Source organism: Euprymna scolopes, chromosome 29 (genome assembly GCF_053919585.1).
Source record: "Euprymna scolopes isolate OS-2025 chromosome 29, ASM5391958v1, whole genome shotgun sequence".
NCBI lineage: Eukaryota > Metazoa > Mollusca > Cephalopoda > Sepiida > Sepiolidae > Euprymna > Euprymna scolopes.
The window spans coordinates 43,992,266-44,064,354 of record NC_136510.1 but is presented as its reverse complement, the minus strand read 5'-3'; the positions used below and the strand labels follow the sequence as shown (position 1 = coordinate 44,064,354).

At 34.1% G+C, this 72,089-nt stretch overlaps 1 protein-coding gene and 1 pseudogene across 3 annotated transcripts; both read right to left on the bottom strand.

The window, feature by feature from the left end:
• Positions 1 to 25,130: 25,130 nt before the first annotated feature.
• LOC145252624 (uncharacterized) lies at positions 25,131 to 69,006 on the bottom strand. 3 transcript variants are annotated; one of them, XM_080112349.1, is made up of 9 exons: positions 68,880 to 69,006; positions 49,684 to 50,239; positions 43,128 to 43,199; positions 42,311 to 42,451; positions 37,753 to 38,184; positions 34,008 to 34,109; positions 31,334 to 31,463; positions 27,330 to 27,441; positions 25,131 to 25,423 (listed from the first exon to the last, which is right to left on the bottom strand). In XM_080112349.1, exons 1-9 carry the CDS (start codon positions 68,933 to 68,935, stop codon positions 25,201 to 25,203), a joined length of 1,824 nt encoding a protein of 607 aa, XP_079968475.1. In that variant the 5' UTR covers positions 68,936 to 69,006; the 3' UTR covers positions 25,131 to 25,200. The 3 variants fall into 3 exon arrangements, with proteins under 3 accessions (XP_079968475.1, XP_079968477.1, XP_079968476.1); XM_080112351.1 differs by lacking the exon at positions 42,311 to 42,451; XM_080112350.1 differs by lacking the exon at positions 43,128 to 43,199.
• On the bottom strand, positions 49,163 to 49,296 carry LOC145253050 (U2 spliceosomal RNA; annotated as a pseudogene).
• Positions 69,007 to 72,089: the final 3,083 nt, after the last annotated feature.

The window sequence follows — 72,089 nt, the reverse complement described above, 5'->3', positions numbered from 1 at the left end:
GACTGGATTTTTTACAGGCCAATTTTTTATAGGTCTTTAGCTGGTTAAAATAGTTTTTAAGAGGTCAAAAAATGGGGCAAAATTGAAAAAAAATCGTTATAAATTTTGTACATTCATCGTAGTTGATTTAAAATTCTTAATTAGCTCATATGCCTGTCACATTGGTACAGTGGTAACGTCAACAGCTTTGAATGCTACAGTTTTGTTTTCGGTTTCAATGCTAGCTGAAATACTGTTTTTTTTTTTTTTTTTTTTTTTACTTTTGAAATCACGACGCTATAATAATATATACAAAATCTGGACAAATTAAAATATCATACTTAAGCGTATTTTACGACCGGGCAAAGCCCCCCCCCTCCGCTCCCACACACCGCTAGTAATAATCTGTTTGTCTATTTCTATATGTTCAAACTCTATCTCTCCCAAAACTAAAAGTCGCAGAGCGGCGCTAGGGGCCTCAAATGATTGGATTTTTTTACGGGTCTTTCTTTTATGGGTTGTTAGCCGGTTAAAATAGCTTTAAAGGGGTCAAAATGGGTCAAAATTGAAAAAAATCGTTATACATTTTATACACTCATCTTAGTTTATTTTTTTAATTTTTAATCAGTTCATATGCGTGTCACGTTGGTACAGTGGTAACATCAGCAGCTTTGAATGCTACAGTTTTGTTTTCGGTTTCGATTCTAGCTGACGGCACTCAAATACTTTTTTTTATACTTTTGAAATCACGACTCTATAATAATATATACGAAGTCTGGACAAATTAAAATAATCATATTTAAGCGTATTTTATGACCGGGCAAAGCCGGGCGTCCTCCCTCACTAGTATTAAGTAATACATTTATTTTAAAGGATTGGTGTTCGTGTGTGAGCATCAGTTATATCTAGGCAACATTGTAACGTTGGTACATTATTCTATTATTTTATTCATTTATTTATTTTATTTTTGTCTTTTTTAATTTTTTTTTTTTTTTTTTTTTGTAACCATCATTTAGAGGGTGCCATTTCCATTTCCATTAGGCTTGGATAAACCTGCTTGTTGTTAAGGGAGATCACCACGTTCTCACTCACTAATGATTTTTCCTCATATTGTTTTTTGTACATATTTCTCCCCCCCCCCCCAAAAAAAAAAAATCGCTATAGCAGCTTTTTGTTAAATATCTCCACCGGCGAAAGATTGGTCTAGTTCAACCCTTATTACTATGCTTAAAAAATAATCTTGTTGAATTCAAGCCGTTGCTTTGATGAGCTCCTATGACTGACTTTCACTCCATACCTGAAGTCGAAGACTTACACCAAATTTATTGCTAAGATTGCTGGAAACATGATCAGATTTTTCTACCACCTCAAAAAGTAACTCTCTCTTGAAACTATCTTTCAACTGTATCAGAGACAGATATGTCCTAAGATGGAGTATGACTGACATCCGGGAAGGTGTCACTCAGAGCACTCATTCTTGCTTTGATAGACTACAAAATCGGCTTTGCAATCCAGTGGCGGATTATCTCTTCTCATCCCTACGGCTTGAGTCTCATAAGATAAACATTTCAAGTCTTTCTCTATTGTTATTTCAATACTTCTGCATTTACCGAGCAGTGGTTTCCATGAAGTTTCTCAGGTATGTTTAGCCACTTACGGGAATAACTGGAAGCAGCAGATCGCGAAACATTAAATCGCTACGAGAAAATTATAATGATAAATAGGACAAATATGGAAATACAATAAATAAAATTACAAACATATATCTAACCCAGCCCTAATCCTAAACCCTAATTTTAACCTGTGCGATTGAACTTAATTTTTTATTTCTTCCATTTTATAAAAGAGTAGCCTTCATAAATTTGTATTAGCTGAAAACAGACGGAGCGTTTGTTAAAAATTAAGGAATGCTCGGCCGCACTTTTTCAGTTATTTCTGTCAGCTGCAGAGCAAACCCAGCTCAACTTTGTGGAAATTGCAGATTGGTAAATGCAGAAGCACCGTTATTTTCTTGGACTGAGCTCCACTCTCAAGTTCCACTCCGTAAAATACTCACATCAAAACTCGTCTAGCTACAACCACTGCAAAATTTGTCCTTTCTTCTTCTATGTACCTCAAACCAAATGGAACTTCCATGAACAGAATTTTTTGCCAAGTACTTCCGGTCTGTAGAACACAATACTGCGAGACTGCTTCCCAGCTGACTACAATATAGTCATTTTCAAGTGTAAAGTTAATAAATAGTTGTCAAACCATCTTTTTAAGTAATCAAATTCTGACCATCCCACCCATTATTTCTAATCCTCTCATAATATTGTTCATTAAACTGATAATCTCATTGAGCCTTATCCTCGAATGGTCTTTAGCCTTGGTAACTCATTTGTATAAAAATTAAAAAAAATGAGACTCACCTTTGAATTATTTGAAGGCTTCATGGGATCTTTTACGTTTGCTCAAATGTCGACCTCCTCACTATTTTTAATTTACGTCCCATTCAGTTTTTGATACGTGCTCTTTTAATGAAATTTTTTACAAGAGCAAGAATTCTATTTGTAAACAAATGGGACAGCTTTGCAAAGAAACGAAAACAACAAAAATCAACAGCTTGTTTAAATATATCGCATTGGAATGCTTTTGAAAAAAAATGTTGTTTCCAGGCTAAAATATTTCAGACATTTTATTGGAAAACATGTCCCTGAAAAAGTCAATAAGTTCACTAGCCAAACACATTCATATTTACGGTTTTTAACAAGAAAAATAAAATTCTGTCGCTCTGCGTTGTGCAGTCACTCACTCACTCACGCACACACACACACACACGCGCGCACATACAAACACGCACGCTCGCACCCAAATAAACGAACGTTTATTCATTTCAATTTTCCCGCGCATTTTGCACAAAAATAAGTTCTTCCAGCAACGGCATAATTTCAAATGCACCCACACACTTTTTCTCACAACAACAAAAGTAAAATGAACATATTTCTGGCAGACGTAGTTGATGACAGTATCACGTGACACAAGCGACCAATGAGAAAATTTAGAAGATTGTCTTTTTAACGCTTTTCCAAAAACCAAAATATCAGCAGTAGCAATCTTGCTTTGGAGCCGCTCCAAAATGTATAAAAACGCATCAAATATTCTTTCTTCCCTTCTTTTTCCCTCCTTCTCACTTTGACGTCACATGAGAACATGCCTCTTCGTTTTCATAACATCGTCGCTGTCAAAGCCATCAAAACCATAATTACACACACCACGCCGGCACTCAAAAATCACACTTATGCACACACGCACCCATTTCGCACATTTTCTGATTAATAACAACAAATTAATTTCGTCACGAATTACTTTCCTCGTCGGACCTTTAAATAAGGCGAACTTTGCCAGTTAAAACACCAACCTTAAAATAAGGACATTATTTTCACACAAGACTTTTACTTTCTAATCTTATTAATTCCACAAAGGACTTTTATCTAACATTCTAATCATAATGAATTCGCAAGAACTTTCACCAATTGGGCCTTTGCTTATTCATCTTGATTATTCACCTTATTGTTTTTGTTAAAAAATAAATGGGGTGCATTTTAAACCAGAAGGAAGTGTAATTTTGTTTTATTCCTTTTTATTATTATTATTTTGTTTGGGGCAAAGAGAATTAATTTCGCTTAAACTTCTTTTCCCCTACAAATTGGTGACACCTGATCACGAGATAAAAACATGCACATCTTTCTGTACCCTACAAAGTGGTGACACCCGACTGTGAAATGAAACACGCACTTCCTTCTACAATCCTACAGTTCCACATCATGCTATTTCCCATTTAAACCGTGACTGCAGACGTCCGTCTACATCGACTCCTTGCCTATGCAAAGAACAGAGACCGGCAATTCAAAGGCTTCCAAATCATTTTCCGAATTAAATCAAGCAAAATAAGAGCATGGATTCATTACATTCAGAAATATCTCCAGCCACCCTATCGTTAAGCATCTTGGTATTTAACCCAGCCAACATCAAATCCTGGTTCATCCAAATCCAAGCTTTATTCAATGCAAAGTGGATAACGTCGCAAAGGACGATGCACTTACCTACCAACATCATGGAGGAGGTAATAGATTTACTCGAAATTTACCAGAAGAAAACCCTTACGACCGGCTGAAGGAAGCAATTCTAAAACGAACTGGTTTATTGAACGAGTCGATGTCTAAGGTCTCTCCGGGTCATGTAGATGGAATTATGTACTGGAAATTGATAGCCAGATGTCAACCTGCTCTGGAACTGGTAGTTGGACACCTGTGTGGGCACTGGAACAGGTAGCTGGACGTCGATGGGTGCTGGAACTGGTGGCTAAATGTCAGTGGGCACTGAAACGTGTAGCTGGTCATTGACAGGCACTGGAGCTGGAGGCCATATATCAAGGGCCACTGGAGCTGGTGGCTGGAAGCACTGAAGGCTGCATGAGTCCCTGGAAACTGCAAGAGTGAACTGGGGGCTGCTAGAATTGCTGAAAGTTGCAGAAATGAGATAGAGTCGCTGGAGTTGCAGAAGCTGCAGGAGTGAGCTGGAGTCACTGGAGTGAGCTAGAAACTGCTGGAGTCGAAGCAGGTGCAGAAACTGAAGTAGCAGGCTATAAGGGGGGGGGGCAGGTGGCAGGCAGCAGTAAAGAGTGAAGTGTGTATCGCATTCAGGTAGTTTGTGAAGTTGTCTTCAAAAGGATATTATTCGTTTGGTAGATAACCCTGAAAAAGGCTGTTGGGTACTGCTGCTGCTGCTGGTTCCCAAGGCTACTGAACTCGCTGACTTGGCAAGTGCATCAAGTTGGGATGGGAGTCTCCTAGCTCCTGGCCAAGCTCGAGATTTGCTATGAAGTCGCTGACTTCATGGGAAGACTATAGCAGCTAACACTCGCTACATCACAGGCAGGAACTAATTCTCACGATTCGAGATTTGAAATCCATTTCCTCCTGGCTTGTCCAATCACAAGCCAGCTCTCTATCACGTGACCGAGTATATAAAAGGCGAAATCTGAAACTCTCTTCCTCTCTTTCTTGCTGCTCTGCCAAGCAGCACAAATACCGTCGGGCTTCGGCCCCGGCCGAACGTGAGTACTACAAGCTAACAATGGCTCTCTTCTGACTACCATTTATCCTGTTAAAGAACATACACCGGCACACACCCATGCCAACACATTAATACACTGAAGACTTTACCTTTTCTTTCTCCTTTAACCAGCTTCCTTCGTACCGACGGCTACTAGCTATAAATTTGTGTAAACAGAACTGAACTATTCTCTCCTTCAACCAGCCAGCATGATATTAAATCTATCTTTACACAAGAACACTTCAACCTACTAACCCGTGTCTCTCTTGTACACTCTACTAACGAAGATAACAAATAAAGTTGTTTATTAATATAGAATGAAACTCCATTGCATTGTCCCTTATTCTATAAGACGTTCATGTTACAGCAATTGTGTTGCTAAACAAACGAATGACCATAATTAATTTCAGGCCCAGCTTTTCACGGGCAAAAATGTCTAAGGTATTTATTGGCTATATAATAATCTCGGTTCAAAATTTAAGCCTGTTGTTTTTCGTTTAGTTGCAAAAATTTGTGTGTTTTCTTTGTTTTAGAAAAAAGTCATTGCTATTTTTAGCATGCGTAGTCATGACGTATTTCAAGGAGTGTTGGTTCCTACCGCTGGTGTATTTGAGTTTGTTTACATAGCACCATGACAAGAGGAAGCAAACTCGTGTGTTAAACAAAATATAAAGGTATGATTTATTTCAAAGAAACAAATACATGCATGTTATGCTATTCAGTGAATCATTACCAAAGAATGATGATGATGATGATGATGATGATGATGATGATGATCTTGGCCGAAATGTCATCTGCTGATTCACTAAGAGCTGTTGTTTTTTTTTAAATTGCTGCTGTTGTGTTATATAGTTGTGAAATTATCTGCTATTTATTTGCCTGTCAATCTATCAATACATCTATATGTATCTATCTCGATCTAGCTATCTATCTAACTGGTGAGGGTAAACAACAGATGAGCTGTGAAGCTATGTTTTGATAAAAGTTGCCAAAACATATTGAGGTGTAAAATGGACAAGTTCCACTGGAAGCTCTAAAAAATAGCTGACTGGAAGGACGTGTTTGTTGTCACATGTTCTGGTTGGCTGGACATAGAGTGAGGTTGGAATTTAGACGTTGAGAAAAACGGATGGGTTAACAGTTGTCTCCCCGCCCCTTTGGAAGGGAGCTGATGTGTCTGAAAATTGAAGACTAGAATTAACCACCCAAGCAAAGATATTTACTTCCCATTCTTCAGCAATCGACACCTGGAAAGTAATAAAAAACTATATAAAACCAACCATCGTCTTGGAATTGAAATACATTCGTCCACAGGTTCCAGCTTCCATCCAAGAACAGATGAATTTCTGGGTGGACCAAAAGATCAACGACGCAGTTGAAAAGTTGATAAGGTATGTTGAAATACATGTATGTGTTTATATTATGTCTGACACACATGCACGCAACACATTTAGACGATCACAGTATATAAATAGACTGCAACACGATAACTTAGGGTTCAAATAGTGAAGAAGCCCACAATAAACATTTAGTAACATGACACACAATAACACAACATACATATGAACCCCTCCGTCACATAGCGTATATATGAACACTACCCCACAACGTAACAGTTGTTGTTGTTGTTGTTGTTGTTGTTAAGCATCATTCGTTCATTTATTTTGGATCAATCAGATGGTTATTGGCATTCGTTTCCCTGATATCTTTCTAGTTAGAATTCTTTCTAGAAAGACATCAGGTACTTATGGGAGACATCATGCGAGTGTCCTAAATTAAAATGCTTCTGTAAAACGAACTGGACCGAAATTTGGCACACTGAAATTGTCAGTCTGTGTTACCGTTATCTTCCCTGCTGTTGTTGCTGCTTCTACTACTATTATTGTTGTTGTTGTTAATTGAATCTTTTACATAGCGCTTATGAAAATCATGCCTCAGGACTGCATGAAATTCTCTTTATTAGTTGCAGCTATTCTTTAACCTCAATAGTTTAAACCTCAATAGTTTAAACCTCAATATCAAGAACAGCAAGGCTCAGCAGTTGAATGCAAAGTTGAGGAAGTTTGGCCGAGAACATACAAAATAAATATATTTGTTTTCCCTTTTATATATTGTAACACGTAAAAAAACTATAAGAAACTAAGGCAAATTGAGAAATGTATAGGTGGACATATAAATAGAGATTAAAATCTGAAAGGTGTAGTTTAGGAGTTGGGGAGAAAATCAATCGATAAATAAATAAATCAAAGAGAAAAAAATAATTATTAAAAAGAAATTAAAAGATTAAATGAATATAAAAATTGAAAATTGTAGAAATATCATCTAAAAATAAGAAATACGAAAATGGGATACTTACTCAATTCGAAAAAATAAAGAAATAAATAAATAAAATAAAATGAGGATGAACAAAGTGAATCCAAACTGCTTGTTACCTTAAAATAGGGATTATGAATATATTCATATATATATATATATATATATATATATATATATATATATATATATATATATATATATGACAAATCTATTTTAGTGTCTGAAGAGTAGTTATTTTTTAAAAATATTTTTAAATAATATGTTTAAATTTGCCCAAACGATTACGAAACAATTGTAACACATAAGGAAATACATCATATGATGTTCTTATTTTATATTTTGTTGGCTTGTTTTTTGCAAAAAAAAAAAAATTATATATGTAAGTTTCAGAATGTGAGAGAATATATAATTATTTTCACAGCCACACACTGTCGCAGCCTTGTGAGCTGAGACATTGTCTGGCTGTGGAAATAATTATATATATATATATTTATATAATATAATAAATTCCACAGCCAAACAACGTCGCAGCTCACAAGAGCCATGACGGTCAACAAACCGGAAGTCCAAGATTCGAGTTTTGCCCTCATTTGGGCTCATCAGTTAGACACATCCGAACTCAGGATTCGAAACCCGAGCCTCTTGCATGTGAGGCAAGCACTCTACCAACTGAGCAAACGCCCCACACACGAGAATTTCTATCAACCAACTCAGATCAAGCAAACCGTGCCGAAATCCGATTGTGAAATGAACCTACTTCATCTTGACAAGAGATGCGACCATCCAACCAGTCAATAACCCAAGCCGATGTCTCACAAGTAGGAGTTTTGAGCTTGAAAGGACGACGCTATCCAGCAATGCTAACCAAACGAGCAACTTATAATAGGAATTTCAGAATGTGAGAGATTGTATATAATAAATTCCAAAGCCTATTATAAGTTGCTCGTTTGGTTAGCATTGCTGGATGGTGTCGTCCTTTCAAATTAAAAACTCCTACTTGTGAGACATCGGCTTGGGTTATTGACTGGTTGGATGGTCGCGTCTCTTGTCAAGATGAAGTAGGTTCATTTCACAGTCGGATTTCGGCACGGTTTGCTTGATCTGAGTTGGTTGATAGAAATTCTTGTGTGCAGGGCGTTTGCTCAGTTGGTAGAGTGCTTGCCTCGCATGCAAGAGGCTTGGGTTTCGAATCCTGAGTTCAGATGTGTCTAACTGATGAGCCCAAATGAGGGCGAAACTCGAATCTTGGACTTCCAGTTTGTTGACTGTCATGGCTCTTGTGAGCTGCGACATTGTTTGGCTGTGGAATTTATTATATACAATCTCTCACATCCTGAAAATCATATATATATATATATATATATATATATATATGAGGGTTGTTTTAAAAATAAAGTCTCCTATATTTTTAACTAAAAAAGTTGAAGAGCTAAGTTATTGGAAACAACAAAACAAATTATTTTACATATTTGTATTCGTTATATGTCATATAAGAACAAAAATAAAAACGATATGTGGTTTATTTCCTTGTGTTCCATGCTCATATTTCTATTTTTTATTCTGTTGCAGCAGACTGGTGATGAGCAAAGGACTACTTTTGTATTGACTTAACTGGGATTAACTAAATTACAAACAAGGTGCAAAAAAAAGTTCACTAAATTAAAAAAATTAAAAAAAAAAAAAAAAGGAAGAATTATGGAGCACCCTATGAATTTCTTTCTAGAATTTTTAGAATTGTTGGTATGGTGAGATGCTTGTTGGAGATGGTAAGTAGCTATTTTGGGAAACAGTCAGCAAGAAAAGGATTCCACAAGCCTGCAATTCTTGGAAAGAGGCTATTGGAATAGAAAGTTGTATTATGATAAAGTATTAAAACAGTGATGAAGACCACTGGACCAACAAGTCAAACGAGCTGGAACGCCGGAAGCAGGATCAGAACATATTGTCATAATATTTATAAAAAAGGCTGAGACTAGCAACATCATATGTTGTTTAATTATGTATGATATGAGAGCAAAAATAAAAAGATATAGTTTATTTCCTAACTTTGTGTCCGAGTATATTTATTTTTTATTCATTTTTGGTGTATGCTCTGGCAGATTGGTGATGAGTGAGGGATTTTATATTGACTTATGTGGTATTAACTAAATTATGAACAAGGCATAAAGAAAATCCCCAATTTCCAAGAATCATGGAGCCCTTTACAAGTTCATATTGATGGTTCTTGGTGCATGGCTGGAGCAGTAACTGTTTTGGTTTCAATTATAGCTGATGGAACTCGAGTCATTTCTTTTTTTTTAAACTTTTGAAATCAGTAGTATAAAATTAATATACAAAAGTATAGATTTATGCGTAAACTTTAAATATTTACTTCAAAAGTGCTCAATACGTAGGTAGAGCTAGTTAGTAAGTTATAAAATATATATGGCGATTAAGCTACACTGAATATTCCGTGTTTCCTCCACTCTAGGACTCTTCAGGCTTATGCACGAATTTTGTGGTTGTTTGTCGTTTTTATATATAAAAACGACAAATAACCACAAAATTCCTGAAATAAGTCCTAGAGTGGATGAAACACGGAATATTCAGTGTAGCTTAATCGCCATATATATTTTATAACTTACTAACTAGCTCTACCTACGTATTGAGCACTTTTGAAGTAAATACTTAAAGTTTACGCATAAATCTATACTTTCGTATATTAATTTTATGTGAGCAAATTAAGTATATACACACACACAGTACACACATTCAATAGAAAATTGGTTCTGTAATAATAAATATAAAATCTGCATAAATTAAAATATATTAAACGTATTTTACGACCAGCAATGTCGCCCTCCCCACTAGTAAATGAATAAATAAATCGTATTCAGTTGGTGCAGTATGTTCAGATCTATCTCCTTTGAATCATATTCACGTTATCTCCTATGAATTAAACTGGCAAACAAGAGAATAAACTCTACAATTTTGAAGTACAAAATTCACTAGTGTGAGATCTGAAATCTTTCTGACGTATGCTTTGAGCTAGATGGCGATGTTCCATTTAGCTTTGCATTTTGATATAGTTTCACGGCTAATGCATTTATGGTCAGATGTCCAATTTACAAATGGCAATTATCGTTCACAGATAAATATTTTTTAAATATTTTTTGTTTATATTAAGCTCCTCAAGATCAGATGGGGTTTCAAAACACCAGTGCACTAGGTTAAGTGCCTTTTGACCTACAAAAAATGTCTGAACAGTCCCATCTGCATTCCTCCGTAGGGGCATTTCAGGCGATTACCAATAAACTACCCCTCACTTCTTAGAGAAAAATTAAAGTCTGGGAGGGAACTGAACAAAACTATATATCAACCCTATAGCAACCAAGCCAGCTACAAGACAAAAAAAAAAATGCTTGAGCAGCTCTGACAGCATGCTCTGGTAAAAGTGCTTTTAGTGGTAAGCAATAAAGTAACCCCTTCTCAACAGGAAACTAAAGCCTGGGAAGGCGGACCTCCTGAAACTGAACAGGATCGCACTTCAGCCAGACAGCAACAAAATCATTGGTGGACTGATTATCGAAGACGTATCCTCGAATGATATGAAGTGAAATAGGTTGATGCAATTTCTGACTTAAAAATCTGATGAAATAAAATGATGTTTGTTTACTATATGGTACGACAATTTTATTTGGGAATTAAATAATTTGTTGATATATTTACTTTTTGCTGTCATTTCGTTTGTACTTTGTTTTTTGTTTTTTTATTTCTGTTTGTATCTTGACAAAAGTACATGGTAGGCATTTACTATTTAAAAAATTAAAATCTGTACACTCCAAAAAGTAAACAAACATTTTTTTCATTTCTTTTGACTTACAGTGATATTTTCCTTTTTAAGTTTGAATTTTATTTATTTTTTTATATTCGGATTAAAAACTGAAAAAAACAACTCCCCCCTACCCCTAAAAAAAATGTTAACTTTTTACAAAACTTTTTTAGAACAAAAGCAAAATCGGTTTGGACCAATTTTATTTTAGATATTTATTTAATTGTGAAAGTCTGAAGAAGAAAAGTTGGTGCTCCCACAGAATAGTGAAATTTGAAACAAATGCCTTTAAGGTAAAAATGACGTGCTTACATGTCCTGTTATGTATGACATAATCACGTTAGCAAACCGAATTTAAGCAACATAGAGCTTGGCCAGTACCAGATGGGTAACCACTTTTGCAATATCAGGCACTGCATGTTAGAGGACGTTAACACCTCTCTGCAAAAGTTGCAAAAACCTAACGTCTTCATCTCTCCTAACGGGGATATACATGTGGCTGAGGACCGCTTGTGAATTTTATACTTCTATGAAACTTTCTTCTTTGGAGGAAGCTGATTAAACCCACCTAGAGTTGATGTTGCAATTTTATTTTATTTCATGTCAAAATTAGCATAAATTCCAAAATTTAGAGAAAAAAACGACCCAGAAGAAAATGTACTATATCTAGTTTTTACAAAAAAAATCATGCATACTACTGGTACAACATATTTGTCCGTTTTTAATTGAAAGTAAGGAAAACAAGGGAGATAAGTCAGTTTGTTATACAGAATTGGTCACAAAGAACTGCTCCACATCAAAACGTACAATAAAAGTCTTAATTCAATAAATTTTATTATTACTTGTAATCATAAAGTTGTCTCTGAGATGAGTATATTTGCTGATGACACCACGCCCTATAACAGCCACGAGGGAAAAACAAATGAACATGTATCTAAGAAAATGGCAGAAACACTAGATGAGGACCTCCAATCTGTAGTGGAATGGGGACAAAAATGGATGGTCACATTCAATGCTGCCAAGACTAAGCTTGTTTTCTTTAATAATTACAAGAAACCTTCTCAACCACTAATAGCTATGATTAAAGATACATTACCTGAAAGTACTTTTTTCAAACTCCTCAGCCTAACGTTCACAGGGAACATGAGTTGGAACAGATATATTGAGAGCATTGCCAGAGTTGCTGCAAGGAAGGTGGGCTCTCTTTATTGTACTAAAAAGTTACTTACACCTCTACAAGGCCACCATTCGCCCATGTATGGAGTATTGTTGTCACATTTGGGCTGGTGCATTTGCAACTAGTCTCTCGCTTGTGGACAGGATTCACCAACCTGATAAGTCCTGAACTGTCATCTTAGCTTAGGCCTCTGTCCCATCAACGAAATGTTGCATCCCTCTGTCTGTTCTACAACAAACTACAAGCACTTGTACCCCCTCGACATAAATACCCCCGACAAACCCGACAAGCAGCAAAATCCCACCCCTACACAGTAGAGATCGCTAGATGTAAGAAAGCCTTCTACTCTAATAGTTTATTCCCCAGAACTGCTAAACTTTGGAACTCCCTTCTGAGTTCCTGTTTCCCCAATTCTACTGACATGCAGAAGTTCAAGTATAATGTAGACGGACATCTTGCTGCTCAACTCCCTACATAATATTCCTGCAACTTATGTCCTCGATAGTAGCTCCCTATATCTTCTGTGCTTTATTTGGGGTGAAAATGGAATTAAAAAAAAAATTTTTTGATTAGATTATTTTTTGAATTTATACTAATTCTGGCATGATACATAGACATGTGATAGTGCTTTTACCTTAAATGCATTTGTTTCAAATTCCAGGACAGAAACACCAGAATAATTATTGATGATCTAGTAGAAAAATAATTACAAATAAAAATAAAATTTACCAAATTATAGAGCTTTATCCTGTGTGTTAATGTGGGAAAGTTCTTTGCAAATAATTGTCTGACAAACTGACTTATCTCCCCTGCTTTTCTTGCTTTCAATTAAAATCTGTCATTTCAAAATACAAAATATCATATCAGAAACATGTTTTGTAAAAACTAAATCCAGCACATCTTCTATTGGATCATTTTTCATAATTTTTAGATTTTATACTAATTTCAACATGACACATAAGTTATGTAAAAGTGTTTTTACTTGAAATGCATTTGTTTCAAATCCCACTATTCTGCAAAAGCACCAGAAAGTCAATAGAACTGGAAACTATTTAATTAGTGTTGAAATACAGTAGAGATACTAGGAAAATATACAATGTTGTAATCGCAGCTGATTTACTGGTTGGCATTGAAGAATCATCATCAGCTACAGCAGCAGAAGCAGTGCCCCCTCTCCCTGCTAAAGTCCAACCCTTCCTCAACATGGTAGAGACTGTATTTTAGAAATGCAAGATACACTTCTATACAGTAATAGTAAACGAAAATGTAACACCAAAATAAAAATAAAATCTCTTTTAAAATATCATCGAAAGGATTTATTTCAGTGTTGGAAAGTCAGACAGTGTCCAAGTGAGGAATAGAAAAAGTTGAAAAATCTTTGGGCTGTCGAAGGTCGGCCAGCAGTTATCTTCAGGTGAAGATTATCAGTGCTGGAACGTCCAGTGGACAGGGACAGGAGAGAGAGAAATGGAGAGAGAATGACATTTTTTTTATGCTTCCTGGGTTCTCTCTGCTGACCGACTGTGATTCCTAAAGGGGTTGTAGAAGTGTAGCAACCTCCCCCCCTAATGAACTATACTCTCTGGCAGATCAATGCTTCCCTGTAAGTTCTTCGGCCATAGACTGGCCAATCGACAGGCAGGGTGCATTGATCCTACTGTCCCCAAAAAGAGTGCAGGGGACATCCAACAGTCAGCACAGAGCCGCGAGCGAAGACACACCTTCCTCTCCTCCTCACCCAGCACCGACAGTCTGACGTGGACCTGACTCAATAACTTCGAGCTCTACCACTATTATCCCGTTGAATAAATACTTGCAAATGTTTAATGTTAAAAGGAGTTTGTCATTTTTATCGAGGGTTCTAAAAGATAAATAATTAGCTAGGGTACAACTACCCCACTAAAGAAGTTTGTCAGGGGACAGATGGAATCAATGTACCATGCATGCTGACTGGTCAGTGTGTGGCCAAATCGTTTAGCTTGATTCGTGAGAGAAAAGTCTTTATTTTATTTATGACTGCTTCATCAAGCACTGGTTAGCACTAAAATGGGTGAACATTTTGGGAATTCCAGGTACTGTATGTGCTCTCCGTTTCTTGTCTCAGCATTGTTTCCTGTCAGTCTTATGCCTTTCCTTGCCACTGAACTCAAGCAGTGCCAATTAAGTAGAAGTGTGGTTGGAGATTGCACAACCCTTACCTCACAATTACACATGCTACTCTTACCAAAGTGTCCATTGTCTCTTGAGACTGAATGGAGCCATTGATACACCAACAAGGTGATAGTGTCAGATCTACGTGGCTAACCGAGATCTGGCGAACATCCAGGAGTCAGCATCATGATCCGTCATCCTCATTGTCGCCTCTACCTCTCCATGGCAAGCAAAAACGTGTCAGAATCACAAATCAATAGTGTGAAAGTGGCAACATTGTTTCTGTGCTATTCCTTTATGTGTCCCAGACTCTCTAAATGCAACTGTTGAGCTTTGCTGCTCTCAGAGTCGGGGAAGGTGGAGGGGGGGTGTAAAACTTGCAATCCCGCAAGTAAACAAATAGCAGTGATCAAAGAGGGGGAGGGCTTTGTGTAAATCTGATAATCTTGTTTTACAAGTATTTTAATGGCGGATGCTCCGACGAACTACATCCCTTCGACGTAAATACCTCTGACAAACCTGCCAAGCAGCTAAATCTCACCCCTACACAGCAGAGATCCCTAGTTGTAAGAAAGTAATAGTTTCTTCCCTAGAACTGCTACACTTTGAAATTCCCTTCCAGGTTCCTGTTTCCCCAATTAACAAGTGTAATGTGAACAGACGTCTTGCTGCTCAACTCCCTACATAGTATCCCTGCAACTTATGTGTCTGATAGTAGCCCCCTACATCAAAGTGACACTGTGCCTTGTTTGGGATGAAAATGTAATAATAAAAAAAATTAAAAACTTTAAAAAAAAAATAATCCAGAGGCACGATCTTTGTGAACTTAATGCAAAAGTCCAACGCACTTATCAAGAGTAAAAACAGTCATCAGCAGCTGTCAGACCAACAGGCATCTATCTATATAATAAAGTAAAATTGATTCCCTACATCTGCATTCAAACATTAATAAGACTATTTGCAAAAATAAAGTATCGAAAACCTATTTTTATAAGAAATGATAATTTGTAGAAATGCATTTTTCAATGATAAAACTAAAAGAAACATTGATTCTTACGAATGAATGCTTCACATTCATCTTCCTGAGAAAAAAAAACAAAACAAATATCCACAATAACTTTATACGTCTGCATTGGTAAGCTCATTCTATTAAGAAAGCATGTCTAAATAACACATTTCAGTATTTAAATCAGTATCTTATATTTTTTCAATGTAATGGCAGAACACAAGTCTATGTTAAATCCTATTTTAATAACCTAAACTGCTTATAATATAATGGATTCTTTTACGATTTTTCTTTTTTCTGGATTGATATTCTATTTTTTTAATAATATCAGTATTTTACATTTTCACCAGGCAATGCCAGGACACAAGTCCTGCTAGTAAATAGTAAAACTGAATTCTGATATTGTATCAATCCTAATTTCTATTGTATAGAATTCACCAGTTTCAACATATTTGGTTACTTACTCAAATTTTACATTGACTTTGACATACGTTGCACTGGGACATAAGGAGCTACTGTGAATTAGGGACATATTTATAAAGGCATCCTAAGAGAGGAGTTGTGTAGCAAGATGTTTGTTCAACTTACATTTAAATTTCTTAATATTGGTACAGTCAGGAAATAAATAAGGAGAGAATCCCCAAAGCAAGCAGTTCAATAACACAAAAAAAACAAAAAAAAACTGTCAGGGTAGAAAGCTTTCCAGCATCTGTAGATCTCTATAGTAAAGGGGTAGGATTTTGCTGATTGGCAGGTTATTTACATTGTGGGAACATAAGTGAAGCAAGTTCGTTAAAGCACAGTCCATTGAAGTACTTGTTTTACAAGTACATGGATGCAGTATTTTAGTGATGGGACGGGGACGGAGGCTGGTGCTTGATAGACAGTGTGAGACAAAATAAAGCCTCTTTTTTGGACCCTGTTTAAGAAAGAGAGACTAGTTGACGATACACCAGCCTTGATGTGACAACAATACTCCATGCATGGTAGCATTGTAGAAATAGACAATACGGGCAAGTACGAGAAGTTTTAAAAGATTCAAGGACAAAAAAAAAAAAAAAAAATGCTATCATTCCTAAATCTTTAGTTTCTCAACATTTTACGGCTGACCGCTTCTTTGACATCTTACATCTAAAAAGCAGTTGAGATTAACGGTATTTGTGAGGTCAATTGAGATTGTTTATTCTCTAAAACGTTTACATAATTTGTCAAATGTATGATATTACTCTCATGTTCAAATTACATTTTGTAATGCGCAAATCCAATCCCCCTGGAGTAAAATGACAAAGAATCGTCCGTGTCCTACATAAAAAAAGCTTCAAACGGTCAGAGATATAATGTGTTTGATTTTTAAACATTAGAAAGTGAGATGCAGTGAAGCTGATTTGAACTGCTGACCTGCAGATTAAAATGAGTTGTTATTTTGGGCTCAATATAAGGTAGATACGGCATAATCATGTTGACACCCCGGTTTTCACTAGATCACCAAAGTTAAGCGCCATTGAGCTTGGTTAGTATCAGATGGGTGACTAATTTGAGAATACCAGGCACTGCCACCATATAATGCTATTGTTTGACGATAGTTAATAAATTAGTAATAAGAATAACAAGTTAGGATACGATGTGAACACAGCCATGTTGACTATATCTTTATTATTATTATTTCCGGAAGTTGAGGGGACAGAAGTACCTATATTTATCTTTATTTAGTAATTGTGCACCTAGGGGGAATAACTCATACTATGACAAGAGTTGCAAAAACCTAACGCCATTGTTTCCTCTAATAGGGATATACATAAGACTGAAGACCGCTTGTGAATTTCATATTCCCATGAGACTTCCTCTTTTGAAGGAAGCCGGTTAAACCTGCATTAGGGTTAGTGCTGCAGTTTCCTTTCATTTCATTTTCATTATGAGGTGGGTGATCTATTTTTTTCTGCCAGCTAACTTGAAAAGTCTTTAGAGCTCATGTCATTTGTTCCAAACAGAGTCACTTGCTATAAGAAGCATTTATTTGAGGTAGTATTGGTTGGAGATATACGGTTCTTGATTCATTCAGCTATTATATTTCAGAACCTTTGGATCATCACAGAAATCAGAACATAAGAAACACTGTTCAAACTTTATACCACGCATTTAAATTCTTGTGAGCACAACTCGTCTAGCTATGACAACTGTCAAAAATTTCCCTTTCTCCCTCTGCATACTTAAAACTAAAGAGCTTCCATGAGCAAAGTTTATTTCCAAGTACTACCCATCTTTAAAACAATACTGCAGCCCTGCTTTCCAGCTGATTACAACATGGTCATATCCAAGTCCAATATAAACAAATTCTTGTTGAATTGTCTTCCTAAATAAAATTGTCCAGTTTTAGCCCTTGTAATCAATCACCATGATGTTTCATTGTCCACCTGACAAACACATGAACCGTTATCCTTGAGTGGCCTTTGAACCTTGACAAACAGTTACCACTTAAAAATAAAAACGCCACCAGTGTTTGAAATTGAAAAGTAAAATTTTGAATATTGGCACCTAACAATGAAACATCTAAAATATAAACCTCACCTGTCTATTTAAATGTATGTATGTTTGCATGTCTGCCTAAAACTTTCGACAGAGGTGACGGATTTTAACGAGATCAGTATCGTTTTGAAGCTCGACCCTTCGAACGACAAATATCAAAAAATTAGCTAAAAACATTAATTTCTTCACTCTCAACTGGGCACTTTTGTACAGGGAGGGGTCGCTTTTTTCGCTGATATTTTCGAAAGTCATCCCCTGTTTTCAATTGACCTTAATTTAAACCTTTATCACTTCCGGTTTGGCGATGGATGCAACAGCAAAGACGTCACCTTTTTTTTTTTCATTTCTTTTCCTCTTTCGCGGTACGGGTTTGAGCCTGCCTGCCTAATACTACCACAGTTTTTTATTTTTTTGCTCAACACACACCTCCAAACACCAGGGAAACTAGGCTAGTTTAAATATAGACAACAATGAGAATTGCTTTATAGAGTAATGCATTTTTAAATGTCATTCACCCGTTGAATTGTTAAGATTCATCATCATTTCTGTAATTCAACCATATTTGGTACAAATAAACTTCAATCTATGTCTGACTTGTCCACCAAGATTTAGTCATGTATAACCAAATTTTTGCTTCATTGCCATTCAATAACATGCCCCAAATATGCACCTCTGCATTGCAAGAAAACCTGGATATGACTGATTTTAGCTGTGATAGCCAGCTTCAGTTCAGAAATAGACTGAGAATTATTTTGATAGACATCTTTCAGATAACCCACAGATAAAACCATTCAGGGTCATACCTCTTACTGATAAGACGATCACCTAAGTGCCCTTCTCCATATGATTGAACAACAATTGGTCACAAATACAGTGAGGAAAATTAAATTAATTGAGAAAAAAAAAATATTAAAAGATTATAATGGAAAGTATTCTACCTGGGTCTAACAATAATAAATAATAACAAAATACAGATTTAAAACCATCAAATGTCCACTAAAAATTGAAACGTCTAGCAGGATTCCAAAATGAACTAATGAATATAATAAACATTTTAAAATTTAGAAAATTAAATAACCCTTTCAAAACAAATTAAAAATAAATTTAAAACATCGAATAATATTTATGCAGTTCCACATAAAGAATTTTATGATCATTTTGTTAGATGGAAGCAGATTTACACCTACGTAACAAGGATTAAACAGTTTGTATTTGAAAACAAAGTAACTCTTTGCCCTTTGTGATCTTGAACACGAAATTGCTTTAGCATATTATATAAACTAGACTTTTTAGCCGGTTTAAAACAAGTAAAAGCAATAGATATTGACTTCAAATGCTAAATTGATGGTTGAAATTGCATTCATTTTTTTTTGCATTAAATGTTAATCCCTTTTAATCTCTAACTATGCAACGAAAGGATCCCATAATACTTAGTTTGCTGTACCCTATCATTACAAAGGTCCATACAAAATTTCAACCAGTAGTTTCTGAGAAAAAGTGGAATGGACAAAGAGAAATATTATATACATACTCTGTGACATGCGTTTACTATTGTGACAATTTCTTATTCGAAATCTTGAGTTTTCTAACCTGAATTAAAATTTAACAGGCAAAGCCAAGTATTATGGTTCACTTGTGCTTCTAAACTTAAAAAATGCAACAATTTTCTCTCATTCTACAAAAATCCTTTGCAGACGATTTTACTATTAACTTGCTCTTTTATTATTAAGCAAACCGGACTTCTGCGAAAATCGAGTCTTAGAATTGTCTGATCTGCATTATGTTTTCTTTATTGGCTGTAATTATTTGTTATAATCGCAATATTGTAGGTTTTAACCATGACGCTCAGAGCAGCAATGCTCAGCAGCTGCATATGAAGTTGGGACCTTGAATATACAAAGCACCATCCTCACTCCATAGATTTTCAGTTCCATGCTTGTCACGTTGTTTCCTGAGAGAAAAAACTAGAGAATGATAAATCCTGATGTTGATTACTTCGCAAGTTTCACCAGAGCCTCGTAAACTAGGTAAATCTGCCTCTATCATGTTGCCACTAGCCTTACTACGGCAAGAAAAGGTTGGATTTCGGGAGAGGACTATGAACCTTTATTAATTCTTTTACAAAATTCTTTTTAACCGTTCTTCATTCAAATTAAAGCAACTAAGTTTCAGGCTAAAAAGAATGAATTTTAAGTTAAAGCAACTGAACTCTGATCTTTTTCTTTTTTTTATTGTATTGCATTTTAAACTGTTTTTGTTTTTGTCTTTAAACTAAATGATTTGATAAATAAAAATTATAGACAAAGTTATAACCTTTGAAATAAACTAGAAAAAAATTTGAATGTATTTTTTTTTTCAAGTCATAAACTTTGACTTATGCAATGGAAAGAAAGTAGTAAAATAATTTTTTCATGCGATTGCATCATCAATGTGCAATGCCCCCCCCCCCCCCATTGTTTTGCTATAGTCTCATCTTGTAATATATGGTTAATGGTTGATTTAAGAGCAAATCAAAGGAATATTCAGAATATGCAGTTTCCTGCATGCATTTTAGCCTTATCTTAAATGATTAAAATTTTTTTCTATTATAATTTTAAGCAAAATGTTTTTAAGTTTGAATGCAACAGAGAGTCTTAACCTAAGAAGAAGAAGAAAAAAAAAAAGCTTTGGCATGCATATAATAGCTTCCACAAATTCTTTAAAACAATGGGACTCATAATTCAATGAATAAAAATGCCATGATTTAGCAGCGAAGCCAACAAACCGAAAAAAAAAAAAAACATTTTAATTTAAAAAAATAAATCAAATAAACAATGAACAAATGTTACAATAAATAAAATTAACTTTTATACCTACCTGGCTCATTTTTGGGGTGCTTTAACGTAATTTTAAATACTCTTTCTTTCATCTCAAATATTTATTTTTCACAAAATCTAAGCCAACAAAAGATGGTTGCTATATTCTTTATGTATTGGTGGCCATCTTTGTTGGCTTAGTCCTCGTAAAAAGTAAATATTTCAGATGAAATAAAGAGTGTATAAAAATACTAAAAACACTAAAAATTAGCCAAGTAGATATAAAAGTCACTCTTATTGGCTATGGTAACATTTATTTATTATATACTAGCTGTACCCTGCCACGCATTGCTGTGGCTCAATTTGGCGCAATCAAAAACAATTCCAAAATGAGAAATTGCATGTTTCTTATATGCTTAATTTCCTAGTACGTGTGATACACAATTTGTTGTTGTTCCATTTTCTAAGCCGATATAAAGATTTCTGGTTTGCTAACTCTTGAACAAGCAACATAAATTGCCCATGTTAGAAACAGTCAATGTGTAGCTGTAAGCCACACAATTGTAAATATTGTCCCTGAGCTTTACTGATTGCAAACGATGATCGAATTGAAAAGTGCAATTTCTTAAAGTGAAATGGCGTATCCGGTGGAATCATAGGAATGTGTGGAATGAGAACATTTTTATCTGATTGTTGCTTCTATGATGTTTTCGTTTTTTTTTTAAGAACACAATACAAGGGAGACAACTCCAAGGGACGAAGGTTTTTTTTGTGTGAAGTTACCTCCCTTGGGCTGGGCATATGTTTTGTTATTTCTTCTTTTTCTCCTGTGCATTTGTAATTAGGGGATCCTAAAAATATCCTAGTGACCCCTGAAGATTGAACTTTCTTTATGATCTACGGACCCACCCTCAAACTCACAGTTCGAATTCTTGCACTGCAGAGCTGACCCCTCTTTTCCTTAGTAAAGAAAAAGAAATGTATTCAACACCCGAAGGTCGCAGGACGCAGTGACTGAAACAGGCCAATGGCACTCACGATGAAAATAATTGTCTAATTAATCAAAATAATACAAACATTCACATCTCATCTCAAAAATTCAGAATTGCATTAAATTACAGAAATTAAGAGCTAACGAAATTCGCCCTTAACTCTGATCAGCTGGCACTTTTTCATACCTGATTTCCTACAAATGATGTGAAAATTTCTCTGCGGATTAAGCATTCTGCAACTGGACACATATGTTTAGTTAAGTTTAATGTCCTCACACGGTACCAAAAAGTAGAGTATTTGAGCCAAGCATTTATTTCATATGCTCGTGTTGATTGAGGAATTACAGGTAACGTTTGTCTGAAGTTTTCTGCAAGCAATATTAATGCATTCCCACGACATTGCCACGCAAATCTTGCAAGGATCGATCAAGAGCCTCAAGTGATTTTTTATGTACCATTGGGAATTCATCCCAAACAATAAGTTTGCATTTCTGCAATATTTTTCTCATACTGGATATTTTGGAAATATTGAACATGAGTTTTGAAAAATTGAATAGTAATTTCAAAGCAATAGTTTAATAGTAATTTCAAAGCAGAATGAGCAGTTCTACCTGGTAGTAAGGTTGCAGCTATTTTGTGTCCAGCAAGAGCTAAGACTATGTAATTTTGTCATCGAATTGCTGCCAAAATCAATTTAATTAGAAAGGTTTTACCAGTTCCTCCTGGCGCTGTTCAAAGTAACAGTAATTTGAAAATAATAACAAGTAAATTAGGTGACTAAAACAGGATTTATCCATATTTTGACAATGCCTTATTCACTGTAATTAATTTAGGTGACTAAAATAGGATGAGAGATTAAAAATGGAGAGAGAGAGAAAGAGAGACAGAGAGAGAGAGAGAGATAGAGGGATTGAGAAATAGACAGAGAGAGGGGGGAGGCAGAGGAAGAAAGAGATAGAGGGAGAGAGAAAGCGGCTCAAAGAGAGATGGAGAGAGAGATATATATAGAGAGGAAGAGAACAGAGAGTGAACTACACTTCGTTTTTTCCTCAATCAGTGGAGGATAAATCCTTCTAGACTGAGGCAATTTTAATTTTTGTTATTATCCAGAGTACCCCTTTTTTCAGGAGCTAGATTTTCCACACATTAAAAACCGACTGGTACTTATGTAGAATTTGAACCAGATGTAACTCACTGGCCACTTAGCTTTGCTCGAAACATGATAGACATCAACCACCATCTCGCTGAGCATTGCTGATTATGAAAGCATAACAACGCTACTCAAGGAAAATACTGAAGAAAATATGTAAATATAATAAAATCACCAGAAAAAAAAAAAAATAAAAATATAAAATTAAAAAGAAATAATTTACCATTGGAAAAAATTTTTTTTTTTACGTACATATAAAGTCACAATCGTTATTTTTCGGCATTTCAAAATGGTCGACTCTTGCCGAAAAGAAACAATGTTGAAAAAATTTTTTTAATATTCTAATATTTTTTTAATTTTAAATATATAAAAACACACTTGGATTAGATAAAAATATAATTGCAAAATGTTGAAGCAATCGATTCAGTGTTTTTTTAGATTATCGATTACAAACTACTTTTTACATTTTTATTTATATAGATTTAAATTTTTTTACCCTTTTTTTTTGTTTGTTGGATTCTCTGCTAAACCCTCAAAAGTGCTACGTATTAATCGATTCTATGTGACCGTCTTCTGGAGGTTAAAGATTCAATTCTCAGTACAGGCGAGACTAAGAATACAATTATGAATTGCTAAAAATGGTTTGGTTTGTTTTACAGCATATCAACCATCTATGGATCATTAAATGCCAAATAAAGTTGTCAAATGGAGTCATGTAGGTATGATGATTTATAGTCAAAAAACATTGCTTCTAGAAATCTAGCACTAAAGTCATTTTGATGAGAAAAAATTCTTCTCATACCAAACTAAGAAATGAAAATAATTAGAAAAAATTTCATTATCAGACCAAATCAATAATTGAAAATAATTGGAAGAACATATCGCTGTCTTCAGAAGGGAATATCTCTCTCCAAGGAGTTACAGTTCACAAATTTGTGGTCCTGCTAATAGAATGGAAATTTCTTAAGAGTTGTATCAAGTCAAGGTGGACAATATAAGAGCAAGGTACTCCTGTGAATTAAATGAAGAATTCTATTCAATATTTCTATATAGAAATGTGAGTTTGACAAGATGCGCCTGAAGAAGGTCGGAAGTTACATCGACCGAAATGTTGTTAGAGTAACATTCAAGGAGAACAGTAATTTAAATAATCAAAATAATATAAATCTGGAGCTTCCAAAATACAGTGTACCAACTTTGATTGAAAGTTCCTAACATTTGAAAATTTTAATTTATAAAAAAGTAAAACGAAGAAAAAAAAAAAAAAATAAGCAAACTAAAAAAACTTAAAAAATTTTTTTTTAAAAATACTTTAATTTCAATAAAACTTTAAAATTTAGTTCTAAATAATAATTTAGAAGTGTACTGACGGTAGATACCGAGGATTACGTCAAAATGCAAAAGATTTTTTTTCAAAACAGTATTAGAAATAATAATGAAGATAGATTTGAAAAAGAAAAAAAGATAAATAAAGACCTAGTTTAGAAGTCAATTTCTAAAAAGTCATCCAAAATATACCAGCATGTAAGCCTTGCATTAAATCAAATATATATTAATGAATAAAAGTGTTGCTTGCAATCAGAAGTGTTAATAGGAATGTCAGGGGTAGACAACTCAGGAAAAAATACGACTTCATGATTAAAAATAATCAGTATAATATTCTGATACATCTATTTTGTCCTCGTTCAGTGATAGAATAATTCTTTGACATTGAGGTAATTATTTTTATCCTAATCTAGAAAGCTACTTTTTGAAAAGCTGAATCTTCCCTAGATAGAAGACTTATTTTATGTTTAATTTTTGTACTCGAGGGGAGGCAAGTAACATAAAATGATCACTTGTACAAAATTCAAAAAAGTTCTTGTAGTGATCATGGCTGGCCTTGATCTTGCATCTCCTGCTCTTATGAAGAAGTTGGTAAATAAGAGAAATCAAGCAAGATGGGATACAATAGAAATGAAACATGGCTATTTTTGACAGGATTTAAAATCATTTTACCAATTCCATAGTTTGGAAAATCATTATGTATCACACGGATGATCAAAGAATAGAAAGCTTTTGATAAAAATAAAAAAAACTCTTCAGAAGAAAAAAAAAAGAAAGTATAAAAATATACAAAAAAAAAAAAAAATGTTTTGAACAAGAATTGAAAAGGATTTATTTGAAGAAAGAACAGGATGTTTAGGGATGGGTTGTTTTAATGTCATATTTTCACAGTGAACGTAACTGGCCGACTGCCAGTTCCCGAAGAGGCAGACGTGCTCCCCGATGATGTTTTATGGCTAAATAATGCTTTATGAATCAGATTCACATCCACAACAGACGAAGAAGAGGCGGAACCTGGAGCTTGCGAAACAGACCCTCCTCGAGATGAAGAACCGTCAGCTTTCGAACCAGTCAAACTGTTTGATACATCTTTTCTGAACCTAAAAAAATAAGAAAGTTTTAATTTGGTAAATATTCTTGTTTTAATTTAAAGTTCAAATCAATATATTAAGCTGAAACTGGATGAATTTAGTAGACATTTTTGAGAACTTTCAGATAAAATATTTATTAATCTATATATTAATATCTATTACTAATGGAGATTTGCTATCTGTTTGTCAATCTGAAACTCATTCAGTCTCAAAAGACAAAGGATACCCTCTGTAGTGGCAGCTGCGCATGTAATTATGAGGCAAAGGTTACGCAATACTCAACCACGCCTCTCCTGAATCAGCACCAATAGAGTCTAGTGGCAAGGAAAAGTCTAGGATGACTGGAAACAATGCAGAGATAAGCGGAGAGCACATACAGCAACTGGAAGTCTTAAATGGTCACCCATTTAGTACTGACCAGGTTCAAGGTTGCTTAACTTCGGTGATCCAGTGGGAACCGGTGTGTCAACGTGATTATGCCATACAATCTGAAACTATACTATTCTTTAAATATTGTACTATCTTCTAATATTCAATTCAGTTTACTAGACTATTTCAAACTAATGTATTATTTTGCAATGCTTAATTTATGGGTGGGGATTAGTATAGTTTGTGTTCTGTGCTCATGGGATCATCCTCCCAGGCATTACCTCTTCCTTTAGGAGGTGGAGTGTAGTATATGTGTATTTGCTAATTGTATTTCAGGGCATGTTTCATTTTTTAGAGGTTGAATTGAGAAGGTTAAAAATTGAAAATCCCAAGGAGGTATAATAATTATCAAATAATGAAAATAATTTGAATTTTAATTTGATCTACCTGCAATACAATCAGACAGGTAGATGAATAATTTACATAAATTACTAACGAGGACTCAAAACCATAAAAACAAAAAAATTAAGATGCAGTTTTTGTTCAGGAATTTTGGAAATGCAACTGTGTGCTAAAATTTGATGTAAATCAAGGAACAGTGGACATTTAAAATATTAGAAATTTGATTAACAACTAATTCTCAAAAAATATTAAATCACAATTCACAGAATGTTCCGTTTTTTTCTTTTTTTTTTTTTTTTAGTTCAAAGTCATTGATTTGCATTTAATACACAATCCTAATTGTTCATCCAACTACACTAACAATTGTTTTAAAATTCTTAACTCTCCACTTGTTTCTATCTATATCAATATATGTCTATAACAATCTTGACATAGACAAAAGAATTTTCCTTTAAGAATTTCAACACTATTTAAATAATATAATTTCCTATTTTCTTTCTAACATCAGTTTTTCCTTGTCTGCTAAGCCCCAAACTTTATTTCCAGGTTTTTAACAATATTATGAGTTCGTCTATCTAAAGATCGGAAATATATCCCACACGACAGCTACAAGAAACTTTGAAGAAATTGGAAAAAGTCATTGTATTGTGAACAGAATATCTTTAAAATTCAAATAAATTTCTATATTAAGAGAGTTTGAATGCCTACTAGATATTATCCTCAAATATATTTAGTCTTCTCTGTATAGGGATTTATCAGGACATCCTGACATGAGAATACTTTGCCCTACAAGTAACTAGATATTCAAAATAACATAGTATTTGAATTGCAAATAAGATCTCTTTAGGCAATCTGTACTTAAGTTTATGTCGTTATAAAAGTAAGAATAATTAAATTAAATTTGGAGATATAAGATTTTATATACAATTTTAAAATAAAACTTTTAGCTTAATTCAATCAATAGAAATAGAATTACAAAACAATTATACTATTCTTATTGTACGCATCACTATTAGATAGCATGGACAGCAAATAGTAGTATGGCCATATTTTTTTCCGCAATGTTTTTAAGAAACACGCATATTGAACAATGTGTTTAGTTGTAAGAAAGAAATAAAAATAAAATCAAGGTGTGAACACTTACTTGAGAGGCTCTCCAAGAGATTTCGGAATATTTGTAGAAGTTGATAAGGAATGAAGTGAAGAAGATGAAGATGTTGGCATTGGAGTTGTTTGTTTGACAATCATTGGTTGACCTGAACACAAAAGACAAGGATTTTTAAAATACTAAAATTTTGACGTAGTGGAAGCAGTAATGATTTTAAAGAAAAAACAAGGGAAAATTGGCATAGCAGAAATGAAATTGTCAATTTTCAAAATCACAGAAAATGTTTTGTATCGATATTTAAACTGGTGATTATGTGAATCTTTATTAGGGAGGGAGGGGATCTGGAGTCTATGCTTATCTGGAAAAATTTACATAAAATAGAAGACCGTCGTGGTGGATTCAGGTGATATCTGAGCTTCAAAATTTACATAAATTTCAATTTTTTACTAACAAAAATACAAATGGCAATTTCTATCAAGTCATGAACTCGTTACATAACACTTAAAAAATGGGGGGGGGAGAAAGATTAGTTACTACCTATCACACAATATATTTTTATGATAGATCTTTAAAATGAAAAAAAAAAAAGAAAAAAAATTTGGTTACTTGCATACAATTCTGCAAAGGATCAGAAATTGGTCAGGAAGTGAGTGATCATTTTATGTTAACTTTATATAAGAAAAATTTTCATTTCATTTATCCATAATACTCCCCCCCACCCCGAAAATGTTTAATTGATTGACCATTTTTTTTTTCTTCTTGCTTTACAATAAAAATTACAAAAAATACGACTAAAACAAAATTTTAATTTGCAGCAATGTTATTTTTTTAATTTGAACCCCCCCCCCAAAAAAAACAACCGTTTATTTCTCATTTTGATTGTTATATTCACATTTCATTCGATATAACCTCTTTTTGAACTTTGTAACCTTTACATCTAACACAGAACCTATACAGTATTAGGAACTAAATGATTTAATTTTGGGGGTAGATCATTTCCATTCTGTTAACCATGATTGAGTAAAAGTGTCAGGTTATCCTTAGTCATTAGCACTTGTAGTAAGGATTGATCCTTCAACCTCCACCTATGTCACACATGTGATTTGGGAGGGGTGGGTTAAATAAAAATCAAACAAAGGGATATGGAAAGGAATTTACGAAAAGCAAACGTTCATCGCAGGTAGACATATTTTCTGCATAGGGTATGGTCAAGGTCCCAGTAAGGTTCAAATTTCCTTTTTATTAAAAAAAAGCAGGATGCAAAATAAACACAAGAATCGAATACAAGAATCGAACACAATAAAATACGAGGAAGAACGAGACAAACACTTCCAAATAATATAAAATAAATTTATTAAAGATGGGAAAGAAAACTTAAACGAGAAAAAAAATAATATTCAAAATTTAAAGGGGTTTGGGAATATTTCTAACATGTAAACTGAGTGAAAATCCTGCAAAAGAAAGAAAAGGGATTAACAGCGTAACTAGACTCCACGCGACCACGCAGAAAATTTAATCTTCAGTTTGACAGAAAGAGAAACAAAATTTACCCTCACAATTCTTTTTGTTTGTCTTCTTTTTTTTTTTTTTTGTCCTTTTTCTTTTCACAACTTGTGAGCGACACATTTAGATCGAGAGAGTCCTCTTGTTGGGGAAGAAAATTCAAATAAATTCAGTTTTTCAATACTTTTTTTTTTCATCCCCTTTTTCATATGTCTTTTGGCATTCGTTTTTGGTTTTCTAAAATAGATTTTCCGCAGTTCGCCTTTGGCTGGTATATTATTTTCCTTCGGCTCTTCCATATTTGAAAATGCATCATAATGTTTAAGGGTTCCAGAGAAGAATGAGGCTGGACTTTAGTCGGAATGGGTGAGAAAAGGGGGTTTCGCCTTCTGCTTCTTTTCTTTGCTTCGCATCTCGACCCAAAAATAGAATTGACAAAATCCCTTTTTTTTTTCTTTTCTGTGGCTGATGAAATATTTCTAGCTGGTTGAATCCTTGGTTTTTGAGATCGGATCACAGTGTAATAACTGTTCTGCTGTTATACTTCACCTTTTCAGTCCTTGGTGAGTGGAAGAGAATTCCTTCAGACTGACTTTAATATTAGGTTTTGAAGAGATAAGGAATTAGTGGATTCTCGCTTAGTTCGAACATACAATCAGATGCTTATCCTATCACTAACAAAATAAACGAAAATATTTGATGTTGAGGTGATCATTTCTAACACCTAAAACACTCTTATCCTTGGTGGCATACGTAAACATATTTACAGTTTAATATAAAGATTCCCAAATTCAAAAAGGTGTACTTGAAGAAAGTCGAAAGTTACAGGAGCCGAGACGTAAAAAAAAATTTACATGACATTCCATAGACAAAAGAGAAAGTACAATTTTACGTTCTCTTCTGTGCATTCCCAAGTCGATGACTTGTTATTAACATATAGGCTTGTAATACTGGAACAGAGAACTTAAATGCCTACTAGACACTGTCCTTGTCGCATCTCTTCAGTCTCTCAGTAAAGGGATTTGTTAGGATAACCTGGCACAAGGATAATTTGACTTGAAGATTGCCTTGGTACGGTCACCCACAGTGGCTTATATGAGGAACCTTGCATCTTCTTCAAGTGATGTTGCCTATAGTAACTAAAATGGATACTCCAACAGACTTTTTTCTTCTTTTTTTTTTTTACATAGAAGTCACCACTTATCAAGGTCTGGAGGCCAGTTGAGGATCAGGGTTATTGAGTGTACAGTAATCAATGGTACAATATCATAGTAATCGTTAATAGTGGAAATTTAGTAAATTGGATTACTTAAAAGGACGGTTTATCAAGAATTTGTTTATGTTGGACTTGAAGAGAACCAAATTGTAGTTAGCTGGAAAACAGGCAAATGGAAGAGAGTTTCACAGGCGGGCAGTTCTAAGAAATAAGCTTTGTTCACGGAATCTACATTTAGGTTTAGGCACAGATAAAGAGTGGAGGAAATTATTGACAGTGGTTTCAGCTAGACGAGTGATTTTGTGAAAGTTTGGTGAAAGAGGACCATAGATTGGAGCTAAGAGGAGTTAATTGAATTTTTGTCCTGGAATCAAATAAGACCAAGAGATTACAAGACATACAAGAGATTACAAGATATAAACTGAGATTACAAGACATGCAAGAGATTACAAGACATGCAAGAGATTACAAGACATGCAAGAGATTACAAGACATGCAAGAGATTACAAGACATGCAAGAGATTACAAGACATACAAGAGATTACAAGACATACAAGAGATTACAAGACATACAAGAGATTACAAGACATACAAGAGATTACAAGACATGCAAGAGATTACAAGACATGCAAGAGATTACAAGACATACAAGAGATTACAAGACATACAAGAGATTACAAGACATACAAGAGATTACAAGACATACAAGAGATTACAAGACATACAAGAGATTACAAGACATACAAGAGATTACAAGACATACAAGAGATTACAAGACATACAAGAGATTACAAGACATACAAGAGATTACAAGACATACAAGAGATTACAAGACATACAAGAGATTACAAGACATACAAGAGATTACAAGACATACAAGAGATTACAAGACATACAAGAGATTACAAGACATACAAGAGATTACAAGACATACAAGAGATTACAAGACATACAAGAGATTACAAGACATACAAGAGATTACAAGACATACAAGAGATTACAAGACATACAAGAGATTACAAGACATACAAGAGATTACAAGACATACAGTAACATATTTAACTGGTCAATTGGGGAGAAGAAAAGTAATGTTCTTGACTTCTTTACTAGCTAAACATTTGATTTGGTAAAGGAGATTTAATGGAATATCTGAATATTTATGTATTTCATATAGAGATCAAGTGTTAGCTCTAGGATATTTTTTTTTGAGAACTTCGACTTAAGTAAAATGAAACAAAAAGAAAGAATTCATAAGGATTCAAATAGTTTTTTTTCTTTGTTCTTAATTAAAAAGATGAAAAATAAATGTGATTGTGCCTACCATCGAGTTCTCTGTTGTGGTACTTATTGACGGCTGCCACGGCATCATTATATGATATGTAAACTACTTCAGCAGAACCAGCTTTCAACAAATGTGCTTTTTTTAAAGCTCCAACTGCACCAAACAATTCCTGAAAAGACAACAAGAACAATTTCGAATTTCTGTTTTCAAATTATATCATTTATTTTCATTTCATAAAATTGTGTGAAAGCTTTACTAAAAAAGAAATAAATTTAAAGCCAAAACTTCTGAAAACATGACTAAAATAAAAAATATTGTTTGAAAACACTTGAGTTTAATCCTCAAGTGAATCGATGTTTTAGGTGGACAAGTATAACACTTTCCTCTACTCTGGTATCCGTATCCCATCTTGATTGATTGATCCTATTCACCAACTTGTTTCCATAAGATGGTTAGCTTGGTTGATTTGTTTATGCTTCTAGTTCTTTATATCTTCAAATATTTATTTATCCTGTTTGGTTTGGTTGTTTTGTAGAAAAAAATTCTTTTTGTTTTCGATTTTGCAGAACATGACTGAGTTTTGTTAAAAGAGAAAGGAAAAAACAAAAACATCAATGTTTGATCCAGTTTTTTATCAGGAAGCCAGTATCTTAACACAGCCTGATTTGGTAGTATTAGGTGTTCACACGAGACAGATGTAATACAAGACCAAGTCTCAATGTGAGGCAGACCATGATCACTAAAGGGACTTTTCGTGCAAATGATTCTTTTGTGTTAAGCATACATAGTAAATCAAACAACAAGTTAAAAAATAAATACCTTTAATAATCTAAAAAAAATTGTTAAATCAATATAGTTATCTAAAGATTATTTTTCAAATAATTTTCAAGAAAATTAACTTCAAATCAATCATTTGATATTAAGGAAAGACTGAAGTACAACAAATTATTACCCTCAGAAGTGAAACTAGCCAAGTTGGTTAAAACAAAAAATGACCAAGTAAAAAATCAGCAGATCCCTAACTTAATGGCCCTGTGCCTAACTGTATGTATTTACAATAAATAAGTGATTAAATTGAAAAAAAAAATTAAATGCTTTTTCTATAATTGTTTTTAAAAATGAATATTCATTACTATTAAAAAAAAAAAAAAAAAAAAAATCAATCAATCCGGAGATTCCCTTTTTTTCTACATATATTTTCTACCAATAAAAAATGGCCAATTTATTTTTTTAATTATATTAAAGCAATTCTTGATAAAAAATAAAATAAAAATTAAAGGTCTATCTTAAAACAATTAGCACAGAAATAGGCTGTCATTCTTTATTAGTTTTGTCTATATATATATATATATATATATATATTTTTTTTTTTGTAGCAGTGACAAGTCAAATTAGTTTTTCATGCAAAAGTCAAACAAGTGTAAAAACATTTCTTTGACAATATTCTATATTATGATGTTTAACTTGAAATATATTATTTAGTTCCTTGCCAAGAGATTAGATACAAAACTCAGGCATGGTTTTGAGTTAGTGCACCAAAATAATCACATTTTGACCTACAAAATAGCCTGAGCAGCCATATAGACAGGTCTATATTCAGCGTCCATATGAAGGAATGCCCGACTTGACATGTCATTGAGACACAGAGAGACTGGATTTACCAAAGTCGATTTTTTTCCAATTCCCCAGTAGTAGCATCTCAAATAATTGTCAATAAACCAGAGAGAAAGTAAAGCCTGGGAGAATGGATATTCTATGACTGAATACAAAAGTAGTCTATCAGCAAAATATAAGCTAGTATCTTTTTGAAGGGCTATTGCCATCCGTATTTACAGTTAGTGCTGCAGTTAAAAGGGTTGTTTTAAAATTGTTGAAAAATACTAATCTTTCATCATAATTCTGAATATTTAAAAAAATAAAATAAAATAAAATAAAAAATCAGAAAATTTTTTTTAATTCTTAAACATTTATTTATTGCGGACTATTATCTTCATCTTTTTTAGTTGTTTCACAATGTTTCGGCCAACTATTCCTCTGGCCTGTAGGGCCCGTGGTGCAGTGGACAGAGGCATTGAATCTTTACAGTTCCAGGTGAGCATTGTCTCAAGATATCGGTTTCAATCCTAGCCAAAGCTGGCCAGAGGCTTACTTGGCCAAAACGTGGTGAGATGAAAAACAACTATGGAAAGCAGTAATCGCTGAGGATGCAGTTAGAAGATTCTGAGTTTCTATCCCGTCATGGTTACCACTTGACGAAGGTCAGAGAAATAGTTGGCCAAAACATTGTAAAACAACTAAAAAAAGATGAGAATAATAGTCCGCAATAAATAAATTAATAAATAATACTCATCTCAATAATGAATTCCAATTAAATAATATATCTTCTTAAACACTTGAACGAAAAAAGACGCCTATTGCTGAATTGTTTTTATACAAGAGGCTTTTGCACAATGAAGTAATTTGACAAAAAACTAGACAAAATTAATCAATAAAAAATATGATCCTTTTAAAGTGGACTTCTTTGAGATAATAAAAAAAAATGTTTATTTTTAAATATTCATGAGAAAATCTCATTCTATAAGTTTCATACAAATAATATCCATGTTTTTAGCAGCTAAACAGCACACCAATTTAAAGTCAGTTTTATTTTGACTTGGAAAAAATGCTGTAACTATTGACAAGAAGTGTTAGGAAAGGAGTAGCAAAGACTTACAATGATGTCATCTTGTGTAACAATTGGATGAAGATTTGTCACAAGAACACGATAACCTGATATGGAGGAAGAACTGCTTAACACATCAGAGGAAGAAGCAAACTGAAAAGGAAGAGGATATGACAATTGATTCCAATGAGAAAGAAAATAAAATGGAAAATTTGATGGAAGGAATTCACTTTATTTAAAGAGATATCTAGCTTTTTAAGTAGGATCAAAGTGTAGTATCTTAAGACGTTTCAGTACTTCCTGTTCTTGCTTCCTTGAAACAGGAAGAGACATTGGTCATGCAGACAGGTCTATATTAAGCATCCGTATGAGACACAAAGAGACTTGATTTCCCAAAGTCGAACATTGACAGAGGAATCTGCGTAGAACCTCACAGTTGATAGCGCTTTTCCTAACCTTATTCGTAATCATTTGGTTAAAGGTCATTGTAAATTGATGGACAATACAGTTTCTCAGAGTGCTAAGCTGAGCTCAAAAAGCTTCCAAGGTCCAAAGACCTTTGCTAACTTCTTAAAATGAACTCCATAAGAGATTAGCAAGAGGGGCTGCTGATGACCCGCTCTTTGGGCGATTGGGATGGTCAGAGAAGATCGGCTACGAGTGGAGTTGGTCTCTAGGTTTGAGTCATCTCAACATCGAGTTTTCTTGGATCTGGCAATTGGCATAGAATGCATTGCTCCTCAATGCCATACAACACGGTTCCAGAATAGTGGATTTGCTTGGATGTCACCACTGCGGGACTCCAGAAGAAATGACTGAATACACTTTCTTTGAATGCCGCAAACTCCAGTAGTATTGGGAGTATATCAACAAGATGACTACTCTTATTGACGCCGAGCATCCTTGCCCACTGAACGTATCTTACGTAATCAACAACACTGGGCCATGGGACAGACAGGAACGAATGGTGTTTCTCACGATCCTGGCCATAGCTAGAATTACCATAATACCATACCTCCAGGGGTCGTAAATTTTCCAAATCATTTAAAAAATTATATTTATAAAGAAATAGTCGTTTATATACAATCATTTCATCATGAATTATTGTCATGGCTTTTTTTTTTTTTTTTTTACTTCCGACAATGTTTACTTTTCTTTGATGAATCTAACTAGTATCACAATATTTTTTCTTTCTTTCTTTTTAAACTAGTTTATAAAAAGAAACACGAGTAGAAAAGGTTCTCCTAACAAGGCAGTAAACATTTCAGAGATTCCGGGAGGGGGACTACAGATTGGCAGATTCAAACAATTTGATTATTGATTTAATACTGTAACCAATATGACTATTTTTTGCAGTGTGCAGATTTCATGGTCTGCATTGATAACCAAATGGTCAAACTAATGACAAATATGAAGCAGAGAATTGAAAAATTAATAGTAAAATGTAGATTTGAATGAAAGTTTAAACCAAATTATATTTACACCTGGGAAAGCAATTTTGCTATCTTCTACCATAGATAAGGGAAAGTCCTCGAATTTAAAAGAGAATCATCTCTCTTAATTTTGATTACTAAAAATGACCAAGTTGTTTTTGATTCCACGATGTTTCCAATTCAAGCTGTTACTGATTAATAAATAACAAATTACTTGGCATTGTTCTTGTTAGTATTTCACCAAAACCAATTAAATATATTTCTTTTTTTTTATTTTTTTTTTAATTTTGTATATTCTTATGGATTGGTTTTAAAATACCCAATTTCAACTTTTACAAACCAGTCTTTGGGCTATGACCACACTGTAGTATCAATTCTGTTATTGACTAGAAGAGAAACCATTATTGCCAAAGTAAGCCAATTTAAGGAATTATTAAAAATTGATCTTTTTTCAAGTTTGCCTTAGTGAGGAGGCAAGCACATAGGGATTTAAATCCCCATCTTTAGTTTATCACCCCCTACTCAGGTTCCTAACATATATATAAAATTGAAAACAAAAGGGTCTTCAAAAATTCCATAAAAGACAAACATCTTCTCAATATTCACAATTTGTTTTCTCAAGATTAATTAAAGAAGATGTGAGGAGACTTGATTCTGGCATACAACATCATCAACAGGAATTTAAAACTATCTTTGTTTTACCTCAGCACCAAATCAGTGTTCACAGGCACCTGCAAAATATGTACCACCGTTGCTTACATCTGTCCGTGTTTATGCTCTGTGGAACAGCCTATCAGGGGAGGTTGTGAGGTGGCATATCATATCCAGATTTAAAGTGATCTTGGAAAAGCATTAAGACTGTAAATAAATGTTTCTTACATGAACTGTGCCATTTATTTTGCCAAGAGATTAGTAATGCTTCCCCCCCCCCTTTTCAAGTTTAATGTGAAATGAAAGCAAGAATGAAAATGACAATTTCTAAAAAAACATATAAATATTTTGTATTGATATTAAAGTGGGGATTATGTGAAACTTTATTAGGATGGTTCAGGTACACCCTCTCCCCATTCCCCCAGTTCCAAAAAATTGACATAAAATAGAAGTGTGGTGGTGAGTTTGAGTGATATCCAAGCTTCAAATGAAAAAAAAAAAAAACAAATTCTTTTAATAACAAAACTATATTTTTCTGAAATCAGTACATATACAACAAACTAAAAATGAAGATATTTTATCATATGATGAGGCATGTTAAAACTATAAAGTAACTTGAAAATATTTGAATAAAATATTAAAAAAAATTTTTTTAAAAAAGATGCCACTTTTAGTTCACATTACATACATTTGGTTTTGAATATTAAGAAAAATTTTTTGATAGTTTTCATTTTTGCTGATTCATCAGTTTCTTTTTCATCCTTTTTTATTTTTACAAACGAGTTACCACATATCAAGACCCAGAGGCCACTTGATAAGGGTTAATGTGTGTATTGTAGTCATTAGGACAGTAGCGTAGTAATCGTTTGTGATCAAAATTTGGTATAATTAGATTATTTATGAGGACGGTTAACAAGAATTTGTTTACGTTGGACTTCGAAGATGACAATATTGTAGTTAGTTGGAAAGCAGACCAGCGTAACAGAGTTCCAAAGGTGGGCAGTTTTAGAAAAGAACTTTGTTCATAGAATCCATGTTTAGGTTTAGGCACTGATAGAGAGTGGGGGAATTTATTGATAGTATTTTTGGCTAGATGAGTGTTTTTTGTGAAAGATTGGTGAGGGAAAACCAGAGAGTGGAGCTCAGTCGAACACTTGTCATGAAAATAATGATAGAGCTGAGACAGGCTGGCAACGTCTCTTCTGTGAGAAAGAAGTTGCAGAGAAAAGGGCATCACCTACTAGAATTCAAAGTCGGTTTTGAACTCTGCCAAAGTAGAATAGGGTGTTCACAGTTATTTTAGTTGACTTTATGGAAGTCTTTTGGATCTTCAAGTTTTCTGCTTTCTTTCGTTTCTTTTCTCTTTCAAATCTTTGATATACCTCCCACATGCTAAAACCTGAAATCTCAAAACCTTGGGAAAACCAGGAACACTCATCACCGTTTGCAAAACATCTACAATTTCTTTAATTTAAAGAATCTTATAGAACATTATTTGCCTTAGATGCTCTCTTAGACAACTATGATAGTTGGGAGGCTGGAGTTAAATTATTCTAAGCATGGTCATGATACAAAGAGATAAGACAGGCCACTAATATTGGTATGCACTAATCATCTGATTGCAAAAGCAATAGAAGAGAATGGATGAGTCTATAGAAAATTCACCTATATACACTTTCATTGCTTTAGAAAAAAAAAAATTTCTTTTTTACCTGACTATGAGGATCAACATTACCAGCTGGTTTAATACGCTTCGATGCAGATGGTGCCATTCCTACAATCAGGTCTCTTGACGGACGTGGAAATTTAAGGGCACTGCCCCTGTCAAGAGACAAAGGTTTATTTGTACTACTGCTGCTGGACATTTCATATTTGTCTTTCCGGCTTGCTGACATGTGCGAGTGACCACTGCTGAGGCGGGACACCCAGGGACCAGAAGAAGATGGAGTTGGCAATAAAGCTGGTGAGGATGAGGATAAACGTCGAAGGGAAGAAGACATGGGAGATGAATAATCTGGGGAATTATCATAATCATAATCCATGGACTTTGGTAGAACAGATTTTTCCCGATAGTGGTCGTTTTTAAGCTGTATAACAGGACCCCTTAAGGGTTCATACGTGGCAATATTTGATCGGTCATCAGTCTGTATGGGGGAAAAGAAAGTAAAATTATCGGTTTCGTTATAAACAAAATAATTTAAAATTAAATTCTTACATGAAAAACATGTTAGCATTTTCAAATCACCATGAAAAATATATTTCTATGAGACAAAGATTGGAAAGTTTTCAATTTTCTGTTGTAACCAACATTATGATACCTTCTTCAGTGTGAGCCAAACAATCCCATACTGGTATGAAATAAACTTTATTTCGTCACAATCCATAAGAAGGGGTCGATATATGGGCTATATTTAGTTTAATTTAGTATTTATACAAATGGGAAAAAAAGACATCTTTGAATATTCAGATTATTAGGTATTAATTCATAAATATTTCCTTATTTAAGTTTCTTTGGATTATTTCAAAAGTTTTTTATGGCTCATATAGGTACATACACCCTCCCACAAAATTTAATCCATAATCATTAGACACAAAGTAAGATTCTCTGAATTTCAATTTTTTCTTAAGATCAATTCGCTTTAAATTTTACATACTTTCCAGAATCAAAATAATTTAACTGATTTTGATCAAAAGTTGAATAACAATTCTAAACATATGGTTTAGTTGCATCATATCTGGATTTCAATCTTCATAAGGCAATATAAAACTAGTGCAAAACTGTTCTAATCAGGGAATTAAATTTTCCCTTTTCAAGACAAGTCTTCACCTAATTTTATTATATTTTTTTAAGGTGTGTTATATCTCTGCTTAAAAGAATGACAAAAAACACTGATGTATAAAAATATGATATCTCTTTATAGTTGGGGGTGGTGAACACATGATTTACGAAAAGTGGTGAAAGCAAAAGAATTGATGAAGGGTGATATCTCAAAATCAATCCCAATTTTGAGCTAGTTTATATATATATATATATATATTTTACATGGGAGTCACCACTTATCAAGGCTTGGAAGCCACTCAGGGATAAGGGTTATTGCGTGTACAGTAGTCAATGGGATAATATCATAATAATCGTTAGTAATGGAGATTTGATAAAGTGTCTTAAGGGGGCGGTTTATCAGGAATTTGTTTATGTTGGACTTGAAGACATCCAAATTGTAGTCAGGTGGTAAACAGGCAAACAGAAGAGTTCCACAGACATGCACTTCTAAGAAAGAAGCCCTGTTCATGGAATCTACATTTTGATTTAGGCACAGATAAGGAATAGGGAAAATTATTGACAGTGGTTTCAGCTAGACAGGTGTTTTTCACGAAAGATTGGCGAGGGGGGGACCAGAGATTGGAGCTCAGACGAGCATTTACCATAGAAATAACGATAAAACAAAGACAGGCTCGCAACGTCTCTTCTATGGGAGACATGTTGCAGGGAAGAGAAAGGTGCCCCCCCCCCAACTAAGCCATAAAGTCTATTTTGTACTCTGTCAAGGCAGGATAGGCTGTTTTTAACAGCTTCTGCCCAGATGTGGCAGCAGTACTCCATCCTTGGACATACTTGTCTTTTATATAGATAGAGAATTGCATCAGTGTTCCATTTCAGGTCAAGAGTAAAGGTCAAGCCTAGAAGCTTATCAAAACATGGAACCTCCCCTAGATGAGAGCCATCCATTACAATTGATACCAGATGGGGGTCAGAGCGTTGATAATGTAAAGATAGGAGCTTGGTTTTAGATGCATTAAAAGTAAGCACCCACCTCTTCCCCACTGTACCACACGCTTAAGGTCAGGGGAGAGAGAATCAGAACTTTGTCATTTACGGCCTTAGATGTGTTGCCATAGATGGTTGTGTCATTAGCATAGATGTCGACGAATGATTTAAGTATGTGTTTTGGGAGATTATTGATGTAGATCAGGAAGAGAGTTGGGCCCAGGATGGATCCTTGAGGGGCTCCAGCATTAATACTGTGAGCCTCTGATTTCTGCCCATCAACCACTACTCTTATGAGCCTATGAGAGAGAAAGGCTTTAATGATTGAGAAAACATTTCCAGTTATACCGTAGCTAGAAATCTTGTGAAGTAGGCCCTTATGCCATACCTTAGTGAAGGCCTTTGATATGTCAAGAGCAATTGTCCTAGAAAGGAAGCCTTAACAATTTTAGACATCGATGCATCTATCTGAAACACCTATTTTGAGATTTTGCCTTTGCTATCAACATGGCTACATTCATAGGGCACTTATAAAGTAATGGGATATTCGCACCCACATGCTACATGTGCTATGTTTTGCATCAATCACAAGATATTTTATTTTAACAAAGAGTTGTGCTTCCATATCAATCAGCCATGTTTGGTTTCTTTCAGCCAAGTGAGTGTCAAGGGCATTTTATTCCTGCCAGGTACCATTTCTGGTACACCAGATCAGACATTCAATAAACATTCCATATTCTAAAATGATGACTATTAAATTCTAGCAGGAGCACTAAACAACGTGATTCTAGATTCACGGAAATTTTGTATATAAAAGGCATTTTGTTTTATTTTGCAGACTTATCCTCATCTTCATAGTTGTTGTTTTACCACATTTCGGCCAACTCATCCTCTGGCTTTCTTCAGGCACAATGGATAGAGGCATTGAGTCTCTACAGTTCCAGGTGAGCATTGTCTGAAGATAGCGGTTTCAATCCTACTCAAAGCGAACCAGAGGATTAGTTGACCAAAAAACATAACTAGAGAAGTAATTACTGGGAATACAGAGATTCAATGTCTGTATCCACTGCGCCATGGGCCTCAAAGGGCGATCAAGGTTGGATTTTTTGGTCTTATAAATGCACGTTTATTATCTAATCTTCCATGGTCGGGTCCGTACCAAATAGTATATATATTATTAATTGGAATTCATTATTGAGATAAGTATTATTTATTAATTTATTTATTGCAGAATATTATTCTCATCTTTCTTAGTGGTTTCACAACGTTTCGGCCAACTATTCCTCTGGTCTTCGCCCGTGGCGCAGTGGATAGAGATGTTGAATCTCTATGGTTCTAGGTGAGAATTGTCTGAAGATAGGTGTTTCAATCCTACCCAAATCCAGCCAGAAGCTTACTTGGCCAAAAACATGCTGAAACGACAACAGCTGTGGATGGCAGTAATTGTTGAGAATAGTTAGGGGATTCGGAGTTCCTATCCCGTCATGGTTAACACCTGACGAAGGCCAGAGGAATAGTTGGCGGAAATGTTGTGAAACAACTAAGAAAGATGAGAATAATAGCCTGCAATAAATAAATTAATAAATAATACTCATCTCAATAATGAATTCCAATTAAATAATATATACAAACGTTTTGTTATGAATTTCCTATAGGACGGCACACAAAAATATCAGAACTACTATGAAGATGAGGATAACAGTGCGAAAAAATATATAAATACACAAATTATTAAATCTCTTCTCAAGGGATTCCAAAAAAAATATATATATATAAAAGGCACTTTATCTGTATGTGTGCAAGTTCATTCCTTATGGACTCCAAAATGGTTAGGCTGAGTTTTTTTTTTTTAATTTCACAAATATACTTTTATGTGTCTGGAAGTATTCTTAGATAGGTTTTGTATCGGAATGCTTCTGATAAGTATTGAAAATCAAAAAAATCCAATAAAAGGAGGAACGGTCTGATTTTCAAAGTTAACATCCATATACAGCCTAACATCACAAGTGCATTTAATAAGTTTTATCACTGCACAAGCAGAAGTGCTCGGCATATAAAAATCAACCGTAGGTTCTTTGATAAGACAGGGGTACATTCGAAATTAATGTTTCTTTTTAAAGCATAATTGAACCTTGATACTTGACTTTTGTATTGTAAACTTTAATTCAAGCCATTATATAAAAATAATTTATAAAATCGACAGTAGGTTCTCTACAGCTCAATGTAGATTACAATGTACTGTGGGACAGCATGTGAAGTTTCCTTCCAGTGCACCATGGTGGATTCCTGGCTAGAGCAGGCAATCAATCGATTTAATTGACAAATGATCAATTTCACTAACTTCAATGACAATAAAAGTATCGGAAGTGTGAAACATTTGTTGATCTTCATTCAATCCCAAGCAGAGTCGGGTCTCCCTGATAGTATAACTTTAAATCTGTTTCCAGGTGGAAATATTTCTCTGAACGAATTATAAACATAAAAAATAGTTTGTTTATCCTTACCTTGCTCGAAACATTTTTTACAATTTGAAGTTTGTCATTATGCAATGTATATGGATTATGCATTCCACTTATTCCAAGAGGATTATTGGAACTGCTGCCAAGTAATCGGCCACCAGAATCCGGAATATAATCATTTGTCAACTGAAAGAATTAAGCAAAATGATAACTTTTTGTTTGTATCAATTTGGACTAAGGAATACATACGTGTACGTTAAAAAGGACTTTCAAAGATAAAAATTTTATTATAAAATGTAAAAATAGACAAAAGGTTTTGTTGCATGAAAACACAACACCACTGTCGACCAATGGAAGAGTCTATTAAGCACGTGTATGCAGTGTGATGTATACAAACCAAACCTGACCAGTGAGGGTTGAGGACATATGTTGCATGGAGAGGAATGATATAAGAATGAGATGATGGGTGTGTAATGTGAATCTTAAAGACAGGCTTAGTTTTGATGACCTCAGAGGGAGATTAAATCTGGACAGTACAGGGAGATGTGTGAAGAACAGAAGGTTTCAATGGTATGACCACTTTGTAAGAATGAATGAGAGTTCTTGAGTTAGAAGATGAAGTGAAGTTTACAGGAGAAAGCCAAGAAAAACATGGGAGAAAATGATAAAAATGGACTTCAGAAAAAAAGGATAAATGTCTGGCCAGTTTGAAAGTCATTTTCTAACGCCATCCAACATATGCCAGCATGTAAACTGGAAATGATGACGACAATCTTTGCATCTTGAGCAACAGACCATAGGTAAACTCCTACAATTATACTGAATCAATAAATCATACGAATAGACATGTACGTAAACTTACAGTTCTCTTCAGACTGACCGCCATATCACTGCTGCTTGCTGCAAGTCTTGATTTGTTATCTCTGTTATTTACCTGGGAAACAACAGGTAAAAAAGGAAATGGTGAGCGAGGAAACTAAGGAGAATAATGAGGACAATCAAACAAGGAAATCAAAAGGAAAGTAAAGAAAAAAAAAAGATTTATAACATTTAGAGTCACCCAAATGTTATTGACTTGCTTCCCACGGCAGCAAGATGTGACACAAGACCAGAAAGCAGGAAGAGGAAATTAGTCCCTTCCGAAGGGGTATTCTGGTCAAGTTTAAAAATAGCCAGGAACAAAGTCATCAGCATTCCCTAGAGTAGAAAGTGGATCTTTGATTTACTTTTGGCAGTCTTGTAAGTCTTGCTCCCTTTATTTTGTCTCTTTTAGTTTTCACATCCCATGAGCAACGTTTCTGATAAAAGGAAAAAATGCTGTTTTCTGGGTCAGGGTCTAACCATCTACCACTTATTGGCTAGTTTTTTATTTTACCTTGTAGTATTTTTTTTCTTTTTAGCTTCTTAGATCAAGTGGATTCATGCCTTATCTGGAGCCATTTCTATAAAAAAATATGTAACTCATTCTGACAAAGAAAGGCCTGATTATGTCAAGTCCAACTAGTTTACAAAAATTATGCCAAGGCAAACATACTTGGATCAATACAGCATGTTCACTTTGGTTCTCATTAGATCATTTATGTTAATCAATATGGAGTCAGGCCATTATCAATTGGGTGATTATTTGGAAATACTAGGTACTGTATGTGGGAGGCTAGCCTTACCTTCCTGCAAATAAATAAGTCTTTCACCAGCTTATCACCCATTTCCTGACCAACAAGAACAACACGCATCACTTCTAGATCTGTTTCTGACATCAGTTCCAGATGATTGTATAACAAATGCTGACAGCCCACTCGGGAACGCTGATCATGCAGTGATAATGGTCGAGATCGCCCTAAACTCTAGACCCAAAACTGAAGAGCCAGTGCTCAAAACAACGAGATATTATAAAAAGGCTGACTGGAAAGCCATCAGAGATCTTATCAGAGATGCCCCATGGGGAAATATTTGTTCTCTTCCTGCTGAACAGTGCGCAAATGAGACCAATGAATGGTTCAAAACAGCAATTGAAGCACATGTTCCATGCGGAAATTTTATAGCAAGCCCCACTCTCTCCAATGGTTTACTTCTACTTGCGCAACTGCCATTGCTCAAAGGCAGCATGCATACCGCAGATTTAACCAACATAAATCCAGTTCAAACAGACAGGAGTATATAGGAGCTAGAAGTAACGTTAAGAAAGAAATAGCGACAGCTAAGAGAGAATTTACCAAAACCACTAAAAAAATACATCGAAGCACAAAAATTAGGAAATCGTGACTTCTAGAAAATCTATAACAGTGTAGTAAATAATGGGCAATCAACAATTCCCCCACTAACCAACAATCACGAGGTTATTTGCTCAGCAACCGACAAGGCTAATATGCTTGCCAGTCTGTTTGCCTCAAACTCCACACTGGACCCTTCCAACCAACCCCTGTCCGACTTTCCTTTGCAGACAGACGCCACGCTAGACAATCTAAAAATCACTCCTGCTCAGGTGCATGCTATCATAAAAAACTTTGACACTTCAAAAGCATGTGGACCTGATCTCATCCCAGCTGTGCTATTAAAAAAGTGCTCAGCCGAAGTAGCTCCAGTTCTCTCCAAACTCTACAACAAATGACTTAATGAATCTTGCTTTCCAGGCTGTTGGAAAACTGCTTCTGTGGTACCAGTATTCAAGAATTCTGGCGAAAGAAATGACCCCTCAAATTATCACCCCTTTAGTCTCCTCCCACTTTGCATCCAAAATATTAGAGATCATAATTAACCATGGTCTAGTCCATCATCTTACAGATGCTAAACTTCTGACTGACAAACAATATGGATTTAGACAAGCCCGTTCTACAGTAGACATCTTCACTGTAATCTCTGAACGTATATACCATTCACTGGAAAAAGCAGGGGGGGGAGCAGTAGCTCTAGATATATCTAAGGCTTTTGACAGTGTATGGCATGAGGGTCTCCTCAGGAAAATTAGATCATACGTATCACTGGTAGAATACTTAACATAATTAAATCCTTCTTAAATAAGAGAAAAATCCAGGTTGTCCTCGACGGTCATACATCTAAACAATATGATATAAATGCGGGAGTGCCTCAAGGGTCTATCCTTGGACCTCTATTGTTCCTAATATTTATTAATGACCTCCCCTACAAAATTTCCTCTGAGATGGGTATATATGCTAATGACACCACACTATAACAGGAAAACAAATGAACACATATCTAAAGAAATGGCAAAAACACTAACGGATGACCTCTAATCTGTAGTGGAATGGGGACAAAAATAGATGGTCACATTCAATGCTGCCAAGACTAAACTGGTTTCGTTCAATAATTACAAGAAACCTTCTATGCCACCAATAGCAATGGCCAGTGACTTTATCTGAAAGTACATCTTTCAAACTGCTTGGCCTAACGTTCACAGGAAACACGAGTTGGAAGCATTACCAGGGCCGCTGCGAAGAAGGTAGGCTCTCTCTAACGTGCTAGAAAACTACTAATTCCCGAAAGTATCCTGTACCTCTATAAGGCCACCATTCGCCCATGTTTGGAGTATTGCTGTCACATTTGGGCTGGTGCATCTGTTACTAGTCTCTCGCTCCTAGACAGGGTTCAAAAGAGAGTCACCAATCTGATAGGCCCTGAACTGGCATCTAAGCTTCAGCCTCTGTCCCATCGATGAAACCTTGCATCCCTCTGCCTGTTCTACAAGTATTTTAATGGTGAATGCTCTGACGAACTGCAGACACTTGTGCCCCCACAACGTAGACACGCTCGACAAACCCGACATGCAGCTAAATCCCAACCCCACACAGTAGAGATCCCTAGATGTAAACGATATTTCTACTCCAGTAGTTTCTTCCCCAGAACCGCTAGACTCTGGAATTCCATTCCAGGTCCCTGCTTCCCCAACTGTACTGACATGCAGAAGTTCAAGTGTAACGTGAAACGACATCTTGCTGCCCAAATCCCAACATAGTACTCCAGTAGTTGTTGCTCCTGATAGTAGCCCCCTACACCAAAGTGGCAATGTGCCTTGTTTGGGGTGAAAATATAAAAAAAAAAAAAAAATCATCAGACGAGCTGACACAATGGAACAAGCATCCCAAGCAAAAGTGTTGCTTTCAATCATGTGGCAAAGTTTTTTGAATAGCATATGTAATTTTTTTTTTTTTTGTTCCTTTGTATTTTATCTGGGACAAATTTTTTAAAAATTTGTAAATCAACCAAATTTTTTTTTTATTTGGACAATTCAATCATAAAAATGTGCTATTATCACTCACAAAGTTGTTGAGAAGAAGCTTTGTTACCTTGGTGATACCATTGGAACACACAGTACAGCAAATGCTAATGGGATTGCAAAAGTTAGGAGTGGATGGAATAAGTTCAGTGAACTTCCGCCATTACAAATAATAGAGATAGAATGTTGCCATTGTCGACCGAGGAAAGAAAGTGTGCACAGTGTGATATATGGAAGTGAAATCTAGCCAGTAAGGGTTGAGGACGTGTGTTGCATGCAGAGAAATGATACAACGGATGTGTAATGTGAGTCTTAATAACAGGCTTAGATTCGATGACCTCAGAGGTAGATAAAATCTTGGCAGTATAGAAATGTATGAAAAATAGAATACTTTAATGATATGACGATGTTGAAAGGGTGGATGAGTTCTTCAGTTAGATGTAGAATAGTGTCGGTAGCAAGTTCGATTAGTAGAGAAAAGAAAAGGCAATTGAAAACAAAAACGTGATAAAAATGAAATTGTGAGAAAGAAGGATAAATAGAGATCTGACCAGAGATAAGTCAGTTTGGAAGTTAATTTCTTAAAGCAGTCCAACATATGCCATCATGTAATACAGATGTTAAACTGATGATGATAAAAGAAAAAACTGGAAAATTTAATCATTTTTTTTTTTTTTTACCAAAAAAATACACTTTGTTGACAATATTCACATGAATCAATAAAACAGTCCAAATGTCATTAATTAACAATTCTCATCCATGATTTGAAACAAAGAATTTGTTTTAGTAATTCATACTAGAACTGGTTTCAGTTAACAGGTGAAGTTTTGGAATTTAAATTATCTACCAAACATCAACTTTCTGTACAAGCATTTATCAGGACAACCTAACACGAGAATACTTCACCCTACAAATAAACCTTGACGAGATATTCAAAATAATAGTTTTCGAAGCCCAAATACAATCCCCTCGATATGGCTATACATCAACTCATACGAAGAATAGTGCACATTTTCCTAGAGATGTTACCTCAAGTAACAGCACATAGCTGGGTACTCCACCAGACTAGATGAATTTTTGCCCAGGAATTCAGCAAGACCAAGAGACCATAAGAAAGATATACTATAACAGTTAACTGGTCAATTGGGAAAAATTAATTTTCTTTACTAAGTCAATATTTGAACGGTAGAGGAGAATCTTGATTGAACACTCATATGTATGTATCTCATATAGAAATCAGCTCTAAAAAGGGTTTGAAGTCTTATTTGAAAATATTTATTATAAAATAGGGGGGGGGAACCTTCCTAAGAGTCTAATGATATAAATACATTTAAAAAAAAAGAGTTTGGTATATTTTCACATGTAGTGAAAAAAAAAATTTAAAAAAATTATAAAAAGAAAAGATTTTAGTAAAAGACAAACATTTCAACAGGAAAGCAGGTTTGAAAATCATAGAACATCTGAAGGCTTCAGAGCAAAATGTTAAAAAAAAAAATGGTAGTAGGCAGGTAGGCTTGAACCTGTACCGCAAAGGAGGAAAAGAACGTGAAAAAAAACCAAAAAAACATGACATCTTTGCCGTTGCATCCATCATCAAACCGTAAGTGGCAAAGATTTAAATTAAGGCTAGTCAATCAAAAAAAAGGGGATGACTTTTGAAAATATCAGTGAAAAAAGCGACCCCTCTCTGTAGAAAAGTGCCCAGTTGAGGGTAAAGGAATTAATGATTTTAGCTAATTTTTTAATATTTGTCATCCGAAGGGACGAGCTTCAAAACAATACTGATCTCATGAAGATATGTCGCCTCTGTCGAAAGTTAGACAGACATACAAACATACATTTTAAACAGACAGATGAGATTTATAGATTTCTTTAAATAAGGTTCCTATTCCATATTCAAAGACTTAGATCATCTCTGATCTATTTTAACATCATAAAAGATCTTCCCAGTGTCTTGAAAGAAGTGAATATTTATGTCTACGAATAAACTCACAATCTCTAAGATGCAATGTGCCAGTTTTAAAAACTTGAAAATTTAAACACCTTCACAAAAGATAAACAAAATCTGACTGCATAATCAGAAAGACCATGTAATGCTACATAAGAGTACAAAGTTTCATAAGAATAGCTCCAAAATAAATAAATTACAGAAGTTCAGAAATTATGAGATTTATATTTTAGCCCACTTTTTAAAAAATTTATTAAAAGGAAAATGTCTAATGAAGAACACACATTTTGGCACAGTTCATATAACTTTTAAATCACTTATAGTATTTTGCATAATTTAAGCAGTTTTGAATTTCTTTTGCACAGCTCTACTCATCCAAGTTGATAAAATAAGTTAAAAAAAAACAAAACAAAAAAAACAACAGAAATCAACTTGTAATTTTGTTTAAAAACTTTTTCACTTCAAACAAGACTTATTGCTTTGATGTAAGAGTCTACTATTTGTGATCATGTCCAACAGGAGAATGTGGAGAATGGAGCAGCGAAATGTCTGTTCACAGTATATTTAAACTGCTGCAGGTTAATACAGTCACGGAAACAAGAAACAGGGAAGAAATTCCAAAGTCTCTTAGTTCAAGGGAATAAACTAAGAGAGTACCTATTTACTATGCCTCTCCACGGGACAGAGTTAGACACCAGGGTCGTTTTTTAACGTGGAGAAAAGGTACAAAAATAAAAATTGTCTCAGTCGTGAAGGATTTCTCCTCCACTGAAAGAGAACAAGAAATGGAAGTGCAGCATCTGAAGAACAGATACTACACTTTGATCTTGACCAAAAAGGCCAAGAAACTAAGAGAGTAGCAGGCTTTCCAGCATCTAGGGATTCAGTGATGGGGTGAGAGTTTGTTGCTTGTCAGGTTTGTCGAGAGTATGTACATCGAAGGGAACAAGTATTATGAGTTCATCATACTATCAAAATACTTGTAAATGCTAGTCACATTTCTATCAAAATTACCAAAATACTAACATTTATATAAATAAATGAAAAAAAAAATTTTTTTCATGCTTACAAAGTTATGAATGAAATGTTTAAATAAGTATTTCAAGTAGCGAACTTTACAAAATCAGCAAAACCACAGAGTAAATTTATATTGTACAGCTTTGAATGATTGGATATAGAAAGACATTAAATATAGATCTATACTTTTGACAAATCTTATATAGATATAGTTTTACTTACTGTACGTATAATGTGAGCTCCAGAGGCTGAAGTTGTTCTTAAAGAAGGGTCTCGAAATGGATGTTGTTTTCCCAAACCTGTCACCATTATCTTGGGTTGGTTGCCATGATGATGATGGTTGGGATTGCTGTTGTTGTTGTTGTTCAAACCTCGTTTCAAACTTATCTTCTTCCGAGCATCTTGTTCAAACTTCTTTGCCTGAGACTTCTGAATCTTTTGTCGAGCATCAACAACATTACTGCCAATCTTTTCTCGGGCATCTTTAAATGTCTTTGATTTTGTGGACAGCATAAGGCGTGCATCAAACGAATTCAGGAGTGGTGGCTTTCGATCGACGCTACTTGTATTGCGCTTTGGTAAATAGCTCTGTTGGTTGCGATTGGGAACAGAACGGCTGGCAACGTTCAAACGCTGCTTTGCTGGTAATCTTTGTCCTGGTTGACGAGCTGGGTTTTTCATGATCAAGGGTCGAGGAGTCCCCCTGCTGGATAGTCTGCCGAATAATCTGCTGGTAGAGACAGACTGGGGCTGCTTATTTACACGAGTGCTCCCACGCCTGAAAAAAGATTTAGTTTAAATGAGACATCATCTATTATATAAAGGGAAATTGTCTGTGTCTGTGCGTATGTGTGTCCAGAAAAAAATCAGAAACTACACAAGAAACACCCACAAAGCTAATACATTTTTTAGAGAGGAAGAATAGAGTGGGGTAAATTTTTTAAAATTTTACATACACATTTTAACTGCTTTGTTGTCTATAATCCAAGACAACTCCAGGTACTTATACTAATATATATATATATATATATAGCAATACCAAACACCATAACGTTCAGCACTGCACAAGGCACACAATTCTACTTAATTTGTCACTTATAGTCTTTAAATCAGTAATAAGTACAATTTTCCTACTTCCAACAAAATAAAATTTATATAACTAGATTCACAAGAAAATTTATTTTAAAACGGTATTTTAATATTTTTGTTGTGATTTGTATATTCGAAGAAATCGCTATTTAAATCCGACTACAAACAACAAAGCATGCCCGCTAGCGATAGATCACTTTTTGCAAATAAGTGGTCAGGGTATGTTCACATAAATACTTGAAGTTGTATCCGTTGACGACATTTCTAGTTTTAGCTAATCAGAGAAAAGAGTTGTCTTTGCTACGGAATTTGAACACGTCTTTCCAGTCAAAAGTTAGAATATCTCAAAGTTGACGCTTTGTAGTACAAAGATAAGTAAAGATAGAAACTGTTCAAACGCTATTTAATATCAAATATATTAATTTCTTTTTTCCTAAAATTTGAAAAGAATTCGATAAAAACTTATGCACGAATCAATAGAAGTAGTGACAACTGCATATAAACATGAGAATTTTTGTGTGCCGAAAAAGTCTATAAACAAAACGTTCAACTAACTTACGAACATAAAGTGTTCATTTTATTTTTGTTATTTAGAAAACATAAATTTTTAATTATGGAAAGGGAAAGAATATTTTTAAAAACTAAATTCTTTGAAAAAGAATGACCGACAATGACTTTGAAAGGAGTTAAAAACACACTAACCACTTATCCAGTTAAGTAAAAAAATAACTTTTATTTGGTTTGTTTTACAATCCACAGAGGTACGAAAAAGTGGTGAAAAGCAAATATATCACAAATAAATGTTACCAAAGACAAGTTACTCTTCTACCTACCTCGATAAATCTTTGGTGTTGTAAATGTTTTTTTCTGTTCAAAAAACAAGTAGTGTCGAGCGTTACATGAGAACAAGAAAAAATGGCCACAATGTCTCTTGAAGTCTCAACAATGACTTAGAAATAAAAAATTATAAAAAATAGTGGTAGAAACTCACCCAATAATTGTCACGGTAACTTGAAACCATTAAAATGAAATTTACTTATCCTAATTAGTTTAATGTACTTGAAAACAATTGTAATCTGTACAAAATTTCCATTCATTTGATATGCTACAAGCCATATTTTGTTAATAATTTCTTTGAATTGTGTCGTGGTTGCCATCTTGGATTTTTCACGGTGCAATGATGACAAATGATAATATCCATCAGAATAATATTTCGCATGATGATAAAAGTCTTACCTCCCATTTTTTTCACTGTTTTTTTTTTTATGATGCTTCTACTTGAAACTGTTAAAATGAAACTTAATCATGCTAATTAGTTTAATGTACTTGAAAACATAATTCTGATCAGTACAAAATTTCCTTTATTATGTTATGATGGCAAATCATAATTTCCATCAGAATAATACTTCCTATGATGATAGAGCCTTACCATTTTTCTTAGCTTTTATATTTCTACTTAAAGCTGTTAAAATGAAACTGGAGTATGCTAATTAGTCCGTAAGTTATCAAGTGACATGGTCATAAATAATGCCAACTGAATCATCATGGTATTATGATATGTTCAAAATTTCATCATAATATCTTAAAAAGATCTGAAGATACAGCTTTTTAAAGATGGGTTAGTCTATTATTTGTGCAAATTTCCTACCATTTTCAGTCACAAGCATTTGAATAGGACTGACTTAAGCCAAAATGTCCAGTGAACCACACTTGATACTCATAATTCCAGTTATAATGAGCCGATTTTAAAAAACTAAAGATATTATTTCTTTGTTTTTTATGCTCTTTTCAATAATGCTTGATTTGAGTTTATATTCAATCTAAAGAAAAAAAGTAAATATCCAGATACGCTACTACAAAACGCCGACCACTCTACTTTGTTTTTTTATAGGTAATTGAGGTCGCTGACAACGAATCTGATGGTCAAACTTGGGGCAAATTTACCGTTTGCATAGTATTAACCCCTGAACCCACGAACTACTGTCCACCATTTTGCAGCTTCCGGTTACGCTATGCGCATTCTCAGATGGCGGAAAATTTGAAATTAAATATAAAAGTTGGGGGGGGGGGGTAATTATTTTTTTTCAGAACAGCGACCTCAAGTACCTATAAAAGAAAACAAATAAGAGTGGTTGGGAAGGGAGGGAGAGGGGGAATATTTTATTTTTTTCCTGGAACATAGAAATTTTAACTTTTCCAAAGGAAAGCACTCAAAATTTTTTTTTTTCTGTAACATAGAAGTTTCAACTTTTCAAAAAATACATTATAGCACTTTAAAAAAAAAAAAAAAAAATGAGTAAAAACAGTAAACATTAAGTCTGCGTAAGAAAATATATATATTTTTTTTGAACAAATAATTTAAATGAAACATTTTTTCCAAACAACAAATTATTAATTTAAATGAAATATTAACAAGTCTGCGTAAGAAAATATAATTTTTTTTTTTTTTGAACAAACAATTTAAATGAAACATGTTTCCAATTAGAGCAACCGTCAAAGGTCAAAATCAGATTAAAACAAAAGAAAAACACTCCAAGTTGGTTGGGAGGGAGGTAAGAACAGAATGCGTTTTTTTTTTTTTTTTTTTTTTTTTTTTTTTTTTTTTTTTTTTTGTTTTTGCATTGGCGGACAATTTTAAAAAACAAGTACATTATAGTACTAATTGGGTGGAATATTTCTGGAATGATTTTTTCCGCGTTAAAACAATTTGAAGAATATTAAAATGGTTTATGAAACATTAAAATTGATTTATATTTACGTCTGTGCATGCGGATGCGAGTACATTTTGGAAACTTCTGTGAAAAAGTTGTGTAGAAGCATATCAGGCTCGTCCTTCAGGCTTCTTATAAAAAGATATCTCGACAGATATTGGCGTAAATACGTTGCACGAATACCAGGTCTCTTGAGCCATTCTTTTACGTCACACCACAGCCTTTCGATATTTTGAGTATGTATTTCCATGTCTTTTGGATTAACAAAATTCTCAGAGTGGTTTATGGTATAATGTTCGAACGAATGCTGTTCGATATTAGTATACGCTCTCCATGAATCACTGTATATGATAGACCCAGGCAGAATAAATTTTTTTATTAACGGAATTAGGGATTCCACATTCCTTCTACCTTCTGGTTCTAAGAGTCGGACGATAAAACTACGTTTAGAAACGCGTTCAATTCCGCCAAACAGCCAAATCTGCTTAAGAATGCGTCCTCTGTTGTATTTTCGACGAACTAGAAGGGTCTCATCTATTTCGACTTGCACACCGACACCTCCTATTGGTTTTTGGTTTTTTATCCACTCGTCGGTGATTTCTAAGCAGAAGGATCTCCAATCTACTGATGTTGTCATAGATATGTCCAAATTATGTGTGACTGTCTTATGCTTCCATGAATAGCTTAGGAAATTATTAGTAAATAAAATTACTTTCCATGCAGGAATGCGTGCCTTCTCCAAAAAGGTACCTTTTCTCACTCACTGTGAAGCCACAATATCTTTTTTTCTTTTTTGGAACAACAACGGTACCTGGGCACCGCCACATAGCATTACTGCTTCCAAGTGAACACAGTCTGTTACACTTTGGACATGACACTTGTCGAGGTAAGATATGATGTTCTCTCAAAAATTCTTCAGCTTCTTTGTTATTTTTATGAAATTTGGCTATTGCATCATAATAAGTGAACGTGCATGACTGGCAAGATTCCATGTTCACAAAGTTGGTTTAGAAACTAAAATGACCGGAAATAGGCCCTAAAAACAGACCCCTCCCCTTACTGGTACCCGCGAAACAATGCTTCCGGCTAATTTGCAAAGAAATTCATACACCAAACAGACCACGGATCCAACTGAACACGGTCTATTACACTTAGGACATGATGCTTGTCCTCTCAAAAATTCATGAGCTGTATCACTTTTTGTTTTTTTAACTTTGGCTAACTAAAATGGCCGGCCCCAACGGCGCGAAATCACAGAATGGGTGAAATCGTAAGTGTATTTCATGTAAATTGTATATTACTTATACACCCCCCCAAGCTAACTACATAAATCTTTAATGTACTTTTTGAAAAGTTGAAACTTCTATGTTACAGAAAAAAAATAATAATTTGAGTGCTTTCCTTGGCGTGACATAAAAGAATGGGTCAAGAGACCTGGTATTCGTGCAACGTATTTACGCCAATATCTGTCGAGATATCTTTTTATAAGAAGCCTGAAGGACGAGCCTGATATGCTTCTACACAACTTTTTCACAGAAGTTTCCAAAATGTACTCGCATCCACATGCACAGACGTAAATATAAATCAATTTTAATGTTTCATAAACCATTTTAATATTCTTCAAATTGTTTTAACGCGAAAAAAATCATTCCGGAAATATTCCACCCAATTAGTACTATAATGTACTTGTTTTTAAAATTGTCCGCCAATGCAAAAACAAAAAAAATAAAATAAAAATAAAAAAAACTCATTCTGTTCTTACCTCCCTCCCAACCAACTTGGAGTGTTTTTCTTTTGTTTTAATCTGATTTTGACCTTTGACAGTTGCTTTAATTGGAAACATGTTTCATTTAAATTATTTGTTCAAAAAAAAAAAAAAAATTATATTTTCTTACGCAGACTTAATGTTTACTGTTTTTAATCATTTTTTTTGTTTTTTTTTTAAAGTGCTATAATGTATTTTTTGAAAAGTTGAAACTTCTATGTTACAGAATAAAAAATAATTTTGAGTGCTTTCCTTTGGAAAAGTTAAAATTTCTATGTTCCAGGAAAAAAATAAAATATTCCCTCCCTCTCCCTCCCTTCCCAACCACTATAATTTGTTTTCTTTTATAGGTACTTGAGGTCACTGTTCTGAAAAAAAATAATTACCCCCCCCCCAACTTTTATATTTAATTTCAAATTTTCCGCCATCTGAGAATGCGCGTAGCGTAGATTGCTACAACGCGCACGTAGCGTAACCGGAAGCTGCAAAATGGTGCAGCTCGCGCGTAGCGTAACCGGAAGCTGCAAAATGGTGGACAGTAGTTCGTGGGTTCAGGGGTTAATACCATGCAAATGGTAAATTTGCCCCAAGTTTGACTATCAGATTCGTTGTCAATGACCTCAATTACCTATAAAAAAAAAATTAGAGTGGTCGGCGTTTTGTAGTAGCGTATCTGGATATTTACCAAAAAAAAATTGCATGGTATTGCAAATATATATATATATATATTTATGGTACTTCTGCATTTAATGGCCTGTTTTTCTGTTAATATTGCCTTGGCATATCCTGGCAGTTTCACGAAAAAACAGGTCATTAAATGCAGAAGTATAATATATATATATATATATATATATATATATAATATAAAGCTGAACGTGTGTGTGTCTGGTCACGAATAGGCTCCTATATGGTTGACTATTTTAAAAAACTGATTACATATAATGATAGATGTATCGAGGATCAGGAATGGGTATGTTTGATCTGGCAGAACGATGGTTCATAAAAATTGTGGGGTCTGCGTTCTCGCCTGGCCCCCAAAGTATGGGAATAAAAAAATGAAAAAAAAAAAAAAAAAAAACGTTTACAAGGGTTTTTGATATAGATGTACATAATACTTTGATAAGTATGTTTCAACTTAAATAGGGACGGTATAATAAAATTGTGGGGTCTGCGTTCGTGCCTGTACTCCATGGAAATATGGCACAAACTTTAACAGACTTTTCATATCTATTTGCGTAAGTATACTTTGATAATTATGTTTCAGTTTTGAAGAAATATGATATAATAAAATTATTGGGTGTTCGTTCACGCCTGACCTCCATACAATGTAAATATGTCACAAAGTTTAACAAGGTTTTTTTAAAAGGGGTGAGGGTCCACAATAACACCTTAACTTTAATCTTAATTCACGTTAGCTTTTATTTATCTTTTTGAGTTGAATCATATTGTGTCGAATAAATTCACGTTCCTATTAAAGTGAAAGCAAAAAAAAAAAAAGTCAGAACTTTAGACCATTCTTGACACAAATTTTGCATGACTTTTTTTCCTTTACTTGCATGTGGCACTCTTTCGAAAATAGATAAATAATAAAAAATAAGAACGTTACTTGTTATCGTGTCAAAAGAAGGAAAAAATCCTGCTCACGTGATTACGTGTCTTTAAAAACATTTACATAACTTTTTTATTTTTATATCTGTTTTAAGCTTTTTTTTGTCAGTGTACTAGAAGGAATTCAGTTGATTACAACCCTTTCTTTGTGTTCTTTACATTACAATAGTGCAACCCAGAATCCGTCGGCGCAATACTACACCGTTCAATACTGTAAAACTGAAACAAAGCTGTTCTGCTTGAAAAGAGCGCCATTTTCTTATTCATATCGATTCTTTGCCTTAAAAAACTAAAGTAATTACGTGTTTTCTTTTTTAATATCCCATTTTGCTGTTTCGGATTATTTTACTAAAGTAAGTAAAGCTTCATTATTTTTCAAAACTGTTTTTCTTTCTTTGTTTTTCGATATTTTGTCGATATTATTTAGTAAGAGTGTTTAGCAGAAAAGCCAACTAACGACTACCCGAAAAAATAAATATACAAGAAATAAATGTTATCATAGTCAATAAAAGTTCAGTTCATGTTTTTTTTTTTGTTTTGAAATAGTTTTTTAATGCTCTTTATTTGAAATAATTTCAGTGAACCGAAATTAAAACGAAATTTGAGGCGATAACTACTTGAATGAATTTTTATATAAACTACACATGCCATAATCAAATATTCCTCAAGCACAAAATAACGGAAAACATTAAAATATGTTTATAAATATTCCTTACGTTGACGGAACTCTCTTAAATTGTTAACACAGAATGCTCAGGTGCCCCTCCTTCAAATTGGAAACGGGGCTCTCCATTTCAAAGTGACTACCATTTTGATTTTTTGTTTTTAAACTGGTTCGTGAATTGAAAAAAAAAAAAAAAAAATTTTTTTTACAAACTACTTAAAAATGCAAACCAATGAACTTTTCTACCATAAAAGTAACTTTTATTGACTATGGTAACATTTATTTCTTGTATATTTATATTATATATATAACATTTTCTCTTTGTAAGGAAACATCATTTTGTTGGTCACTCTTGGCTACAAATGGAAACAAAATTGATATAAAAAAATATATTTTCCCGAAAATTATCTTTACTTTCATTTTTGAGTATCAAAACCTATCTATTTACAAACCCCTCCTTTTCATAACCTATCATACTTTCATCAATCACAGTCCATTTTCTGTAGGCTGTTTTTGAACCCAGTCAACGATGGGTACTTCTGCTAGTATGTATGTATGTATATATATATATATATATATATATATATATATATTGATCGTTACTTTGGTTCCAACTCTCCTCTCCCTACCATTGGGTTGGAAAGATTATATCTGAATAAATACAATATGGTCTCTGAAATGATCATATACAACCCCCGTTTTTTTTTTGTTTTGTTTTTTCTTGGAACATGTAAATTGTACTACTTCATTAAAATTCATTTATCCTACATTCAATTTACAATACCCCCCCTTCACCATTGAGCTGATTTTATATCTGCAATATTCAGAGCAATTGATGAGAGTTATATACTCCACCCTTTGTTGTTGTTTGGCTCTGAATTCAGTCCATCATTTCTTGTATATCAGGAATGTGAGTAGTCAATAGCAAAAAAGGTGAAATCAAGATGAATTTCCCAACCTGACGAGGGGGGAGACACACACACACACACACACACACACACACACACACACACTATGCGTGTGTGAAGAAAGGACAGTGAAAAAAAACAAAAACAACTCGGATAATATGCTAGTGATGATGGTTAAAAAATTTTTAATACTTTGAAAAATGATTAAGTAAAATATCTCAAAAGTGAGGCAAATTTATTCCAAGTTAATTCATCAGATTAATAGAGCTGACAGATCAATTTTTCAGATTATTTTGGGGAGGCTTGGTTTGAGAGCTTTCCATTTTTTTATTTTTAAATTCAATCGTTTCAACTGTGCCAAAATTAACTGAAACACATCAAGTGTATATGTGTAAGGAAGCAGACAGAAGTCATTCTTTGACGAAACAAAAGTCTTTTACTTCTCTACTTCCATTCATGAAGGTCCTTGATATGACCTTAAACTATATCCAGTGGTGGGGCCCCAGCTTGCGGGCTTTGGGGAGTGTGGAGCCACCCTTTAATTGCCATTGCTCCCAGGTCCACTGACCCAGAGTGATAGTATCTGTTAGGGTCCCAACTATGGGTTAAATAGAAACCGACTTGCAAACAAATATATTCTATTAAAAAATCTTTCTTCAAAATCTTTGGATTCGGCATTAAATAACCAGAAAAGGGTTGATATGCCGTAAAACAAAAACAACCGACAATCACTTCATGAATCATTTGAAGTCTTAGACTTCACAGCAAAATTAACATTTTCAGAAAGAGAAAAATAGAGAGGATAAAAAAAATAGGAAAAGAGATGAAAATAAATTAAGAGAGAAAAAGAAATAAAGTCCAGCCAAATAGTGACAAAAAGATAAAAAGGTAAGACTAGCAATTTGGCAGAAATCAACTTTTTCTTATTAAAAAAAATGGCAAATTTTGCTCCAAAGGTGGAGAATTCAAATCTCTGATATGTCTTCTCTTCCCTCTTTTATCTCCTTTCTTCTATATGATAGATCAAAGTCGATTTTTCCCATCTGCATTCAGACATAATAGCTTAACAACCAAAACCTTCATACGCTAATCTGTTCCACTATCCAATTAGCCAAAGACCTCATGTGTATTTCCAGAAATTATGTTTTCATTTCATCTCCTTTCAAAATTCTTATTAATCCAGATTACTGGCTTCTCCCAAGTAAAACTTCCAAAGAGCAAGTAGCTGCCATTTTTACATGCTTCTTAATATCTACTATGCTTGCCATCTGTTGAGAATAAATATGCATGTTCAACGACTTATATGGTAGAAGAAAGAACCAAGATTATTCGTATTTACAACCGTATAATTTATTTAAGCACTAAGAAACATTTATTCATATTTTTATACAATGATAGTTGGATCGTAAAGGGAGTATCCAGTGTTTATATAGGGCACGTTTGTTTATGCAATCAAAATCAAATCGTCTCGTGTATACCAAGGTAATTCTTGTTTGCAATTTGTTAATCAGTGTTTGCGTTTATGATTAGAGAAATAGTAGCTAACCTCAATACATCTTTACATTATGATCTAATTGTTTTATTGAATAAAACAAACAACCCTGTTTGTGATCTTCCGTTTCATTCTATTATCTACCATAAAGTTTTGGTTGAAATAATGACTGTTCAGTTTTATGGAGTATAAGAAAAGTGATTTTTCAGTTCTTTTTGATTAGTTGACATTTGAATGCATGCAAAATTTCTTTTAATTTTTTTTTTTTTTTATTACCAATCTTGTGTTAGTGGTAAGCTTTTTGTTTTTGTCGAATTTACTTATTTTCCGGTGCTGCAGTAATTTTTATTATTTTCACTGTAAGTAATTTGATTATTAAAATAAGGTTTTATATCATTCTTTTTATAGGCAAGGGGAAAGTTATAGAAATCTATTTCCTTTAATTTAAAACAAATATTTAATTATCTTACTTTTCAAGCATTTAAATACATAAAAATTATTTTATAACATTTCTCATTAACTTTTTCTTTATGAATTGCCTCAGTCTAGAAGGATTTTTCCTTCTCCGACCGAGGTTGGTTGGTTGTTTTGTTTTAGCAAATTTGTATATTTAAAAATTCGCCATGCCACTAATATATATATTATATAATTGCTCATATCTGACTTGCAAATACGCATACCATTGGACTAAGTTTTTGAATGTAGGGAACACATATGCACACATGCAATAAAGGAACTACATTACGTTCCATGCGTAGTGATACACCAAGCAGACTGAAATGTTAGAGAACACAGCTATATTAGGATTCGCCTGCGGAAATCAAATCAGTTTCTCTTTAGATTTCTCCAGCCTGACACGTGTCAAAGAGACTCCGTCCTTGTGAGACGTTAAATCAGCAAGCATGACTTTGCACACGTCATGCACTAAAATTCATATGTATGTATGAAATAGTGTTCAAACCAGCGACATTTAATACATATTCTTTTGAATTTTGCTTATTTGTGAGTTTTTACTTTCAATCTCGGTTTCTTCAGGTTCCGCAACTTTATTTGATGTCATTGAAGCAGATTGTGTTATTCTTTTACTTGAATTCTGCTTTTTAATTGATTTTTCTTTTGTTTTATTTTCAATTATGTCTTTGTTAGAATCCGGAAGTCAGATTGGTGATCTTTGGTGCCTTTTGCTTGTAGATTCAGCCGTTTTAGAACTCTCTTTGGCCATTTCTACATTGTTATTCACATTTAATTTGGTTTTCGTAATAGGCTTAGTTGGTTTTGTTTCTGTTGAACTTGATGAAATGACTGCCTCAATGCATGAACTGGTGTTGAACAAGGAGCAGATTAGAAATCTAAAGCATATCGTGCTTTTTGAAACGAATACATCTTCCTATCACCTACGAGATTCTAGAGCAGTGTTTCCCAATTAGTATGCCGCGAAGAGATAATAGCTAGAAGCCGTCAAATTCATTTTATTTATTAAATTTTTAATTTCTTAAATCATAATGACACAGCTCAATTCCAGATCACCGAATTTCTAGAATCTAAAGTTTTGCACATTTTGAACAACTTATATGGTTCATGTAACCAACACACTCTGCCGTTCCTGCTTGTTTCCAATATTTTTAAAAGTTCTTTAAGGTAAAAATCTAATGAGTATGTGAATATGCAGCAATAACAATTTTGCAGATTTATTAGTTGCAATACAAAACTATTGTAATGGATGCCTTTTGAAAAGTAATAAATGACCACCTGATTACACTATATATGCTCTGGAACCCAATAAAAAGGCATTCTTGGGCTTGGATTTATTTCCAAATCTATATGAAAAAAATTTTTTATCATAAAAAAAAAAAAATAAATAAATAAAAAAGAAGATTTTTTAATCCATTATAATTGGTATAAACAAACCGAGTACATTTCAAGTAAATGATTAACATATGATTAACATATATATATATATATTACTAGCCTGGGTGCCCGAGTGTTTGGAGGTGTGTGTTGAGCAAAAAAAAAAAAAAAAAAATATCAGTAGTAGGCAGCAGGCTCAAACCCATACCCTAACGGAGGAAAAGAATGTGAAAAAAAAAAAAAAAAAAAAGTGACATCTTCGCCGTTGCGTCCATCACCAAACCAGAAATGACAAAGGTTTAAATTAAGGCTAGTCAAAAAAAAAAAAAAAAAAAAAAAAAAAAAGGCAACCCCCTCCCTGTACAAAAGTGCCCAGTTGAGGGTGAAAGAATTGTTTTTTTTCAATATTTGTCACCCGAAGGGTCAAGCTTCAAAATGATACCGATCCCGTGAAAATCCGTTGCCTCTGTCGAAAGTTTTAGGAAGACATACAAACATACATTCAAACAGACAGGTGAGATTTATATTATAGACTAATAAAAAATAAAAAAAAATAACATAAAGCAAACGAACGATGTTAAATGTAAAAATCGGAAAAACCAAAATAGAAAACAGAAAAACGAACGTTACAACTTCTTTAAAAAATCTGAAAAAAACATGTGAAAAATGGCTTTGGGGGTTACCCAGCGTTGCCCGGGTGTTTTTGGGTGTGTGTGGTTGGATAGGGGTGTTAATGAAAACCTAAGAATAAGTGAAGTAAAAAAAAAAACCCCAGAAAAATCTGAAAAATATGTGAAAACTGGCTTAAATAATCCTGCTTCAATATTAAAATTTTAAAAATCGAAAAAAAAAAAAAGAAAGAAAAAAAAGACATCTCACACCACGATTCGAACCCAAAATCTTTAGGTAATGAGGCCGCGTTCTAACCAACTGAGCTAAGACGACGTCCACAAAATTGTATCGCTTTTTCAAATATTTATTGATTGGTTACGACGTTGTATGACACATGCGTAGAAGCGGAATCGTCATGAGAGGACGGTTTTTGCTGACCCCCCCCCCCTGTAGAAAACTGATCATTTTAGGGTGAAGGAATTAACGTTTTTGGCCAATTTTTCGATATTTGTCTGGCGAAGGTTGGAAGTTTAAAATGATACCGATCTGGCGAAAATCCGTGACCCATGTGGAAAGTTTTTGCGAGACATAAAAACACACAAACATACATACGAACACACATTTTTGCTTTTATATATATAGACTAGCGGAGTTGCCTGGGTGTTTGTAGGCGTGTGTATGCAGAGGAAAAAAAAAAAGTGGTAGTAAGGCAGGTAGGCTCAAACTCGAACAGCAAAAAAGGCAAAGAATGTGAAAAAAAAAGTCTTAGTAGTCAGGTAGGCTCGAACTGAAGCCTTGACGCGAAGGCAGGAAAGAAACTGAAAGAAAACGTTAAGATTTTACTGCTGCATTATGACGCGAGAGGAAGTGAAAAGCGTTCAAATTTGGCGATAAAAAAGTTGACGTACAGAAAGTGAAAGTTAAGTGAAGGAGTTCACGCAGGTACTGAAATTAAATCATGCACTTAAGTTTTCAGCCTGCCATTGTTGGGGAAAACCAGCTCCCCACAAAAAGCAGGAACTCTGGCAGTATCCAAATGAATAGCAATTGTCTGATATGAGAGGTTTCCCCAGCAGTGATCAAAGCTAATTGCTTTCTGGATGTCTCTGGCAGAAAAGCTAGGAAGCTGCCTTCATTTTTGAGTAGTTTCGCTTTTATACGAAAAATATGCAAGAGTACAGAATAGCATGAATTTTATAAAAGTCGATCAAAATAAATCTTTCGCAAATCGTAGATATTATAATCTAGGGAGTATATAAAAAGTTCCAAAACATTCTCAACCTGGTATTTTACCTCGCGGTACATACAGAGCCTTGCCTTCCTGAATGGTCACTCATCTGGTACTGGCCAGGCTCAACGTTGCTTAACTTCTGTGATCTGGCGAGAACTAGTGTGTCAACGTGATTGTGCCGTATAGTGCCTGGTATTCCCAAATGGCTACCCATCTGGTATATACCAAAATCAAAATGCTTAACTTCAGTTATCTAACGAGAACTGATGCATCAACGTGAAATTAATGTTTCTGTTTAGAACACGATAGAAGCATGATACTTGACTTTTGCATTTTAAACTTTAATTTAAGCCATTATATATAAAAAAGCTATTTTATAAAATCAACAGTAGGTTCTCTACAGTGCAATGTATTGTGGACTAAGTTACAAGAGGCATGTGATGGTTCCTCCCAGTGCATCACGATGTGTACCCAACTAGAGTAGGCAATCTATTGATTTAACTGAAAAATGGGCGATTTCACCGAATTTGATGACAATAAAAATATGGGAGTGTGAAATATTCATTGATCATTATTCAATCCCGGGTAAAGTTGGGTCTCACTGCTAGTTAATATTTTTCAAAATCTTCAATCTTAATACTGATTAGATAACTAACGCTACTACTGATAACCATTATAGTTGTTGTTGTTGTTGTTATTTCTTAAGTAGCCACAAAAAAGAATAATTAAAGAATTATAAGAATAATTAAAATAAATCTATCATTCTTTTGTTAAGAAACCTAAAAAAAATTTTTTTTTAAATAAAAAAAACCTTTTCTTCATAAAGCAAGTTGACCAGAAAAAGATGGCCAATATAAATAAACCAAAGGAGTTTTGAAAAAAATATGGTAAAATTAATGTCTTACAACTTGATAATCCTGTTACTTACTAAAAAAAAACTTTTTCCAGATTGAAGTGTTTTGTCTGTTTTGCATGGAATATTAAACTTGCTAGAAATTGGTGTTTTTAATGTTACTTTATTATTTTTATTATTAATCACTACTAAATTACGGTTTAAAGTAAAATAAAATTGCTTTGGAGTAATGAAACGCTGCTAAAACTCATTCCACTAAAATAAACAAGTAGCCATACATTACTGCTGCTACTCTCATGGGTCGTAATCTTAGCAGTAGTCTGCTATAAAGGGGAGGTTAATAAATTGTGGTTCAAATAATCAATGGGACATAACTCGCTAAATAAACTTATAAAAAAGCGATAAAAATAGTGACTTCTTTGTTAGTTAATAATAATAATGTTGCGATTGTGAAAGGTACATAGTAGGCATAGAAAGTAAACAAATTATGCCAATTCCTGTCTCCCCTGGTAACAGACAACAGCTGCTGCGTAAAAATGGCGAAAGATGTCAACTATGAAAAAGATAAAAAATAATAAATAAAATAATAATAACTCATTATGAATCAATTAACAATAGGTTTATTCTTATTTCAGCCACGTAAGTTATTTACAGTGAAATGCGTCTGGGCATTATTTTCAAATTATTTTTACTTAAACCTTCTTTAATACTTGTAATAATGATTGGATATCCATGGAATTTCAGTACTTTGATGGAGAATCTCTAGTCAGTCCCGGAAATGGCCAAATCAGTTTATGATTTCAAATCATAAAATGAATTTGGCCATTTCCGGGACTGACTAGATTTCAAAGCCACGAAAAAAGTTGAAAAAAAAAATCATTCGATACTTAAGTATGCGAAGGATTAGGTTTGGATTTTTTAAAAAAGTACTGAAATCCTATGGATACGTATTCAATCGTAAGTACTTAACTTAGTACAAACAAAATATAACATTAAAGCACTAAATTAGCAAATTTCGGTGTTTCTAACGAATTTGAAACAAACTAAACAAAAAAACTTACGGTAAAAAAAAGAATAACAAACAAATTGTATCAGACACGTGAAAAGACGAAAGCTTTCCCATTTGAAGGTTAAATCCTATTTCAGTCACCCAAATTATTTAGAGGGAAACGAGTTGTTAAAGCAACCTGTTTTGGTAATTTTTTTTTTTTTTTTTTTTTTTTTGCCCAATACGTTTAAACGGCCTTTATGAAAGTGATCCCCACTCTAAAATGTTAAATTTTATGGGTTTTTTTTTTCTTTTTCAAAAAATCTTCTTTCATATTTATAAAAACCGTTCGTTTAAACGTATTAGGCAAAAAAAAAAAAAAAAAAAAAAGTAGATCTCCATTTTTTTAGGGGTTAAACGACGCCGAGTCACGTCGTTAAAATTCACCCCTATTTCTACTTAAATATTCAAGTCATAGTAAATTTCAAAGAAATGCTGAAAAAATAATGATACTGCGAAAATATAGTCACCATCTACATAAACAAAATCGGACAAAACTTTCATAATTTTCTTAAGGACAAGGAACCATTTTTTTTTTTTTTAAAGAGACTAAACATGTCGCCATTCATTTATTTTTTATTTTTTTTGCAACTTTTCAAATGGTAAAATATTTGTCCTTTCCTTGTGTACTCATCTTTAAAAAGGTTTCCTGCTTTTTAACTAGAAAGTTATAAACTTGAGTTACCGACCTTTCTTAGAATATTTCTGGGATTTGTTTATAAAAATCGCGACTATAGGTGACTAACTGTAACTATCAGAATACCCTGGCTAAAAAAAAAATCACCGCTACAAAAATCGTCCGCGTCTATCAAACTTAAACACCGAACCGGAACTCAAAAACGAAATTTATTTTTATTATTACCAGAAAAGATGCATTTCCCCTGTTATTATTTTAGTAAGAACGAATTACTATTTCGTTATCTTTCTTACTAAAATGAAATAAAACGAAAATATCTTTTTCATAATAGATAGGTCGGTGCTTTTGCTTTGCTTCTACACTTTATTGCTGAAATTGTAGACGCCATTTTATTTCACGCACCTGCTGTCCAAATCTAGGGGAGAAATCATATTATAAACTATGGCCGAAGCAATAAGCATTAAGCAATGAAATAAATAACAAAAAAAAAAAAAAAAAAAAAAAAAATGAAACTGGCGAACGATTGCTTACGGAAAGGGAAAGAAATTTACCTAAAATTAACATTTATTATATTGACCCTTCAAAGTTGTTTTAATTCAAAAAAGAATGTATAAAATTATTTGTTCGAAAAACACACACACACAAAATAAATAAAAAAAGAAAAAAAAAAAAAAAAAAAACTATTTTATAAAAATCCAATGTTGCTTTCATTACAAAATTGTTTCATTAAAATTATATTTTTTTACGCAAACTTTTCAATAAATGTTTTTCCAATTATATTTTAATAAATTTCTATATAATAAATGTTTTGGTTTTGTTTTGGTTTTCAAATGGCGCTCGCCCAGTTTAAACCATTATGAATCTGTCATTTCATTTTCTGTTTTTAATAATAAAAAAAAATGTTCCATGAAAAACTTTCCTGTTCTTATTAATTAAATCGAAATATTTCCAATTAAACAATTACGGATATATGTTGTCTTTCACTTTATTTACTTTTTTTTTCATAGTTTTTTTCCGGAAGTTTAATTTTTTTGTTATTTATTTCATGCTTCGACCATAGTTTAATATAATGATTTCTCTCTTAAATTTGGACAGCAGGTGCGTGAAATAAAATGGCGTCTCCAATTTCGGCAATAAAGTGTAGAAGCACCGTCACCGATCGGTCGAAAATATGATGTTCTACTAGTACTATCAAATTCCACTTGTCACGCACTTTAAAATGTTAACTTCTACACAATTCTGCAGAAGTTATCAACATTAAGATAATGAAATATTAACTCGGGACCGTAATTCTTTCTTACTAAAATAATAACAGAGGAAATACCTCTTTTCTGGTAATAATAAAAATAAATTTCGTTTCATTTCGTTTTTCCGGTTCGGTGTTTAAGTTTGATGGACGCGGACGATTTTTTAGCGTTGATTTGGCCAGGGTGTTTAATCACATTTACCGCAACTTACAGGTGCACGAGTGCACGACAAAAGTTTATACTTATAATATATTGTTATTTTAACTTAAAATATAGCTGAAGTAAAAAAAAAAAAAAAGAGAGCATCATCATACCGAAACACATTTCACTTTAATAATTCGGGTAACTGAAATGATGTTTATTCAGCTCGAAAAGCATACAGTGTTTCCCGATATATTGGAAAATTCAAAATGGCTCCCGACACTCTCTTTATCACGGTAAGTTCAAGAAAAGATGTTATAAATAATAAACTAGACAAAATACTGTTAGAAATTCGCTCCATTATGTTACCGTGACATAAGTTGACATATATTCGGTGCTTTTTTTTTTAATAGTATTTTGTCTAGTTTATTATTTATAACACCTTTTCCCAAACTTACCATGTTAAAGAGAGTGTCGGGCGCCATTTTGAATTTTCCAATACATCGGTAAACACTGCATGTTTTCCGAGCTGATTAAACATGTTACATTGAATAAAAACAAAAAAAAAATATATATATATCTAGTTTGGTAGAAAAGTAACTTATCTTGCCTTTGAGAACATTTATTTGTTATATATTTGTTTGACAACTTTTTCGAATCTATGTGTACAGTAATACAAACCCAAATGGGATTTAACCTCCATTTAAATAATAAGCCAAACAACACGATTTTATTGTTCTTTGATATGATAGATCGCGTGGTTTCACCTGTGTTCAGGAAGACAACTGCACCAGTGAGTGCACCGCACCAGTGAGTGCACCACCAGTCACCACTGCACTGCACCATAAAGCTTAACTAATTCACGCTCACCGAATATAACTTGTTCAACAGTTTAAATGTTTCAAAATCACTTTCGAATTATCAAGTAAAAGGATGCCGGTCATTAATAACGGATTTTCAAAAATTCGAAAGTAATTTTGAAGCCTTTAAATTGTCGATTAGAAAATTATATTCTGGCTTGAATTAAAAGCTTAACACGTCAGAGGGTCAAGTATTGGGGGTTTATTTTATGCTCTTAAACCAAAAGGAAAACATCCATTTTTTCACGCGTGCCCGCCGTATAAAAAATTGGATTATTATTTTAAGAAAATAAGAAGAAGAGAAGGTGGGATTATTGAAGACTGACGAACAAAGTTAAAATTAAACAATAACATTTATCCGGAAACGCGTTTTTCCCCCCATATGAAAGAGAAAAATCACTTTCTTTTCATATGTTTCAAGTTTTGGTATTATCCAGGAATGTTATTAGAGGGGGAAAAAAACAAATACTTAACATTAAAATATTCAATTTTATCAGCTAATAGCAAAACAAAAAATAGTAATAAGATGCTACGACCGACTGAGGTGTTGAATTTTAATAATTAAAAAAACATATACTGAAATTCGTATCTAACTTATTGACGGTGCGCAAGAGAGTATGGTGAAATGCATACCGTTCAACAAACGCTGGTTTATTGTAATGAATAATAATCGCCAAAAAAAAGTAAGAAAATTTGAAGCATACCTTTCTTTAGAACGAAAATCTTTCTTAATATAATCATCAAGCGATATGTCCGCCATGATTCTTTTTCAGATGGAGTGATAATGTCATTTCCGGTGAAATGAAACCAACTTCCGGTATTAAGACCGCCCCTTCCTCCAAATTTAGAAATATATTTTTTATATATATGTATAAAAAGAGCAAAATAATTTTTATTCATTCTTATTCCCCAATGTTAATAAGAAAAAAAATTAGGTTTTGTAAATGTTTATAAGTTTTCTGATTTTCGAACAGTTGCTGTGATTAGTTTTTTGGGGTTTTTTTGCCAAATTTTTACATAATATGATTGAGCCAGATAATCTTAGAAAAGTTAAATGGTAAAAAATTGGCATTTTTGTTGCAAATATATCTAAAAATTTATTTCATTAGTTATTTTCTCAAAATCAACAAAAAGTTAGAATTAACTGCTATTTATATAACACAAGCAGTGGTAACCTCAAGAAAAGTAATTTGTTTTCTTGAAGAACTGAAAAATAACTTCTAGCTTAGAAGAAATTGTATTCTTTGAGAAAGTATCTACAAGCATACTGCTACTACCACTGCTACTGCTGTTGCTACTGCTATTGCTACTACTACTACTACTACTACTACTAATCTGTTTAATGGATGTTTTCCATGCTTCTATGTCTTAGATGGCTTTTAGGAATTTACTTTAAAACAAACCTATCTTGGATCAAGTTGTGGTAGATTAGACATCAAGATAACACGCAAATGGTTCTAATTGGTTACTCTCTTTTTTTCTCTGGTTTGTTTCGATACGCTCTCATTGTTGGAATTCTTTGTACCAACAATTAAGTAACCCCATGTATATTTTTGTATTCTGTTTTTATTCTGATTCATGAGTTTGTAGCGACTGCTACATACGCCCGGAACAAATCTTTGGCAAAGACATTTTCATAACAATCACCGTTTCAACACCCATGTTTATCAAAACGTGCAAGCACATAATGCTGCGATTTGCCCATCTGCACACATCCAATAAAGGAACCACATTGCATTCCATGCGTAGTGATACACCAAGCAGGCTGGAATGTTTGAGAACACTGGTATATAAGGATTTGTGGGAACATGCCAACCGGATGCTAACTTCTCCAGCATAAGAGACAAAATGAAAAGTCGTCTTTTGCACATGGCTCCACGCATCGCTTCCGTTTAGAAAAAGAAAAATAAGATAACCACAAAAGAATTATCAACCAATGGCAGAGCTCCGCGCCGAAAATAAAGGCCTAAAATATCACAGCCGCTGGGAGCCGGTTTACGACTATAAAATGAGGGGACCAGAAAGAAAAGAAAAGAGATTCGCCCAGCTGCGTCAGTGAACGCACGGAGATTCTTCCACCCGACCTAAAGAGATGAAGAAGAAGAAGAAGAAATAAGGCACCAGTGAACTGAAGCCAACTCCGCTCTCACGTTATGGGCCAAGACGCCTTTAATTCTAACAATGCCTATTTCACACAAACCAAAGAAGAAAAAGAAGGAGAAAAACACAGGAGGCGAAGACGCAGCGCTGCTAGTTGTTGATGAAAGTAGTCGCCGCTTTCAAGTTAAAAGCCTGGACACATATCACCGAAGTAGCATGACCGGCCACCCACTTACCACCCCCGTCGTCCGAAAAGATAAGTATGCTTACGAGCATTCACTCTTTGTTTAATTATACAAACCTACAAAAGTTCATTCCTTATCAATGCATACACACGCTGGACTACCATTCTCAATTTTCCTACAACATTTATTTCTCTTCCCACGCGCGAACAAACAATAGTGACCCGAACTTGAGATGAAAACACATTTCCTTTTCTTGCTACAACACCAGTCCTGCAACGAACATTGGTTACATACGTGCAGACATATTATAACTAAAACGTTCATTTCTTTCAACAGCAAATAAACGACGTTTATCTTATCCATTAATTGAGTCTTTGTTTCCTTCAATTTCCATTCGTTTCATTATTCTTTTGTAACGGGATTGGGGTATTTATATATCCTAGTCCCCTACAGATTCGCCTGTGAAAATCAAATTAGTTTCTCTTCAGATTTCTCCAGCCTGACATGTGTCGAAGAGACTCCGTCCTTGTAAGACGTTAAATTACCCAACATGACTTTGCGTGTGTCATGCACTAAAATTCAAACAGTCCAGGATGCAGCACAGTCCCCCGACCCTCCGTGGCATGGGGGACCAGATCAAGGTGTAGTATCTGTTCCGGCAGATGCTGCAAGCAAAGACCAGATATGACTAGCAAAGACCATATGTGGGGGTAACCCCACATATCTGAACTTGGTCAAGGTAGGGATCACCCTACGACCACAGTTACTATCCAGCTCCCATTTCCCACCTCTCGGGAGCAAGATCCCCCTTTCCCTCCCCCCTCCCTCCATCTCCACATTAAAAAACGGCCTTGTGCCTAATTTGCTCAGTGGGGAAGCAAATAAATAAACAGTCCCCCCGCCCTCTGTGGCACGGGGGACAAGATCAATGTGTAGCATCTGTTCCAACAGATGCTGCAAGCAAAGACTAGCTATGACTAGCAAAGACCATATGTGGGGTTACCCCCACATATCTGAACTTGGTCAACGTAGGGATCACCCTACAGACCACAGTTACCATCAGGCTCCCATTTCCCACCTCTCGGGAGCTGGATCCCCCTTTCCCTCCCCCCTCCCTCTCTCTCCACATTAAAAAACGGCCTTGTGCCTAATTTGCTCAGTGGCGAAGCAAATAAATCCCACAGTCCAGGATGCAGCTCTACAAATAAATATCACCGCTGCCCATGCTCAACACATACACCAGACTCCATCTATTCAGACATAAAGCAGCTTTGCGAGAATGCTGTGAAATATGTATCTCAATTCTCATCGTGAAAAGCTACCATATCGAATGAGAATTAATTCTTTTAAAACAAATTTTATTTCGAACTACTGTTTTCTTATGCTCACACACACACACACACACACATTTCACTTACATGGTTTAATGACCATTTTTCCTCTTAGAAAATAACCACATTCAAACCACGTGTGTGACTTGGTTCATAAAAATCAGTAATCTCAAACTTCATGCCATTTTCATGAGATTCTAAGTTTGCATAATGAATACTCGTTACAAGAAAAGACTAACATTGGAACGATTGGAATTAATATTTCTCTAACATGTAAATAAATGTTATTCTTATGCTC

What these genes read in the sequence shown, in the direction of transcription:
- LOC145252624 (XM_080112349.1), bottom strand. Translation starts at nt 68,935, where the DNA reads ATGGCGGACATATCGCTTGATGATTATATTAAGAAAGATTTTCGTTCT. An exon ending in TAAAAAATGTTTCGAGCAAG is followed by an intron (nt 38,185 to 42,310) that starts GTAAGGATAAAC and finishes TCCCCCATACAG; the next exon opens with ACTGATGACCGATCAAATAT. An exon ending in TCTCTTGGAGAGCCTCTCAA is followed by an intron (nt 25,424 to 27,329) that starts GTAAGTGTTCAC and finishes TTATTTTTTTAG; the next exon opens with GTTCAGAAAAGATGTATCAA.